Here is a 72,089-nt window from a genome sequence, read left to right on the forward strand (position 1 = left end):
TACACAGTCTCTGTAAAGACCCCTAAATTCCACATAAGAAGCACTTCTGTGCCACTTTGCAGTGTAGATTCGGCACTAGTCGACTGCCTTGCTGCATTGTAAGGGAGCATCTTAACTGAAATAAAATCTCATGAGTAACAGATTCAAAAGAATATATACTGGCAGCAACTTTGAGTGACTTCACTCACAGTTGATTTTTAAAAAAGAACTAGCGTTAGCATGTTGCTATGCTAACAGACATGATACTCTGATTATTAAAAGATACATAACATCCTTCAATATTAAGTAAATAGTATAATTTGAATTTGATTAGATTAGTTTTATAAATTTTAAATTCAAATTTTATAGATTTTTTAAACTCATAATTAATCACTTTTTTAGACTAACTTAACTAATACATATTTATAATAAATATGTATATATTTATAAACACACACACATATGTTGGTAATTATGAGTTAAAAAAATCTCTAAAGTTTGAATTTAAAATTTATAAAAAAATAGTATATATATATATCCTAAATGCCACATATTTAGGGGTCACATATATGATTGGTCAGATTTTTTCAAATAAATTAATCATTTTATTCTGCAAGTAATGCATTCAATTGATCGGACGTTACAGTAAATATATTTATATTGTTTAATAAGATTTCTATTTAAATTGAATGCTTGTCCTTTCTGATCAAAGAATCCTGAAAAAATGCATCACTGTAACATTTAATAATAAGAAATGTTTATTAGCATTTTAGAATTATTTCTGAAGGATCATGCGAGAGTGAAGACGAGTAATGATGCTGAAAATACAGCTTTGTCATGGCGAGAATAAATTACATTATATTCAAATAGAAAACAGTTATTTTAAATGTTAATATGTATATTTGATCAAATAAATGCAACCTTGGTGAGCAGAAAAAAAATATTGATTGATTGATTGATTCTTTAGAAGTTTATTTTTAATTACCATAGTTTGTTTCTTTCACCATCTTGAATGGATTTTTTCACTGATAACAATTCATCATAGGACACATGTGAAAGAAGGCATTTTTGTTTCAATAAATGAAATAGCTTAAGTTTCACTGCCCAGATTATACACAGGGTAACAAGACGCCAACCTCCAAAAAACAACATTTTACACATATTCTTTTTGTCTAAACTTAAGTTTGTTTAATGCTTTGTGGCCAGGAACCAACCCCCACTCCCATCATCCTCGTGTTATGGCTTCTGTCCACTCAAATATTTATTCATAAGCACAAAAAGAATTCAAACAAAGTCTGTAAAGAGGATCACAGCGAGATGTTGTTAAAATGCCATTTTCTGTAAACACAAAGCTTCCACCCATTTCATCCAAGAGTTGTGCAAGAGCCTGTTAGCTGGCTTCCCTCCTTTGTCCCTCGGTCTAAAGAATTGTCATTCATTGTCCTGAAAGTTACAAACCTCAACTTTCCCCATCTGGCATTGGAAATGATTATCATGTGAAGAGAGCACAGCATTCAGTGTTTGCGGTCATTAATCAGGCGTCAGTCCACTTGTCCATTCCCACTGATCACACTTGATGCCGTCTCAAAAGAGCCATGCACCGCTACTCCCCTCTCAACAGCCAATCAGAAGCCACGCATGGGCCGACACTTATTGGGAGCCGAAAAGCCAAAGTGCTTCAGTCGTACAGTGGACTTCCTGTGTTTCCATGACACTTGGATGCCATTGGATGAGCTTTGAGAGTTATATGTCGATTGAAGTCTCTTTAAGTCATTATCCTGTGACCTTCACAGGTCACTGATGGTTCTTCTTATTCAAGACCAGCAGCTGCTTATGACTCTCGAGTTTGGTTCACACAGGCCAAATGTCAACATATAACCACCATAAAGAATAAATAGCTATTAAATCTTTGTGACAACTACATTTCACATGCTCCTAATTTGCATTTGTTGGTGTCTCTGAGCATTTTCTGCATGGCTTTTGTGCTCTTTTTGAAGAATGCATAGCGAATATGCATATACATATTAAATATTACACACTACAGGCAGTGGAATATAATGAAATACAAAAAAAAAAAAAAAAAAAATAACATACATACAGGTAAATAAAAATAGATGGATGGATGGATGGATGGATGGATGGAAGTATTGGTGGATGGATGGATGGATGGATGGATGGATGGATGGATGGATTGGAGGGTGGATGGATGATGGATGGATGGATGGAAGTATTGGTGGATGGATGGATGGAAGGATTGGAGGGTGGATGGATGGATGGATGGATGGATGGATGGATGGATGGATGGATGGATGGATGGAAGTATTGGTGGATGGATGGATGGAAGTATAGGTGGATGGATGGATGGAAGGATTGGAGGGTGGATGGATGGATGGAAGGAATGATTGGTGGATGGATGGATGGATGGATGGATGGAAGGAATGACTGGTGGATGGATGGATGGAAGGAATGAATGATTGGTGGATGGATGGATGGATGGATGGATGGATGGATGGATGGATGATATATGGATGGATGGATATATGGATGATGGATAGATGGATGGAAGGAATGATTGGTAGATGGATGGATATATGGATGGATGGATGGATGGATGGATGGATGGATGGATGGATGGATGGATATATGGATGGATGGATGGATGATAGAAGGAATGATTGGTGGATTGATGGATAGATGGATGGATGGATGATATATGGATGGATGGATGGATGGATATATGGATGATGGAAGGAATTATTGGTAGATGGATGGATGGATGGATGGATGGATGGATGGATGGATGGATGGATAGAAGGATTGTTTGGTGGATGGATGGATGGATGGATGGATGGATGGATGGATAGATGGATAGAAGGATTGTTTGATGGATGGAAGGAATGATTGGTGGATTGATGGATAGATGGGTGGATGGATGGATGGATGGATGGATATATGGATGGATTGGTGGATGGATGGATGGATGGATGGAAGGATGGATGGCATTAACTATAAACATGATCCACAAATTTGTGACATATAGACAAAGTGTCAGAATACGTTTAAGTTTCATCATTTAAAACCTTTAGCTTGATATATATCAATGATCAAATATTTATCAACGATTTATCATCAATCAACAATAAATATTTAGCTTGAAATGAGCTTGTGAAATATAATTTAAAAACTTTGTTTGGTTTTTTGTAATGTAATGCAATGACATTGAGACATTTTTAAGTGTCCAACAACTTGTTGTTTCCACTGAATGACCGCAAATATATGCTAGCGTCACGACAGCAGAAGTTTAACGTCTTGGTGCTCTGAGATGTTCACAAAGAACTTGTAGAACACTCCGAAACAATTATAAGTACACAAACATCAATCCCCACACAATTTACTGCTGTCTCTCTTTTATAGCAGAAACTCCTCTGCTATTATTTGTGTGCGTGTTCCCTTCGCCCCCTACTCTAATTCTTTTCTACGCTGGGCTCGGGGATGTGTGCTCGACTCGTCCTGCCTGAATGCTGGCTTTAGAGGCATCTGTCGCTTATAGTCTTCACAACATCTGCTGCTATTGCTCCTCTTTCCCAGCATGCCATGGGATATGGTTTCTCCCAAAGGTGGCCTTTGTATGCACCATTGTGAATTCAATCATTGTCTTCTTCGGGCAGTTCCCACGATGCAGAGGAAGTTATTGCCATGCCTACAGACCTGTAGCCACATAGCAACCGTCTTATCATGGAAGTCTAATCTGCTTTTCAATATCATCATAATATTGCCATTTTTGATGCTGTAGATTAATGTGATGCTGTGTAATAGAGTGAAATAATGCTTGAATGCAGCTGAATTTGAATTGTTTACGCATTGTTATTATCATTGGCTTATGCCTTGCCATCAGCATCATGTATGTTTGTTTTATGATGACACTTCCAGGAGTCTCTTATAAGAAAGAGAAGCAAGAGGGGCTAAAACACACTTTGACCTTTATCTTCTGACAATGTCCACAATGCTCCAGTCACTATGTGAAGACGCGGCAGATGTTAATAATAAACTTTGCTAATAATAAACTTCATGAACGCTGGTCACTCTTTAAGAGCTTATGAAGACTTTATTATAAGTATTCCCAGACTACTTGTTAAATAAATAAATAAATAAATAAATAAATGGGTGGATGAATGAATGAAGGAAGGAAGGAAGGAAGGAAGGAAGGAAGGAAGGAAGGAAGGAAGGAAGGAAGGAAAATAATAAAAACAAACAAACAAAAACAAAAAATGGATGGATGGATGGATGGATGGATGGATGAATGAATGAATGAATGAATGAATGAATGAATGAATGAATGAATGAATGAATGAATGAATGAATGAATGAATGAAAATAATAAAAACAAACAAACAAACAAAAACAAAAAATAGATGTATATGTATGTATGTATGTATGTGTATATATGTATGTATGTATGTATGGATGTATGTATGGATGGATGGATGGATGGATGGAAAATGAATGAATGAATGAATGAATGAATGAATGAATTAATTAATTAATTAATTAATTAAAAATGAAAATAAAAACAAACAAACAAACAAAAACAAAAAAATATACGGATGTATGGATGGGTGGATTTATTTATTTATTTATTTATTCATTCATTCATTCATTCATTCATTCATTCATTCAGTTATTTACTTACACTACTTGTCAAAAGTTTCAAATAATTAAGATGTTTTGTAATGTATTTGAAAGAAGTATATTATGGTCACCAAGGCTGCATATATTTGATCACAAGTACAGTAAAAACAGTAAATATTGTCAAATATAATTACAATTTAAAATAACTGTTTTCTATATGAATATATTTCAAATATCTCATATTTCATCTTATCTTATCTTATCAATGTTGAAAACAATGTTTGATGCTTAATATTTTCATGGAAACCATAATAAAAAACATTTTCAGGATTTTTTTATGAATAGGATTTATTGGAAATGTATCTTTTGCATTATAATTTTTTTAATGTGTCCTAGCTTTCTGAATAAAAGTATTAACCCCAAACTTTTAAATGGTACAGTGTACCAGAGTTTCCACAAAAATATTAAGCAGCAAAAACTGTTTTGAACATTGATAATAATAAGAAAGGTTTCTTGAGCAGCAAATCAGCATATTAGAATGAAGAAATGGCCGGTGGCACTTATTTATTTAGTCTAGTAATTATCAGAAAGTGTCTGCTTTGAAAGCGTGAATAAGCTTGTGAGGTTGGCGAGCGCGCCCTCGGCTGCTTTATCCTTCAGCTGTGACAAGCATAGGCCCTTCTGTATGTTTTAAAAACAAAGACGCCACCCTCTCCAGATCAGTGGCTCTGTTTTGGAATAGGGTTCACATCAGTCAAGAGGTCTTTAGGTCCTCATCGAGAGCGAGAGTGATTGATGATCTCCAGGGCTGAGGTGCACTGTCTTCTCCTGGCTGGGTGGTCTGACTCTCCTGGGCAATGTCAAGGGGCACTTTCGGGACAGAATGGAGAAGGTCATGAAGTGTCCTCGAAACCTACCTGGGTAGCGTTTAAGATAAATAAATCCTTTGGCCAAACACTGTGTGGCCTGTGAAAACACCTCAAACCAGTTTGAATGTTTGAAATAGTTGTGCTAATTGCAGAAGTGTAAATCACAGGTCCATTTGGCTAAACGTGCGTCAATGGATAAGTCAGATGCTGTGGTCTGAGACCTCCTGATGTCATCAATGGGACCGCCACATGTTTGAAGTGAACGCATTCCTCAAGATGTTCAAGCTTGGAGTGACTCGGACACATGTAATGAGGAATGGGATTATTTCAATTTTCTGAATATTATAACAGTCAATACTTTCATTAGCTTATTGTGTTCTTTAACCTACCGTATACTATATATAGCGTTGCATCAGATGGTAGAAATGTGTCAGTGTGGAATGTGGTGTGAAAATCAGAGTAGGACGTGTCCCAAACAAAAGTCAAGATATAAGAAAAGGGCTATTAAGGCATCAAATCAAATTGACACTATTTACTTTTTTAATGCACCTTTCTGGAGTTATTTTGCATGATATTTTGGTGCATGTTATTTCAAGTCTTCATATGCATTTACACTCTTGTGAAAGAGAAGTACACTTTAGCATTTTTTGAAACAGAAACACTTATTACAGAAATAATATACTTTAATGTACAAACTGAATGTAATGTTTTCGGAAATTGAATGTTAAATACAATTTAATGAAAATGTATTATAGTTTCAATTTATATTAAATGCAGCTAGCTGAACTTTAGAGTGCTTTTTTGACTCACTTAAGTAGGACTTGTACATTTGTATATGTTATTTAATAATTCTGTTGTCTATTTTGTTGGCTACTGACAAGCATTTATGGTAAATTAAAATATACTTTAATGATATTTCTGACATTGAAACTTTAAATGACATTTGAATGATTTTTGGTGGAATCAATTATCATTATAATTAGATATTTTAAAGCTGAATTTGAATATAATTAGAAATTTAAAATTAACTTTAAATGTAATATTGAAATACAATAACACGTCAAAAATAAGTGTATCTCTTTAAATGTAAAATGTAATTTACAGTAAAGCGTCTAATATGACTCTATTAGAAAATGCACTAAAGTCTGTTAAGAAAGAGTCATGAAAGTGTAAGTATACTTAAGATGCCTTTAATTTCATTAATATTGTCTGCAATAAAAAGGCCTACTTTTAATAAACATTGTTAAAAACATTTTTTCTTTCACTATAGGAAATCTGAATTTAACCGTATTAAAAAGTCAGAATCTGTTTTAGAATGATCAATTTGATTAATTTATTTTGAACTCAAGTTTGAAGCTGAGTTATTATTAATTTGTTATGAATAACATTTATCTTTTCATTTTTTTCCCCATCAAGCTCTACATAAAACGAGAAAACCATCAAAGATGTAGAAAGACGAAGTGCATATTGTCTTCACATAAAAAGAAAAAATGACCATACCCTGTGTGTTTAAACCCTGAGTTCTGTCAGTTTATGTTGTACGTGGTTGTTTCCTAAGAGTATGATTTCTTGTGATCACCTGCGTTGTCCAAGTTGGATTTGTTATTAAAGCCTGTTTTGTTTTGTTCAAGTAAGGTGTACATTTTCAAAACTCTTAGTACAAAAATCCAAACTGATCACACTTGTTACAGCTAGTCATTCTTTCAAAACCTGATCCCATGCTTTCATTACAGTTATACACATTTCAGTCCACATAATTATTGTTTCAAACACCAGATTATTGTAATATGTAATGAGAACATTTGGTTTAATCACAGAAACACAACAGTATGATCTTCTTTCAATTCAGTACTTTTAACAATCAGTTCATTCAACAGCAAACAATGCAAGATACATGTTTCAAATCACTCTTGTTGCTGAAATAATTACAGTAATACAGGCTACAGTTGCCACATTAGAAAATACACTTGCATTACCTAACTTATGTAATTGAATCCATAATGTTTGTAATAGTATCTATCTAGTGTGTTATCAAAAGGTGTGATGAAGTATGACACAGCCATGAGGTTCTGTGCTAGATCAGAGTTTGCTGGCAATATCAGTCAATGATTTCTCTGTGCCATGTGACTGAATCTAGTTGACCTTTACAGATGAAGGTTGAGTTACAGTAACGTGGAAGTCTCCACCATGTAATCTGTTTACAGTATCACATGGCATACATACTGTAATGTATAATGCTGTATTTGATGCCATCTGTCACCCTTCTACTGAAGCATTTGATGTTTTCCTCTCCCTTATACTCTATTCTGCTTTATGTTCATAAATGGCAAAATTCTCTGTATCTCTCTCTCTCACGCACACACACACACACACACACACACACACACACACACACACACATGCATGCATGTGCACACACTTTGAACAGTGGTGGTTATTATCTATAAATCACTTATGTAAAAAGAATTCATTACATTTGGTTATCCATATCGGAAATTGCAAACAAGTTCTATAGAAACTGAATATAGAATCAATATCTATAGAACTCTATAGGTGTACCAAATGATTCATTTATTAACCATTATGATCAGTTGGATTAAATAATAAACCATTGTATTAAACTGAACAAGAAGAGGTGCAAATCAAAAGTTTGATAGTAAGAGCTTTATGAAAGGCAGTTACTGTGAATGAAACACTTAGACCTATTTTGTGTTGTGAAAAGGATACCTTGTGATCTTGTGTATTGTACTGACACAATTGAAAACATGACGTCATGTCATGTCAAATGTTGGTTTGATCATACTGAAATGCCTGAGCCAATGTCTGTCATCAAAATGATTGGGTATAATGACATCCTAGAAGTACTATCTCACATGATTGAGTTCCAAACACCAGCATCCTCCAAACCCAAGACAACATGACAGCGTTTATTGCATTTCGTCTGCGCGTTCTGAAATGCAAGTCATTTATGTGGTGTGAAAAGAACCACAGTGGCATCACAGATTGCAGAAACTTCCGTTTTTATTACAGATATTTTACACCATTTTCCCCAGGAAGTGTCGATTATGTTCTTTTGAACACATGGGATGAAATATTTGCAAATGTTTTATGCGACATTCCAGTTTTGCGCATGAGTTAAGTTCGCAACTTTGGATACATAGTGTTGATAGTAGAAGATGAAAGTTTTCCTCCAGTTCCAGATGTCACATTGGTCCATTTTACTGACATTCTGTGTATAACAGCAGCTCTTCCACCCACTGACTTCTTTTTGTTTGCTCTCAATTGCCCTGGATGAAACCGTTTTGTTCCCTGAAACTTCCCTTGCAGGACTCTGAATCGCTTCTCTACCAAAGCAAATGAGATCTAAGGGCCCAGGTTGCAAACAGTTGAAAGGGGACGGCTCTGCATTGTGAGGACTGACAGGTGACCACTACGCCTGAACAAAGGGTGGGTCATCGCTGTGGCGAAATCCCTTTACTGATGCTCGTGTTCCCCTCTCACCACAATCTGTCAAAATTTAACTTGCCATTGAAAGGATTGGCAGCAGAACATAGCTTTATAAGGACTACGCCAAGCAGAAGTAAGGTTGCACATATAGGCTGATTCCGAGGCATGGCGTACACTACTATCACTCATCGCTTCCCTGAACAAAGACGAAAGACGGCGACTATACGACAGAAAAAGGGGGCTATAATCTGTGACGAGATCTGCCCGTGAAGTGGAAACACTTAAACAACCAAGCTCAGCTGAAATTCTTCTCTTGTCATGTAAATGTACTTCACCATGAAACGTCTTGTTTCGTCATGGTAGCGTCCTGCAGATAAAAGACATAATAACCTGAACAGAACAAAGCTTCTAGTTAAACAGCACATGGAAACCCTATAACATATTATATGGCCTGAAACAGAAAAACAAGCCAACAAATTGGCTAAAATCACGATCAAGTTTTCTTTGAATATTACTTTGTCTTCACTAAGAACAAAAATTGTGGGTTGCACTTTATTTAAAGGTGTCTTTGTTACACTGTAATTAAACATTTAAGTACTGAGTAATATTAATTGACTACAAAGGGTTTGGTTTATGGGTTGCACTTTATTTTACAGTACGTGCACTTACGTGTACTTACATTGTATTGTCCTACTGTAAGGGAACTATATGGGTTAAGGTTAGGTTTAGGTTCAGGGTTTGTACCTATTTATTACCCAGTTATTGTAACTACTATAATAAGTACATAGTATGTATGTACAAGGGGAACAGGACTGTAAAATAAAGTGCTACCGGTTTAAGGTTAACCGCATGTAATTATGCATAGTTTAGACTTACTATAGTACTTATTACATAGTTTATTACTATAGTAACTACATGTTATAAGGACACTGTAAAATAAAGTGTTACCATAATGTGCCACAATCAGGATTAACTCTTTCCCCGCCATTGATGGAATTTTCCGGCAATCCATGTTTTCACAGTTATATGGTAGGGGGCGCTATTACGCATCTTCTGAAAGAGTATAATCTCCAGATCAAAACACAGGTGAAGAAGAAGCAGAAATCGATAAAAGCATTGATTCTGCACGTTGTAATCATTGACAAAAACGCATTTTTTTAAAATCAAATTAAATGGTGATTAAAAAAGTAAGAACTCTTTGTGATATATGGCATGTTCAGATATTCATACATCAAAATACTCTGGGGGACATGAAAATTTGAAAAAATGCTGGTGATGTCTTGCAATTGAAAAAAAAAAAAAAAAAGCTGGAGGGGAAAGAGTTAATATACAGTACCAATGAGATTTCACTGTGGGCGGAGCTATGCTACACCTGGTTAGAACGCAGTATTTTACCACATCTAGCCCTTCACATTTTATCATTAAGATCAAAATACTGTTCAAAAAGAACTGTACACTGAAACCATGTTTTATACATTGTTCATAAGGTCGCATATCTACAAATCTCTCAATAGACCCTTTACTTTGAATAATAGAACTATACTTTGTGTTATATTACCTTGGCATTACATTTCGGAAAACCAGTTAAAGCTGCTGCATGAGTGTTTGTAGCCGAGGGAGTGATGGCAAATTTGCAATCCGTAATCAATCTCTTAATATTTTTTTCCTTTTCGTAGAAACGCTATTTTTTGCTTTTGAAGCAAATGGGAATGCAAAACTTATATTTGTTGTAGTATCTATTCACCACAACTATGATGAGTTCTGCTTCTGAGAACCCTAGAAATGTGAAAAGTGTCCATTTGCATCACATCTTTTGGTCTTTATTGAACAGGACAAACTAATGAGGAACACAATGTGGATTTGGACTGCTGTGAACAACAGCAAACTGTACAAAAACTGTTTACACTATAGCTTACCGCAAATGTTGGAGTAATGCGTGAGCACGACTTGCAAACATTTTAACCCTGAGCCTGATAAGACTATTAAGAACATTCTGAATTTTCTTTTTTGTTTTAAAATAAGATTATAGCATAAGTATTTTGCTAATGAATCACACACCAAACACAATGTTGAAAACACACACAACTGAAAAAGATCTAATAGAAGATATTTGCCGCAGTGCGTCAGGCCTACACTGAATGAAGAAACAAAAGAACTGCTTTAGGCCTGTCTCCTGTTATTTTCCAACTCAGCGAAATCCTATTGTGCGAGTGAAAAAAGTTAAGTTAAAAGCTTAGCGTGGTATGTGAAAGCAACTGTCCAACAGTTGGCTAATACCAGTGAATACTTTTCACTGTATCCTCCCTGAACCCACAACCAAAGACTCTACAAGTTCTACAGAGCTCAAGTCACTTCTCATTTTTACAGTTATTGATCTAAAGGAAAGATTGGACAGTATGGTATTGGAAATTACTTTCCATATTGAAATAACCTGAGCAATCATTATTCTCCTTCACTTGCTATATATCAAACATTTCACAAATTCAAATTTATATCTCACTTCTTTGAGTTGACAGAAGTTACAAACGTGTTTAATAGGTGTTCTGTAGAAAAATGGTTGGGCGATGATTTTTAATGATATAATGATATAATGTTATGCTCTAAATACCCATAAAATGTCATTCCTTAAAAACCATTTAATAGGCTGAAAAGTCATATCACCAGAAGGACTTCAATAGTTCTAGTCAGTGGTCTGCTCGAATAAGTGATCATGTTAACCCTTAAATATCTATGCTTGCAGATTGTTTTGAATGATAAAAAAAAGAAAATACTGCATGTTTAATACATCTTAAAGTGCTAAGGGAGGGAGTGTTCTTGTTCTCCTTTTGCTTTATAAAAGTCACATAATGAGCTTGGCTACAGCTTTGACATAAAACGTTCCACCAAACAGAAACTTCACCCAAACCATTTGCAAAAAGTGGTTTTGATGTTTTTGTCAAAGAGCTCTTGCATCCCAAAAATACCCTGCCATCAAGATCGAGGCTGTAATTTGTCCTTACCGGGTGTGTCTTTGTCTTACTCAGTGAGGTTAAAAGGGAAAACATGCTACATTTGTCACATAAATCTGGCAAAATTAACAAAATGATTTAAAGATGGCAAACTCGGTACAATAACTCAGTAATACCTGACCAATTTTGTGATATTTCATACAGGATTTATTTGGAAAAATATTAAGGTGATTTTTTTTTCATGGGCAACAGTCATAAAAACAATTCCTGTAAGTTTTGACAGCGTGTTTAAATACATTTACATCAGGAAAGTCACATCGACCCGAAGTGCCTTATTTACAATAGACAAATTTGCAAAATGAAAAAGATTTTAAATTACATCAAACTTCACGCACACGAAAAAAGAAACCACAAACACATCGATCACAAATAACATTTAAATAAAAGAAATACAAGCTTTCCAAAAACAAAATCAGTAACAAACATATTTGATGGCAGTGTTTTTCCTCAACTGATCTATGTAACGATCAGAGAACTTCCAGATACACACTGCAGTCAGTGCATATGCATACACAGTATTCGATTCAAATGTGTGTTAAATACATTAAAAATACAACCCATCATAGTGCAATGAGGTAAAACCGTCCCTACAGGAAGTGCAGCGAGTCCACTTGGCACGTTCCTGGGAAACAAACTTTGAGAGTCCGAGCCAGTATGGCCCAACGTCCTTTCCTGCAGTCACTGTGTTTACTTCAGTTGAGAACCAGCTCATTCTGAATATCACCTTCAACATAAGTTTCACAGCAGCAGTCACATGAAGGAAACCTTCCCTCTGGTTTGAGCAGCATTACTGGAGTAAAACCTCCTGTAGAACAAGATGAGCTACAGCTCTGTTGTGGCGTTACACCTGGAACAAGAAGAAATGGCATACGTTTAGCGTTCAGAAATCTAGATTTGCAGACTAACGTCTCAAGACTGCAAACACTGGACTTACCTCGGTTGCAATAATACATTCATCCTTCTCCTCTGATAAAACAAAGACTGACTGGTACTTTGTGTCTTTGCACAAAGAATCTGTATGTTTCCTCTCTGAAGAATCACTGAAAATGAAAAGAATCAGCTTTAGTACTGCATAACAACACCTTGTCTAAAGTAACCAAAATCCACACACAACAATATTTACCTTTTTAAATGATTTCTGTGTTTCTCCTCTGAGTCGGACTCGAAATCCTCGCATTTTGTTGCTTCGCTCTTCTCAGAGTCCTCTCTACCCAAGTCCTCTGGCTTTAGCTCATGAACAAGATTGTAATCCACTAGAGAGTAACGAGATTTGAATCCGTTTTTTTCTCCGCCGGTGGCGTCGCTCTGAAAGTCCACTTTCTTGTTGATGTTCTTTACTTGCGTGGTTCCGATGACGCTTACGGACAAGTCCTTGTCTCGGCTGCAGTTGTTGGTCAGGTTGTTCATGGTCTCGATCTCACTATGGCTGTCGACTTGCTGGCTCCTCTGCTGCAGCTTAAGACGGATGTAGACGACCAAGATGGTGCCTCCGATCAGGACTAAAAGCACTAAAATAATCCCAGCACAAACCGCCGTCCAAGGAAAGGCTCCATCGTCCTCGGCATAAGAATATCTTTTGTCGGCTTCCTCAACAACGGCTTGTCCCTGTGAGTTCTCCGGGAGCAAGAACTGACAGTTACGTCCTCCGTAACCCGGGATGCAAGCGCACACATAGCGTCCGTCCCTCTCATGACAAGTGGCACCGTTGTGGCACGGGTTGTGGAGGCACTTGTTGGCCGTGGAGGTGCAGTTCTTCCCGTTGTATCCAGGTGGGCAGGTGCAGGTGTAGTCGTTGAGTCCGTCTTGGCACGTGCCGCCGTTCTGACAGGGATAGGCGGCACACTCATTGATGTTGTCTTCACAGTGCGTTCCAGTGAAACCCTCAGGACACTGACAAAGATAGGAGTCCACAAGATCTAGACATTGGGCACCTGCAGAATAAGAGTAAGATAGAAGACATGAGACAACTGATTCAAACACTCCCTCTTCAGCATGTCAGGGATTTGAATGGGAGCAATCAATGTACCATTCGAGCAAGGGTTGGAGCTGCAGTGATCAATCTTCTTTTCACAGTTGAAACCAGCGTAGCTCGTGGGACACTGACAGAAGTATCCTCCATCAGGGTTGTCAGCGCAGCGTCCACCGTTGAAGCAGGGGCCGTCGGCGCAAGTCATGGCGCTCAGCTCGCAGTTTCTTCCGTAGAAACCAGGAGGACATGTGCAGCTGTAGGTGTTTTCAAGATCCTGTGAAATTCGGAGAACGATTGAGAAGAAGTTAGGACATTGAACAAAACTCAAGTCCTATACAACACATAAAACAGAGATTGAATTGACTCGCATATTCATTAAAACTCACAGTGCAACTTCCTCCATTTCTGCACGGGCTGCCAGAGCATTCGTTGACCTCAATCTCACAGCTGTCTCCGGTGAAGCCAGGTCTGCATGAGCAGGTGTAGCTTCCCTGGCCAGTGTTGGTGCAAGTGGCCCCATTCTGGCACGGTTTATGATGTGTGCAGTAATTAAGATCTGCAACACAAAATAAAACATGAAGGTTAGTCTTCTCTGCTCTGCTGCGTACAGAGTCAATGGACAACTCTAAACCAACAACTTGTTCAACTACTCAGTTTACGATGTCAAAAGGCTCACCTTGGTTACAGAAGAGGCCTCCCCAACCCTCTTGGCAGTTGCATTGCCATGGCTGTTGGCAGGTGCCATGCAAGCAGCCCGGATAGCGGATGCAGTCGTCACAGTACTTTCCATTAAATCCCACTCTGCATCTAAAAACACCACAGAGGACCAGTTAGTATGTTGTTAACTTCCACAGCAATGAAGGTTGAGTGTTAAAAATCTCCATCGCACTTACTTGCATTCACCGGGTTTGTCGCAATACCCATGGTCTTCGTCGCATCCCGGAAGACAGATTGCTATAAAGAGAAATATTTATTTATTATTACCAGTTCCTTTCTGACAGACTCCATTATTATTATTCTGGCACAGCTTTACCAAGCTGCTCACTCGTACTTTGTGAGTAACAACAACAACAAAAAAAAGTTCTCCTCATAACCATTGGAAGGACACTCTGGTTAACACAGTTGCACTCATACAAAAGCTTCCTAAACAAAAGCCCCTTTTTTCTCTAACTGTGGGTCAGAAGTCCCCTTTTTCACTCTGTTCATCCAACCCCCTCCCCATAATGTCCCAGAGTCGGCGCAGATAAGGGTGGACAGCTGGTGTACATGGTGCCAGTGCAGGACAGCTGCTCTATTGTCTACCTTCACTCTGCAGCTGCCCCCTTCCAACAATACCTCACCGCTCTGAGCCAATCAGCGCCCAGCGCTCTGCCAAGTAACCAATCAGGCGTTACATTTAATCTATGGCACGCGTGCCATTATTTGGCCAACGTCCCTCATTTGAATCACACAAACGCCTGTTGCTTGCAACCATAGCGACGAAGTTTGTTATTGTTGTTTTTCCTCGCGAAATACCGAAGCATGCATGCGCACTAAAAACTTTCAAAACACAGGTGCAAAATATAGTATATACTTACATTCGGTGCAGTAATGCCCTTTCCAACCGGAGTTGCAGATGATTTCTCCGCGCTCTCCGCAGGTAAAGTGGCCGAAAGTGTCGTCGCGGGGACGGCAGAAGACAGAGCAGCCCTCGCCGTAGTAATGCTCATCACAAATGAATCTGTACGAGTACTTCAGCTCTGTCCTCCCACCGACCTGTAGATCTTGGGACCATTCCTCGCCCACTGTCAGGTGCCTTTGGGTGGTCACGCGACTGATCAGACGTTCTGGGTTTTCTGTGGACGTTTTAAATTGTGCGTTAGCTCATTGCCGCACAATGATGAATAAAAGCGTAACTTCTGTTAAGTGCATTTCGCGTTACCTGTCGACAGATCATCGTTGGCATCGGTGTGCAACGCTTCGATAATCAGCGAAAATGTTCCCTGAAACATAGAAAATTACGCGTTAATATAAGTTGAAAGGTCAAGATTAGACTAGAAACGCATTCCTCCACACTTCCCTGCTGATTTACATATAACGGAAGATGTGAATGGCTTGAGGTGTGATCGCACTGGGGATTCGGGCTTCATTTTTCCGATTTCACACTTACTTACTGCAGTAAAATGAAAGGTTTCGGAATTTCACACTGAGCTGACAATTATATTTCAACCCAGGGGATGTGACTTTTCCCACCCGCTAAAGCGTCTAAATACCCACATCCTGAGTCATTATAAATCATTATGCTGTAATAAACCACATCAAAACGGACAAATGTAGGCTATCAAGATAGTTTATACGGTAGCCTACAATGTAACGTTACAAAAAAAAAAAAAAAAAAAAAAAAACGCAAACTACTCACCGGCCATGTGAATCCAAAAGAGAACTGAATGGGATTGGTGAACGAGCTGTCAGGAAAGCTCTCGGGAACTTGGAAGGAGTTTGATCCGAGCACTGGGGTAACGGACCCACCGTAAGTGCACGGAGGATCTGGAGACACATTGGCTTGGTAATGTTTCAGGCAAATCCTAAAAAAGGTTTTGCATTCACACTGCTGAGCCTCTGGCGCGGATCCTTTGCAGCAGTTTGCGTTGCCTGTCACCCCTTTCTTGTTAAGAAACTCCTGCAACTTTAACTCGAAAACCCCAGAACAAAACCCCTGAAAAGACATGCAAATAGAATCAATTACTAAAAGTTGCCATCATAATGTGAGATCATTGCTCACTACAGTAAATCAGACGTTGACTTTAATTACCTGGCTTATCACGACACACAGCAAAGCCGCTATCATTAGTCGTCCCATGGTGGAGATGATCTGAACTGTGTTAAGCTTCCACGGGCCAGGCGATTGTATGAGACCGTGTCTCAATAAATCATTGAGGCTCGAAGTTCTCCACTCAGTGGGAGGCAGATGCTCTGTTGCGTTCACTTTATCTGCTCATGCAAGCCCATGAAAGTCTCCCTTGAAAAAAAAATCAAGCAATTAAATCCCAAATACGAATATAAAGAGGAAACCCCGATGCGCAAAAAATGGGGACGAACAAATTCCCTCAGAAGGCGAATACTCCAAGTTGTCAAAAGTTTGCAGTCCACTTAGTTTAGGAAGCAGGAAAAAAAATGCAGAAAACCCAGGAACAGGGTTCTTATCTTATTTTCCGTTTATACAATCGGCGTGGAAATGATCCAAACTTTCCTCCCGTATACTCTTGTTTCCATGTGAGAGACTGACTGGATTGTGCGTGTTTAGTGTCCCAGTCCTCCTCCGACCGGTTATATACAGGCAGAGACTGCTAGGGTAATGAGATGCAAATGAGCTACTCCCCAATCTGGCTCTGGTTGTCACAAAGGGACACTTTTCAATCCACACCATCCCCAACCCCCCCCCCACCCCCCACCCCCAAGAAAAGAAGAAAAAAATCGGCAAATGGTCACTGAGCTGTAAAATGTGCAACTCTTTGCCACTGGGAGAGAGAGTGTGTGTGTTTGTGTGTGTGTGTGTGTGTGAGAGAGAGAGAGAGAGAGAGAGAGAGAGAGAGAGAGAGAGAGAGAAAGAAATAATTTACATGCAGGAAAATAAGCAACCTTGAGAATCCTGTACATCCCACTCTGACCTAAAACCACAAATGACATCACACATTGCAGGAATGTCGCATTCCTGATAACGGGACAAATAAGTAGCCTACAGCGGGGTTTACGGTGTTTCTGGGCTGTTCATTGCAATATGACTGAAAACTCTGTGGATCTGTGTATTGTCTTTTATTAGTCATTAAAACGTATAGGCTACAGGCTATATATTACATGTGTGCTAACATTTTCTATTTTATAATTAGTTCATCACTGTAAAAAAAAACATTTTCACAACTTTTTTCACAACTTTTTATTTTGTCCAATCAACTTAGATAATTAATGTGGTTCAGATAACATAATATTTTGAGTTTCTACCTCAATGAACTTAAATTTTTGAGGCAACCAGGTAACTTACTTTTTAAAGTTAACCCAAAAATAATTATTGCATATTTGAGCTAGTAAAAGGTTTGTTCTTGTAAAACATTATAATAACAACAGAATATCAACCCATGATTCTTTTCAATTTTAACTAAACTTTTTTATCATAGTTAACCTTGTGATAATTTTTACCATAAATTAAAGCAATATATGCCCTATATATTTGTTGCTTACAGCTAACCAATTTTTACCGTGGCATTTTACTTCCGTTCAGATGACAACATTTTTACAAGTCGAATCAGGGCCTTAGCTCCTCGCATAATCAGGTCATGCAAAGTGAACATGTTTATCCCTATGAACCTTCTGCGCTTTTTTTAACAAAACTTTCATTTCAGTGGTTTGAGTTTTGGTGACTCTATAAGTTCGAGTTTCCATCTGGATTGTAAACGCTGAACTGGTGTGTGTCGTTCGCGTGGCTGTCATTAAGGCACTTTGTTATTGTGTGTGAGGGGAGAATAAGTTTTCTCTCTCTCTCTCTCTCTCTCTCTCTCTCTCTCTCTCTCTCTCTCTCTCTCTCTCTCTCTCTCTGTGCTCTCAGCTGTATGGTAATTCACACAGCACCTGCTCCCCTCACAATGAGAATGAGCTCCCCTCTCTACACGTCATCCCTCACAAAAGTACCTAGCAGCTTCTGTTGTTTTGGTGTTTTATCAATTATTTTGCGTTTAATTTGACGAGGAAGTTTCCAATGCGTTTTTTAATCGTTCATATTGTTAAATGAATCGCGCTTGCCCTCTTTTCGCTCTGTCTCGTGAGCGTTTGTTTGTGTGTGTGTGTGTGTGTGTGTGTGAGAGAGAGAGAGAGAGAGAGGGAGGGTGGTCTTCATTAGTGCGTTAATTAAAAGCGCTCGCGGTTTTCAAATCCAGTGGAATGCAACAATACGTGCTTCGGTGACACAGTTACGCGTTGTAGGGAGCCAGATAAGCAGATCTGACGAATTATGAAAATAATGCGTTTAGAAAATACTTCAGTCCTACTCTAAGCATGCATTGTTGTTTAATCGAACGCGTTTGCTGATGCGATGGGATGTTATCGCGCGACAGGTGTCATTGCATCACACTCCGGAGCGAGTTATTGAACCGCTGGCCGTAAATAAGAGCGGAACCGTGTCACCCAGCTATCATCACACTATTCTTTGCCCTGACGTTGCACACATTTCCCGATTAGCCCAGCAAAGCATCACTGAAAAGCATGCTGAAAACCCTCAGATTTATGCCCACTTCGCTTATTCTTTTCAAGCATAATTTATGCCACGCGATTCTGTCCTGGTTAAATCAAGCAGAAAGCTCCTTTCTCGCATTCCTCCTCTTTTCTGAAGGTGGACTATGGGGAGACTGTTTAACTTAAGTGTTTCTATAGGGGGCTGTTGTACTTTAACTCCTGCCCACCAGTAGCTGCGACAAACAAAGCCGGGACTCGAGCTCTGACTCTTCATCTTTCTTTGCGCTTTAATTTTCATTGATTCTGAATACAAGGGGAGCCCTCGGGGACTCTCTCTGAAGACGCGGACAGCCCCCTCCCCAAGCCAACCATCTGCTACCAACCAAATGGCGTTTTTTCACATCACAACTGCATGTCTCCACTGCCTCTCTGGACAGTGCGCGCGCACGCGGGCTTCCTCCGTATGAGACTGGAAGCATGTAAAGAAGCAGCACATGAATGCCGCTGATGGGCCATATGGTTAGGGAAGCTGCTGGAAGTGGCCGTGGGAACACAGAGTAACGGCTTGTGGGAGAGTGTCTGCGAATCGCCGCAGATCCGTCAAAAATTAAGTAGAGCGCAAATGTTTGATTTTTTTCTCTCTGAATGAGACGGCGCAGTCCTATATGAAAGTGTTGTGGCATCAAGCACGTGAATACGTTTTAACCTTATTTTGTGTTCAGGAAAAGGACAATGCAATATAGTGATAGTAGATTCCCCCCATCGTGACGCAGCAAGGACTCGCGCTGATTAAAATAACAAAGGATGTGTCGCGTGCATGGCTCGGGTGGCGCGCTCATTATGAAAAAAACAAAAAAACAAGAAGAAACAATAAAACGCACTGTGAATCAACTGCATCCTGTCTAGGGAAGTTACTTTTTCTTTTTGATTACTTGAATCAAATTCTATTTTGAGAGAGAGAGAGAGAGAGAGAGAGAGAGAGAGAGAGAGAGAGAGAGAGAGAGAGAGAGAGGTGAATTCTTCAACAGGCTCGAGGACTGTCGCGTGCCGTCGTCCTTTAGGGAACATCTGCCCCTTTCCCTGGGGTGGTTTTGTTTCTGTGAGAAACTTTGGTTCAAAGAGGAAGAAAAATCAATAGTTCACCCGAAAACAGAAAAACTTGTGCTAAGCTATACATGAATTCCTACGTCTGCCAAATGTGACAACACATCTGTTGTTTCCATTATATAATTAATAGCTTTAATAGCTGAAGAGTTGAGAGGAAGAAATATAAACATAAATACATAGTTTTATATTATGAATATCATTCTTGTTACGTTTTCCCTCTCTATCAGTTTGTGAAACTCATACAAGTAGGATTGACAATACTGGATAGGTCCGCTGCCCTAATTAAGTGCTAAGTTTTATTTAATGGGGGAAGATGCCCCCCTTAAGAACAATGTGGATTTACTTTTCAATTGTAACATATTTTTAGATATAAGTTTAGCATGCAGGTGCAGGATAAAGTGTTATTATCTGAAATAAATGGGACACATTTGCTAATTTTGTTGCTAGCACAAAGTGTGCAACCCCCCCCCCCCCCCCCCCCCATAAATTACTTTTGATATAATTATTATTAATATTTAGACATTTTTTTTCAAAGTGTCAGTAATGTAAAATACTAAAAAACGAAATAAAATTAAAAATTTACTTTGACAATTTAGTTGATAATAGTTAAAAACGCAATGACAGACAAAGCAGAATCCCTGTAAAAGAGACTCGTCTGAAAGGTAAAATGATTCTATGACTTATATGCAGGCATATGAATATTTACGTATTTAATTGGCCATATTTTAATTGAAAATATGTAATAATAGTAACACTATGAATGCAAATTTTCACTTATCTAACTAGATTTTAATTAAAGTGAAGATGTCTTAAATGTACATCTGGAAATACTGAATAATAACCCCACTAATTATTAAATAAAAAAATATTTACACTTGTAACAACTTGCCACTTGAGGCCTTCTGTGACAATTCTCCACACATATCCCTCAGTAACAGATAGACACACAAAAAACTTTGATATTCAACTGTTATAGATCACTATTTTCCAGAGACACAACATTAGATCATTTGACCTCAAAACTGTTATATATATATATATATTTTGTCATTTCATCTGAATATATATATATATATATATATATATTCAGATGAAATAACAAAATTAAAAATAGCACAGCCATTCATCATAAGTGCTGAGATGAAATGTTGTGTCATCTATGGTAAGGAGAAAAAATGAAGGTGGGGGCATCTTTCGCCAACCTACCCTATTTTTATCCTTATTACTAATTTTTGATAGTGTCCATTCATTCACGGCCGGCTTATTTTTGTATTTAAAATATGTATTTGGCAAAACATACAGGTGAAAAAAATGCCTAATAAATACGGGGAGATATACTGGGTGTTTTTTTCATACAATATTAAGTCTTTACATAATAACATTTCTTTATTAACAAACACAGTTCTCACATTTAAATTAAATAACTTACTAATCTAGTAAGGAGAGGTAAATCTAAAAGAATTTATCAAAATGTGTTACTGGCCAGAGTATTCAGCGATTTCTAATCGATGTTTTAGCTTTTTATTTCGGATCATTAAAGGAACGTGCTGATTGGCTGCTGAGATCGGCGGAACAGGAAGTGAGCGCAACATTGTAAACAAACACTCCAGTCGCTTCATGTAGCAGCCGTTCGCCAGAGAGTGTTCAACGCGAACTAACCAGTCAATTCTAGTCATATTATGCGTGACGCCCCAACGAATAGTGAGTCAGCTTTTGTTTCTTTAGCAGCATTTGGTTAAATATCTGTGACATTAAGTGATAACATATACTAGTTGCCCATATCCTTACTGGCAACGACGCAGCATTAATGGCGAAATTCCCAGCATTCACACACACAGGTGGTCACAGTAAAAAGGGTTTCATTCAAATTACCTGATGTTTCTCAGGAGTCAAAATGATTATTAAAAAAAGAAAAGAATGCCTACTAAGAAAGATTATAAACTCCTTAAACTGTCCGCAGGTTGCCGAGACATATAATGTGTTGTCAATATTGGAAAATATAGCTTTCCCTTCAATGAATGAACGGATTGAGACTACAGGATGGGTTCAAACTGATTTTAGCATGGTCTACTTAATCGTCCCTAGTCAATTCAGGCTAAAAATCTTGTGTTGATAAAATAAACATATCATTTATTAAATGCATTAGCTATTTTAATTTTGAGGTACTAATAGTAACTACTTAAAACGAGGGAACATATTTAAAAATCCTCTAAAGCTCTCAGTAAAAATGTTATGGCTTGTTGTTGAAGTCCTAGCAGGTGAAATATTGAAAGGACCCTCTGGATGAAGACATTTCATATATATTGAATAAATGAATATTGATGAGAGAATAATTGAATATTAATAATTTTATAAATATCTGACCATGTGAAGTACTAAATCTAGTAATGTTTCTTTACAAATTCACATGTACATTTTATGTCTAAAGTTTAATGTATATTTTCATCTACGTATATACATTATTGATTGACTTAGCAGGTGCACTGAGATTTTACATTGTCATAAGAGAGAAAATCTAACGAAAGGGTGCATGTTCATGTTCATGTTCATATTTTTATGTTTCATTTTAGGCGCATGACCTTGCAGATGACCTTTTTGGGCAGCTGAACATGGGTGTGAAGGGATTGCAGTACTTCATGGAGACATGTTGCCCAGACACATGTGTGCCAGTGGGCCTGAAACAGATGGCATTGAATCATGCCAAAGCCCATCCGGACAGCGCCGCCACGCTCGTAGTGGATGGAATGGCCTGTTTAAGGTACTGGTATCGCTGTCAAGCCTGGGTTCATGGTGGTCAGTGGCAAGAGTATATGCATATCCTTCAAGAATTTGTCGATTCATTCACGGCTGCGGGCATACGCTTAGTCTTTTTCTTCGACGGAACGGTCGAGGAGCAAAAGCGGGCAGAATGGGTGAAGAGGCGTCTGAGAGTCAACCAAGACATAGCAAGAATATTTCAGCACATTAAGACTCACGGTGAGCAGCCAAACAGCAGAGACCTTTTCTGCCTTCCCTCTGGACTCGCAACCTTCTCCAGATTTGCCCTCAAAAGCCTTGGTCAAGACACAAGATGCTCGGTCCGAGAAGGAGATTATGAGATATCCGACTATGCTTTGTCTCACGACTGCATGGGCATCCTTGGGCAAGATACAGACTTTGTTATCTGCAACACAGCCCCATACTTGTCCATCAGTAAACTCAATTTAAACAATATGACAACAGTGCTGTTGTCCAGAGAGAGGTTATGCCAAGTTTTGAACCTTCATATGACTGACCTTCCTCTCTTGTCCTGTCTGTTGGGTAATGACATAGTGCCAGAGCATCAAATGCAGCGTCTTCGCAACAGTGCTTTGGCGTCATATCGAAAGAAACACATGCAAGTTCAGGGAGACAAGGTCTTCGCTGTTGCAGAGTTCATTACTGCTCATCATCCCAGCAGAGAGGAAACACTGATGTTAGTTGAAGCAGAGGAAGAAGCTTTAGAGAAGGGAATACGCATATATTTACTTCCAGGCCAAACGTCCCCTTGGTTAAAGTGCTGCCGTCCCTTCCCTGAGTCTGTGCGTTCGATGGACAAGTATGTACCCGGTGAAATATTACAGGTAAGAAGGAAAAATGCAGTGTTTGAGACCATATTGAAAATATGTCATTTAAAATCTAATTTAAACATGCAAATAAACTTGTTAATGTTTAGAAGTTTTTACTCTGATAATATGATTTGCATTCAGAAACATTGAACATGGAAACCTTTTCACTGAGACTTGTATTGAACAAACACACCAGACCCACCAGAAGTAACATGACTTTGTTTCTGTTCTTACTAAGTGTTTCCATGTCGCAGGCAGCGATGGAGAAGCACACGCGGGCAGAGTGTTTCCTGGTCTATAACGTGTTGTATGATGGAGTCGTGGACTGCAGTAACTCATTGGAGGATGAGGATGAGGTCGAGCTACCACCGCAGGCCGTCTTATATCTGCCTGTCCGAGAACGCATCTATGGCCTGATACTGCCAGTCCTGCCAGGTGCGTTTCGTCTCTGTATTTACTTAGAATTTATGGAAAATCTTTTCTGTTGAGTTGTATGCAACTGTGAAGAGGAAGCCGACTAAATGAAGAAGAGCATTTGCAATAACATCATCTCATGATTTGTACTATGTGCCGAAGCCGAATATTATGTTCGGAAAGGAAATGATGGATTCTGCGGAGCCCCTAAAGGGACATGGCGATGGAAAAAAATATGAGATGGGAGGAGAAAATATATTTCAATACTTTTGGGTTCTCTCGCAATTATATAGTTGGGTAATTATAATTTGCGGCATCATGGTCGGCCGCTATCAGTATGCTATCGAATTCGCGTACTCTGTGTATAGGGAGCCGCGGTACTGACCACACATTTAACAAGACTTCTTGCTCCTCCCCTTTTATCAAGGATGCATCAGGGGAGGTGAACTTGTGTGAACTTGAGACAGACAGGTATCCCAGAATGAGTCTCACACCAACCAGCAAGCATCACTGGCCCAGGAGAAAACCCATATAATTTAAAAAAAACTACTGCTATCGTGTCACAAAATTTAGTTTTACAGGAGTTTTTTCAGGCAAGAATGTAGTTTCTCAAATCTGTGGCCTATTTGAAAATTTGATCTGACGTTGTGAGATCCAGGCAATCACCGGGCGCATATATTTTCACATATTGCCTGAACCACATTATTATGTTTCATAACCAAAAGAGGCAGGGTGGTTTTTATATTTCGTTTTATTGTTAAAGGGGTGGTTGATTATGATTTCACTTTTTTAACTTTAGTTAGTGTGTAATGTTGCTGTTTGAGCATAAACAACATCTGCAAAGTTACAATGCTCAAAGTTCAAAGCAAGGGGAGATATTTGCTTTTAAAGAAATCGTTTTTTAAGGACTACAACAAACGGCTGCTAGTGACTACACGACGTTCCTCTAAGGTTAGTGACATCACTAACCCTAAAATTTACGTAAACTCCGCCCCCAGAACACGATTTATAGATTATCATGACAGAGTATGCTTATCAATGACTAGAAGACAACTACACATCAGCTACATAAATTCATCAGAAATGTCCTGTTGAGTCTCTCCATCATTGTCTGACTCCAGTTTGAACATAAACATTGACATTTTCAGTGCATGTCTGTGTGAGGTAAAATGACACAAGCTGTTGAAGCTCCGCCCCCTGTGCTGGGAGCAGCAGCTCATTTGCATTTAAAGGGACAGACACAAAAAAGGTGCGTTTTTGCTCACCCTCAAAAAGTGATAACTTTAACATGCTATATAAAAATATCTGTGGGGTATTTTGAGCTAAAACTTCACATACACACTCTGGGGACATCAAATACTTATTTTACATCTTGTGAAACGGGCATTATACCACCCCTTTAATATTCAGTGAGGATAACCGGAGTAGCAAGGCGAGGTGAGTGACGTTATCAAGTACGCTGCTGTTCCATTTGCAGAATTACCAAACTTTCGTCCTCCTGTCCTCAGAGTTTGTACTCCTGAGTCAAGTGAGTCCTGGCTCCCACCAGTGTTTGCTGTTAACTAAAACTAAAACTATTAAACTATTAAAATTGTTTTGTTAATTGAAATATAACTGAAATAATTAAATATATAAATATTAGATGAAAATTAGAAATGTTGCCTGGCAACTAACGGAAATAAAATAAGTTGAAGTGCTAAAATTACTAAATCTAATACTGAAATAAAAATAAAGTCAAATTAATTTAAAAAAGTAGTTTAGTAGTTTAGAGCTTTATTAATCTCTATGGGGCAATTCATTTAAACTGTCATGGTGCAACACTTAACGCATACATTCAAATACTCAAAACTACACAAAATACATAAAAATAAATAAAAAATAGGTGAGAGAGAGAGGATAAAAAGAGGATAAAATAATACCAAAAATGACAATCAACTACATTTATTACATAAATGAATTGCTTCAGTCACAAAAGTAAATTTATAGCAATTTGTAGAGCATCTGATTGTCCTTAAACGTCGCCCCAGATGCATCCACCCAAAGTCCCAGTGCAACGGGTGTGTGCTGTCTCCTATTATTTTGTGAGTCATCCTCAACATTTGCTGTTCATAATAAGATGTAAGACTTCTTAAGGGAAAACCCATAACTTTAGAGCACGTTAACAATACCCTGCAAACGATTTTTGTTCTTTGTAGATGGTGTTGAAAACCAACAAATAAAAGAGAAAGACAAGATACTTTCAACAAACGAATTGTAAAATGACCTGAGACCAACTCTCTGTACATTGAAAGAATTAAGCTTCCTCAGCACAAACAATCTTTGGTGTGACTTTTTAATAATGGCATCAGAATTTTGGTCGAACTTTAACCTGTTATCAAAAGCATTAATGACCACAGGTTGAAGTGCCAGTGTTCTCCTACTAAAATGAATGATCATCTCTTTAGTTTGACACATTTAGATCTAGTTTCATACTACTACACCAAGAAATAAAATTTACAAAACCGAACCATGTTCCTGATCTGAATGTGAAAGAAAAGAAAGCAACAGTGTCATCTGCATATTTTACCAAATAACTATTATCTTGTGAACTCTGACAATCATTTGTATTTAATATAAACAAAATCAGAGAAAGCACACATCCTTGTGGTGTACCTGTGTTAATATTTACTATATCCCCATTAAAACCCCATTAACCCTAATCCTTTGTTGCCTATTCGTTGAAAAAAGGGTAATAAAAATGACAATCACATAAAATTACAAAAACTAAAACTATAAAAATAAAAGCTAATTCAAAATATAAATAAATACTAAAAGTATATAAATAATACTAAAATAACACTGGTTCCCAGCGTCATGGAAAATTTGGAAATATGAGAATTTTTATTTCTAAGCGTGAAAAAGTTAAAATCTTTAGAAGTCATGGAAATTAAATAGAAACATTACTTGGTCAGTAAATGTTGTTCAAATTATGTTTGACTTGTAAATACTATTTTCAAAATAATTTTTGTCATTTTTATTCATTGGTCAAAGTAAAAAAAAGTCAAATTTTGAAGAAATCTAGACTGTTGGACTGAAGTTTTTTTATGTAGTGATCTTAGGATAAAAATATTTTAATTTAAATATTATTTGTGTTTTTTCTTTCTTAACATCTAGATGTTTTGTCGAAGTATAGAAATATAGGTTGTACTCTTACTCTGTTGTTTACAGAAAATAAATCTCCATTGCTCTATAAGATTCTGGGAATTGTCTCATGTCTGTCCAATATTTGTGGTGTGGGCAAATATGTGGTGAATGTGCTGTTGAAAAGAAGGGCCAGACCAAAGGGGACAAAACATATCAGATTTCAAACTGTGAGGACTACACTGTAATTTTGGAAAGGCTCTGTCAATCATATTATTTCATAACATACAAGCTGATTTCACAAATTCCCTTTGTGTGCCAATTTTAAAGGACTTTAAGATGCTTTCAAGATGTTTTTTTTTCTTGCATTATTTTTGCTCTCAATGTGCATTAACTTTTCTCTCTCCTTTATAGATTGTTACGGTCACACTGTGTCAGTCAAGGAATGGTTCGTCTTCCCAGGAAATCCACTTCAGGAGCCTACCAGAGTCACTCCAAAACCCCTCAACTATATAAGTACATAATTCAGTAGTTATGTTTCACATATACACTTGTCGTAATGAAGTACCTCACATAGGCCCGGTTTCACAGACAGGGCTTAGATTAAGCCAGGATTCAGCCTTAGTTCAATTAGGACATTTAAGTAGCTTTTATAAACGTGCCTTAGAAAAACACATTACTGATGTGTAGAGACAAAGCAATGGAACTGACATATTTTAAGATTTGTCAGTGCAAGTTGCTTTTACTTAAGACAACTCGAACATGCATTTTAGTCTGGGACTAGCTTAAAGGTGCTCTAAGCGATGTCACACGTTTTTTAGGCCGAAATTTTTTTTGTCACATACAGCAAACATCTCCTCACTATCCGCTAGCTGCCTGTCCCCTGAACACACTGTAAAAAACGCGGTCTCTCTAGACAGCCCAGGCTCCACAAACGGCAACAAAAACAAACTGGCCCAGCCTGGACCACGAAACATAACAAACAGTGTTCCAGCCAATAACCGACAAGAATGATTTGGGGGTGGGGGGGTTAGTGCGCGTGCACATGAAGGGGGGTGTGGGGAGTGGAGGAGAGAGAAGCATGAAGAGGGAGGTTAGCTAGAGGAGAGATGTCCTAGCCAACGACAACGACTAACGTTAGAATTATATTCTCTTGAAGTTTGGTATGGCCAACACACGACCAAAGAGACGACGTTCCGATGAACAAATAACAAAGAAGAGGGAAAAGGAGAAAGTACGCGCAAAGTCCCGAATTTACATCGGAAAAGCCTTCGACTCGTTCATGACTGTTTCAGGAAGCACGGAAAGGAGGGGGAGGGGACGGGATGAGGAGGAGGGAGGGTCGAGCTAGCCTCCGTTTTGTTTGACAATACTTTGAACGTCAACAAGAAGTGACGTCACCCAACATCACTTAGAGCACCTTTAAGCCTTGTCTGTGAAACCGGGGGATCGAGTACCTCAAAGATCCTTGGACTTTGTCTCGCATACAAAGCATCACACACTACCTCGTCTGATGCTGCTAAGTAATCCTGTGATAATCGCAAGAGATCTATGTTCAGTTGTTAGTGTACATTCTCTTTGTTTGCCTTTTTGTGTTTTCTCGTATCAGTGATTACACGACACAGCAAAATGTGATAAAAACAAAAAGACCATCTGGTTTGATAGGTGTATTTCGCACACTGCAAATTTCATCACTGCATTACAGGGCTCCCAACCTGGCAATATTAGGGAATTTTAGAAGACCGATACTGCACCCAAATATGCCTACTTCCCTACTATATAGTATGTGAAAAACAGTATGTGAGCTGAGTAGTATGAACAGGAGAAAAGTACAAGGAAGACCTACTACTTCCGGCGAGATTCTGAAGTGTGCTTACGATGGACACTTTACCATTCCTGAGGGGCCACTAGAGAGGGGTTGTGAATGGAAGTGAAGCTGCAAATTGACGCCGTAGGTCACATGACAGTGACAACATGGCAATATATAATATGCCATTTTGGATGCAGCAAGAGTAATTTCTTAATAACGTTTTCTAGTTATGCTCAGCTAATATCCATCAGCTAGATTTGTGAGTACAATCATTTTTCAAATGATTTAATCTTTGCCAAAATATATGGAAACCCTTGTATTAGAACTGTTATTCAATCATTAATTTACTCTCACACACGCCAACCCCCACAAAGTTAAATTTGTGGTCAATTTGTGATCAACAGAAGGGCCCCCTGATCTGATGGCCCTGTGGTTTAGGACAGACCCAGAGGTGAAAACAATCCAAGCATCAACACTCCTGGATGTCTTTGACCTGTATGAGTTTACTGAAGAGCTGAAGCAGTTTGACAGCCCTATGATTGCTGTGATTTGTCTTGTAACCTACATTGCCATTCAGGTTTGTTTAACTTTTCATCGTTGATGCCATGGACCATTGAGGTTTTCACTTGAATGTAAACAAATGGCTTTGTTTGGGTCCATTCGCACCACGTACGCTCTGTTAGCCTTTATTTATTAATGATGCGAACTCTTTGCATGTCAAAAGAGTTCACCGGTGTCGCTTCAACACTGTTTATTGTGTGTAGCCCTTATCAGACAACTCCGATACCCTTGCATTGTGTATAGATGTGTGTGTGGTGATGCTTGATGCTTGTTGTGTATACTTGAATAAAAACACTGTTTGCTCTTGGATCTAGACGAGACAGCTTTCTCTGGAAGACGTAGATGCATATCTAAGCCAAGCTGTTTGTGTCAGATTCAAATCCTTCACAGAAATGCAACAGCTCAGGGTGAGTCATTTGAGCCACCTCTGCTTTTCTAAAAACATTGTTTTTACACTCACATGCAGCTCACTCATTATAACTGGGCTTGGTTTGGAGTCTTTTACAAAACAACTGTGGTCATGCTTGTTATTTTGTAACATAAAAAAAAAAAAAAAAAAAAAGACTGCCTGGTTTCACATTTGGTGCGATTACTAGGTCCAAACCTTTTCTGTGCTCCCGTAAGTGAGGCAGTCAAGATGCAGTCTCAGTTGTTCAGCGATTTTTCCAACACTATCTCACGACCAATTCGTACGAATGATAAAAAGATGGCTAATTCGTACGAATTCGTACGACCTCACTCGTACGAATTTGTACGATTTGTCTAAACCCACGTGATGGGTAGGTTTAGGGACGGGGTCAGGGGTAGGTCATTCGTATGAATTCATACGAATTGGGCAATTCGTAAAATATGTACGATTTTGCAAAAATCGTACTAATTCGTACGAGTGAGGTCGTATGAATTCGTACGAATTAGCCACCTCGTAGAATTTGTACGTTTTCCCGTGAGATCGGGTTGATTTTTCTGTGTCGAAGTCCAGTCATTTTAATAGAAATCACAATTATCTGTAATTTTGTGTGATGGTGAAGGATTTTCCTTAGATTTCACAACAGGATTCGCCACTTTGACCAACAAAAAGCTGCTTAGTTTGAAAGTGATTTCTATGGCCCTGTTTACACCTGGTATTCAGATGCATTTTAGTCAATCGGATCACGAGTAGACGAGGGAGACACATCCTGGTTTACTACTGTTGTTTTAATCTGTCTCTTTTCTCCACTTTCAACCACTTCTATCCTGATTTCTTAAAGAAATTGCTTTGTTTACACTACGAAAGCAATCCGGAAAATGCTTTTCGACTACCTCTGGAAGTGGTTGAAAAGTGGACAAGCTCAAACCGTTTTAGACCCCGTTGACACCTGTATTTAACGTCATCCAGTTGTGATCGGAACGACAGAAATGCTTCTTAATATCAGGGTTAAACAGGGCCTATGTGAACTGCGCTTCATTCTGTGTGAATTCACTATTCACAATAGACAAATTGTTTGCCTGTGAAATTTAGCTGCAATTTAATTGTTGACCACACATTCACATCATGAGAAGTGCTAACAATAAACCTTAGTCAGGGTAGCTGTGAGGGATAGAAGTACAGTGCTTTCATTGTACTGTTTCCATCTTTAAAAAAAAAAAAAAAAAAAGTAGACAAAAATTCCAGAAAGCAGTTTTGAATGTTGTGAGTTGTGAAAAATATGTGATCTAGGATCTTAATACAGTGCATTGTAAAGGCCATTGATTCCCTCACAGCCTTGCTTTCTTCCGCGTTAAATTCAATATGGCGTCTAACCTGATTAAGGCCCTATACCAAGTTTCAAACAATGTCCAAAACGGTGCAGGTTACAACAGGAAGGGATTTATGAAAGAAAAATAGATGTTTTTAAATAATAATCAGTCTCAGCAGAATGCAGTTAAGTGCTTTTCGTTTCTTGAAAACTGCGAGAGATACGGCTGTCCAAGTAGGATTGGGATCATTCCACCAGGGGAATTCCAGCGGGATAGTTTACCAGAAAATAAAAAATATGCATTATTTATTTGTTTCCTAATTAAATTAGCTTTGGACGCCATTGAGTTTCATTATATGGACAAAAAAAGCATTGAGACTGTTCGAAAAAAGTAAGTCATACAGGTTCGAACAACATGAGGGTGAGTAAATTATGACAGAATATTCATATTTGGGTGAACTCTTCAACATTGGATTATTAAGCCATGGTTTTATGTGAACTTTCAAGTAGGGATGCAGCGAAATTTCTGCTGCGGAAAATTATTGGCCGAAAATGGCATTTTCAGTTTCTGGCCGAAAGAAAATAAACAGCTGAAATACACACAAAATTATGTCAAAATACCCGTTTCTGCAAGTATTCTTGTAAACACAGTCGATTATGTCTTAAGTGAATGTAAAGAGTTGAGAAAGAAATCGGATGTGTATCATTATATTGGATCCGTGCATTCGGTCTTAAAGTGACAGCAACCTATAAATACCTGCTGTTAAGTCATTAATGTTAATCAAACAACAAAACACAGCTTTAACAAATAATAATCTATATTTAATTTGTAATCTGAATACTCTACAGTTAGACCCTACTTTATTTAGATAAATACAGTGTAACTTTGTTATACTGTATTTATCTATGCTTATAATTAGTGTATTTGATCTCACCCTCAAAATGTACAAATATACAAGCTAATTTTAAATAAGAAATAAATCCTTTTTAAAGAGCATTTTCGGTTTCGGTTTTTGGTCAAGAGAATCCAGAATTTTCGGTTTTTGGTGCATCCCTACTTTCAAGTGTTGTTGTTCTCATTAGTTATGACTTAAGCTACAGTAGATCACAAACTCTGTGCCTCCATGTCAAAATGGCACAGCAACATGGAGTTGCAACAAATCATGGCCTTTTTCTTAAAGGATATATCAGATTCTTTTGCTATTTAAAAAAAAAAAAAAAAAAAAATGAGGATAGAGACTGGAGGGATAATTTCTGGTTGCTTTGCGACATTCCTCCCAAAAACTACTCTAATTGTGGTCTGAACCTGAGAGTGATGCTCTGGTGACGGGCTCCGCGTCGTCCCCGCCGGCGACCACAGGGCTATTTCAGCTCCCACCCTAATTTAAGCCTCCTATCCGTGCTATTTCAGACACGGCCAAGGGCGGCCTGTGGTTTTGCAGTGCTTGCTTGGATTGAGAGTCCTCCCCACAGCACAGATAATGGATGATAGAGGGCCAAATTAGAGCCTCTTGGGAGATATCCAAGAAGCCACCTCCTAATTTACGGATCCTCCTGTGTCTACGGCTGTCCTCTTTGCGTCTGGTGTGAATCCCTCCAGTCTGTTGTATTCAGATGCTGATGCATATCTCACACTTGACTCATGTAACGTCAAGCTGTTGACAATACAAATGAACTGTTAAGTTGTATTTATATTTTTACAGATCGTATGTTTAATTATGTCCAAAGCAAAGAATTTCAATCACCTCGGTAGACAATGACTGGCACTGTATCTTTTATGCCACGTAATGGTTGTTTATTGTGAACTTGGCTGCAGTATTTATTTGTATATGGTCCCGCGTGTTTACGTTTTGGCTCAAGTGAAGTGATATGGCTCGGTTTATGTTGCCCACAATATGTTAGGTGATGAATGATAGCGTTGAGGGATTGTGTGTTTAGAAGGCGTGCACGGCAACAGGTGGTGGATTGCTGGCTGACCCAGAGACGCGTGTGTGTTCAAGGCACAGTGGCGACAGCCTGCCGCTGGCCAGATGAAAGTGTGTAAAGCTCTTCTGCCATGGGGTGGTGGGAGCACCTGTTACATGCACCATTGTTGTCTCCCATTGGGAGTTACACTGTCACATCTGCCTGAAATGGGGGGGGGGGGGGGGTATTAGGAGGCAGAAGAGCCAGACAGATGGCAAGAGAGTCTCCAGGGGCGTCCTGATTACCCCCGTCTAATCAGTTTCCCCCTGTGTTGCTTTGTCGTAGTAAGGGAATGTAAATGCAAGCTAAGGATGCCACTACATTGCATCTGTTATTGATGAGAACCATAAGGAATTTATATATATATATATATATATATATATATATGTGTGTGTGTGTGTGTGTGTGTGTAGTTTGAAACAAATTAATACTTTTATTCAGGAAGGATGCATTAAATTTACTTTTTTTTTTTTCAAAAGATTTCTACATTTAAATAAATGCTGTTTTTTTTTGTTTTTTTTACTTTGTTCATCAAAGAATCCTGAAAAAATGTATCTCAGTTTCCACAAAAATATTAAGCTTCACAACTGTTTTCATTGTTTCATTGACGATATTGAGAAATGTTTGTTGTACAGCAAATCAGCATATTAGAATGATTTCTGAAGTATCATGTGACACTGAAGACTGGAGTAATGATATTCAAATAAAAAAAATTTAATACTATTTCACAATATTGATCAAATATATTCAACCTTGGTGAGCATAGGAGACATACAAAAATATAAAATAAACTATAAAATAAACACATTAAAAAAAAAAGTTTTAAACGGTAGTGCTATATATATAATTTGTTGTCATTTATTACAGCAGTAATTGTCATTGATTCAAACTGATTTATACTGATTTATACTGATTTATGAATTTAAGACTTTTTGATCAGTTAAACTGGTTTAAGAACCAGTTCAGAAACACTTGAGGCAAATCATTTTCATGGCGTTCAGTTCCATTAACGGTTCCACACTACAAACACAGTAGTAGTTCAACTCGTGAACAAATGATTCTTATGAGTCACATCTTTTAAAGGAGTCAAAAAGATGCACAAATCAAAGTTTCAAGCAGTTCAGAAACATTAAATTCCTTATGATTAAAAAAACAACTAAAGCAAATCTTTTGCATTGTGCTTGAGGTGATCTGAATTTGGTGCATTGGTGGATGAATGAAGTCATTCAAAAACCATAAACAGAACTAAATCATTCACCTCCAATAATTTTTTCTTTTTTTTTTTCTTTTTTTTTTTTAAGTTCTTGACTCTCAACCCTTTAACTGAACAAGCCTGGTTATACAACCCACTATGTTTATTTAGTAAATCTAAAATTGAAAGTTCATTCAAATGCCACACAAGATTCAGACAAGCCTTGTCTTGTCATGCATTCATGTTTACAGTAGTAACATTGAGCAGATGTGCATTAAGGTATGGCACAGGTGCGGAGCCTGACACAAGGCTGTAGTTGGCCATTAATGCTGATCTGCTTGTCCTCAGGGGGTCCAGCGGTCCTTCGGGCATCTGGAGCAGCTCTCATTGTTCACTGCTGAAATGCTTGCAGAGCAGCTGCTGTTCTGGTTTGTTGTCCCTCTCTATACCTTTACAGCAGCAGGGTGGCATCAGCTTTGTCCCGGGGCCTATTGACTTCCACGCTGAGCAATTAGTGGCTTTAAAGGTGCTAAGACTTTTACGTGTCTTTTTAAGCGGTTTAATCAAAGCCGGTCTACTTCATCCCACTCTCTAAACCTTATGCATAGCAGTGAATGTGATTAAATGCTCTCATTTTACTGAAGAGGCATGGTTTCAAAGAGGAAGTCAGGCCAGAGTAAACAGCGTAATATTTCAAACGACGGCCTGGCTCTCAATCTGTGCGCCTGGAAGGCTTGGGCAGTGGGTTGCTGCTGTCACTTCGGCTTTATCTCCAGGCTCCCTTTTGTTTGCTTTAGTCTAAGCTGTGTTTGAGAGCGGAGCAGGTGGCAAGCCAATTTCACATTTTCATGTCACGAAAGCTAATCAGCCCCTCTCTTATCTCCTGTGGGTGGGGGACCAGGTGACCAGCGGACAGTCTGGTGGGGGGTGGGGGACCCTTTGTAAACATCCCCTTATCCACACGGCCACTTCAGGTGAGCTCTACGGGTCACACCCTGCCTCCCTCCAGTTGAAACACACAATAGGTAATAACAGCATGATGAATTTGAAACCAAGTTGCTGTAAAAGTGCTGTCATTTAAAGGAACAGTTCAACTAAAAATCAACATTCTGTAATCTTTAACTTGCATTGTTTCCAACCTGTATGACTTTCTTTCGTTCGTCAAACACAAAAGGAGAAGTTTAGCATAATGTTCCTGGTGCTCCTTTCCACACAACCTCAGGGATAGCTAGAAATGCACAGTTTTGGGAGGGAATCAAATTGCAATATAAAAAAAACAAAAACTTTTTTGATGTGCTTGTTTGTAGGGCTGTACAGTTTGCCTAAAATGTTGAGATTAGATATCAGTATGACTATAAAATAATAATAATAATAACAATTAAAATTATTATTATTATTATTATTACTAAATGAAAATATAAAAAATGAAAAATATTTCTATTGTAATATTTCACTGTAAAATAAAAAAAAATCAAGTATTTAAGAAAAATAATATAATTTTAATTTACAATACAACTGTAAAATTTCAATACAAATATTTCTGGCTGTCTTAAAAACGTTAAACCATCAAACTTTTATTTTGACAGAAAACCGCGAGGAGCCCTTTTCTCTTCTGTTAATAATTGCTTGGGTATGGGAAGATGGTTGGCGCATGTTGCTTTCCAAAATGCATGTTATAAGTGTCCCATACTCAAAGCAGATGCAGAGATTTGGAGCATTTTCTGCAAAAAGCGGTGGATCATGAGCTGTTTATGATCCGGGCTTTACTCTGAAACACGCAGCACATTAATTAATTTAATTTAATTTAATTGTAGCCTTTGCATTTTAAGTCATATTCCTATTCCAGTTTTATCCTGCAATAGTGTAGCGATGCTTGAAGCACAGCTCACTCAGAAGTCACTTTCAAACCAAACTGTGCCCCGTTTCGAACTAAACTTCCAGTGTGAAAGTACCCTTAGGCTACATTTACACGACAACGATATGCTAAAAACAGAAACGTTTTTTCTTTGTACAGATGACAATGTTATCAAAACGATCCCTGTTCACACGAATCCGCGAAAATGACTAATAACACTGTATTATGCATGGCAGACAAGTAGTTGGCGATGTCACTTCGTAAAGAAAGACTACGTGCCTGCGCACATACGCATTATTTTACTACAGTGCACTCGAGCCGAACGCTCATGCTTATAGACAAATTACATAATCTATTGTTGTACGAATTTCATTCTAAGGATGTTAATCTTGATAATACTGTAATATTATATAATATTATTAATATTTACATTTGTGTTGATTTGTGTAATTCTTATAACCACTCGTAAAGATGTCCATATGCCCCCCCTTATTTCTTACTGTTAATATCTGTATCCTTTCATTTAAAAAAAAAAAAAAAAGCTGATTGACTAAACACGTAATACGCATGTGCATGACGTCATTCGCGTTTTTGTAGTTTACACGGAGATGATAAGGGTGTCGTTTTCAAAAACTATCACTTTCAAACCCGTTTTCAAAAGTTTACGTTTTTTGGGCCACCAAAATGCCGTTATCGTGTAAATGATAAGAACTACCTAAATTTTAACTACCTAAAACATCAAAATGATTTGTAATGGAATTTTTTAGTTTGGCTTACGTCCCATGGGATTACATGAAGAGGTGGGGTTTATGACCTATACTGCAGCCAGCCACCATGGGGCGATCAGAATGTTTTGGCTTCACTTTTCAGGACGTGTTCGGCACACTTGGTCAACACAGCAAATGTGCGTGACCAACTTCTACGTCATCAAAATCTGTGTTGGAAAATATTTTGCCAAAACTCTTGTGTAGATTCCTATTGAAATGACTTGATTTTGTTTGCATAATTTCGCAGAGCAACTGTAAATGTGACCGCTCCTTTGCAAACTATTGTGTTTTTGTTATTTATTTTTTATACCATGTTGTAATCCCTCCCCCATGCAGACCCCTGTTGTAGACCCTAGGGCCGTCCAGCTCGGCTCTCTCTTTGTGCGCGGTCTGACCTACCTCATCGCAGCCAACAGTGCATGTGGTCTCCCTTTCCCAATGGGTGAGCTCATGCCGTGGAAGACCTTTGACGGCCTGCTCTTCCATTCAAAGTATCTGCAAGCCCACTCAGGCAGTCCAAAAGAGGAGCTTCTCGAAGGCAATGTAAGTACAGGAAAATGCCATTGGCCCTGTTTACACTTGGTATTAACATCTGGCTTGGATGATCCGATCACAAGTGGTCATTTGAGACAGATACTTACATTTCAATCTCACCACAAACATGACATTTCAAAGCCACACGGAATCCTTTTTTTAGCAAAATGGTTGATTGACAGGTGAGTGGGCGGCCTTTTACTGTTGACTTGGATGCATCTGAACGGATTGGTATTTACACTACAAATACAGTGTGGTCGCATCTTCAAATGTGGTTTGATTAATCAAATCACAAAATGTTTTTAGCCCTGGCAACCTAATATCAGATGTAAACAGGACCTAGTATGATCCTTTTTATTTTTTTATTTTTTTTTTATATGTTGTCATGACGGAATATGCAGCTCTACCGAGGCCTGCTGACATGCTGGAAATCAGGGCGAAGGAAACAAATGAAAATCAGTTCATTGTATGGCCCACACATATTTTGTTTACTGGATTTTGTTTAATTTTTGTTTACATGTTTTTGGTTTACTGCAAAACAGATACAGAATCTCTTTTGTTTTTGATTTCTGTAATGTTTTTTTCCGGAGCCAAGGGACAAAAACGTCGAAATAATTTTTTAAACCACACATATAAACATGGGTTTGTAATTATAAATGGAGTCAGGAACTAACTCAGACTGTGCATGGTCACCTCTTGTCTTCATGGAGGTCTCCGTACAAACGGAGTACGTCTCAATCAGTCGTGAATCAGTATATCATGTACACAAATTCGGGCACTGGTAAGGACAGTAAGGACCCTGGCTCACTAAACATTGGTACACTGATGGTGACATGACAACAGGTTCGTTGTCAACGTCACTACTGATATTTATGAACAACAGCAGAACTGATATTTTTTACAGCAACATTTCAGCAGTAATTTAATTAACAATCTAAGCACAGGGTCTAAAGCACAGGTGCAAAGGCACTTAGGGCTCGTTCAAATCCACTTTTGCTAGTTTAACACTGGGAAAAATGGTCAGCGTACCCGGCGCATTGTCTAAAAGGGTTGTCCCTGTTCTTTTAATTAGTAATGGGTGTGTTTTGGGCGTAATGTGCAATAAACCAATCAGAGCCTCATCTCCCATTCCCTTTAAAAGCCAGTTGCGCTCGCACCATGGCGGATTCGCTATTTACATGACGGAATTTGCAAGCGGAAAAACTAAACGCTTCTCTAGCGAGGAAACGGATCTGCTTGTGCGCGAGGTTAACGCGCTAGCAGACTACGGGACAAAGTGTACGTGTGTTGTGGACCCGCCTATAGGCACACATTACTAACGCGCTCTTTAAATAACTACAAAAATATTGTGCCATTGACTTTAAACCAGGTTTCAGTTGGTTAATGGCGCAGTATTTCAGTTGCCTCAAAAAATCGCAACGCGCCAACAATGCGCCTGAACACACCTCATTTTCAGACCAGCAGCCTATGGGTGAACAGATGGGCACAAATGCATTTGCTATTTAAAGAACGTGGCGCAAGACGTGAAAATGATAACTGCGTCGGGCTGAAACTAGCAAAAAAAACTTGCGTCACGCCTGGCGCTGCATTGCACCGGGTTAATGGCAGGGCCCTATATGTATTATGTTCATTACCTGTCTAGCAAACTATCTTCATGCTAAAATGTAATTAAATTAAATTAAATTTAGGTTTCTTTTATTTTGAGTTGTACTGAGTTGGCTCGCACGATTTGTTTCGCGCTTTAGAACTTCCGTTAAGGAAACACAGTGAGCATCGATGCTCCCTGGTTTTCACAGTGCACACTTTTTAGGGAGCAAACGTTTCAATGCATTGGAAAGATTTTGCGATTGAGACAGCCCTTAAAATGGCTGACTCCCTGATCAGTGCCCTGATTACTGAACTAAGGAGCTGATTGAGACACACCCTTTGACAGTTGCCCCCAAAACATCAAACCAAGTGACATCTGCAAACAAATATTGCAGGACCTTTTCTCAGAACTAACTTTTCTTTTTTTAAATCAGTGCCATTAGGCCTGACACACATTTTTTTTAAATATGAGTGTTCAAATATCTATGGATTTAATCAATTATAGATATACATTTGGATTGAGATTTTTAAGTTTATTGTGTATGCATGGTGCAGTAAGAGATTTCTGAGAAACGTTGTTGAAAGTTAAAATCAGCAACTAATCACACAAATTTGTGAATATTTGCTAGATGTCTACATAGTCCTGGCTATTTAAATAGGAGAAGAAAAACAAAGTGGATCAGACTGATCCATGGAGCACCAAAACACTCTTGTAGCCAATCAGCAATAAGGGGCGTGTCCACTCATGATGGGGGAGGAGAGCTAGTGAGCAAGAGGGAGATTAGAAGAAAGACTAAATAGAGAGATGACAGATATTACCAAAGAGGGTTACAATCAGGCAAGAACTTTAGGACCCGCAGGGAGTCCTGAAAACAGACACCTAGGTTGCTTTGTTTCTGCTCGATATGTGAATAACATTGCCTTTTTGCTGTTTCACGGAAGATATGCTGTTGTTGAATCACAGCTGAGTCATCCATACTTGCTCGTGCTGTCAACATACATACATGGTTACCTGTGTTGCTTAGCAGACATGGGCAGTATTTCAATTAAATGTATTTTAAATACGTATTTAATTACTTTAGTGTATTTTGTAATTTGTATTTTGCAGGTGTGGAAAAAATGAAATGTAGTTTGTAACAAAATATTTTGAGGGAGTGTATTTAGAGTATTTCAAATACTTAAATACTTAAGAAAAATCACCATATGCTTATCACCATAGTAAATGATTTTGCCATATTTTCGGTCTGATGTTGGCAATGGCAATGTCCAGGTTAGATGCACGAAAATCACGTGACACCCTGTAGACCGGGCTCCCTCCAAGAAGTGAATGAGTTTTGAACACAGGAGAAGAAGTGGCGCTGCTCCTCTTAAAAACGGCATTAAAGGGTTAGTTCACCCAAAAATGAAAATTCTGTCAGTAATTACTCACCCTCATGTTGTTCCAACCACGTAAGACCTTCGTTCATCTTCGGAACACAAATTAAGATATTTTTTATTAAATCTGAGAGCTGGATCACTCCTCCATAGGCTTCTAAGACATTATAACTTGCTGGCCCAAAAAATGTATTAAAGACATCGTTAATATAGTCAAAGTGACTGCAGTGGCTCAATCTTAAGTTTATAAAGCGACGAGAATACTTTTTGTGCGCAAAAAAACAACAAAAATAACGACTTTATTCCACTTTTCATTTCCTTCTCTCTGGGCCTTGAGTTTTTTCACGTAGTATAACTGCACAGCGCGTCTGTGTTGCAGGTCACACGTAGGCTCACTATTGGCCGACGCTGGTCATGTGTGTGCATGCGTGTGACGTGCAACACAGACGCGCTGCGCTAAAACACTACGTGAACTAACTCGAGGCCCAGAGAGAAGGAAATGAATAGTGGAATAAAGTTGTTTTTTTTTTGTGCACAAAAAGTATTCTCGTCGCTTTATAAACTTAAGATTGAGCCACTGTAGTCACTTGGACTATATTAACGATGTCTTTAAAGGTGAACTAAGTAACTTTTTTATCTTAACCGAACAGCTTCGGAGTCACTGGAATGGTTATATGACTGTTTTCGGGTTGAATGGTGGTCTTCTCGCACCCCCCGAGCGCCTGTGAGACGAAAAACCACCCTTGCAACTTTGGGCTGGCGGGTCGCCATCAGGAAGTATCGCGTGATATCAGGTCTCGCGATGTAACAAACTGCTTTACGGCACTGCACACATACACTATCTAAACATTTATATGCTAGCCTTCTGTGTATTATACATACCTCAGTGGACATGGCTCCGTGCGTTCGCCGGGTTCTTTGAAAACAAATGCACATGACCAGCGGGAGAAGATGGGACGAGCCAACGAATTTTGACGACAGTGTTGTCAAATATCTATTCCGAAGCTGTAGGGGGAGCTCTATAGAGAAACCCGCGAGCAAAAAGCGAGAAAACAGCGAAGAAATCGGCAAAGCTGCATAATGCAGCTTTAATACATTTTCTGGGCCAGCAAGTTATAATGCCTTATGCCTATGGAGAAGTGATCCAGCTCTCAGATTTCATCAAAAATATCTTAATTTGTGTTCCGAAGATGAACGAAGGTCTTATGGGGTTGGAACAACATGAGGGTGAGTAATTACTGACAGAATTTTCATTTTAGGGTGAACTAACCCTTTAAGATTATTGTGGGAGTATTTTTGTATTTTCAAAATACTAATTACTTGTATTTTATTTAAATACATTTTTCACATCAGTATTTTGTATTTTATTTTGTTACATTTCATGAGCCAGTATTTGTAGTTTGTAACAAAATAGTTTTTGATGTATTTGTGCCCACCTCTGTTGCTTAGCATGTTCGTTATGAAGGGATGGGTGTGTTTTTTGGGTGTCAATTTCAAATACCAACAGTGTTTCTCATAAATCGCTTACTGCACCTTTAAATTTCTAATTTGTCTATTGTCTTTTAGCCCTCCTGGATATCTTTGTTCTTGTCCGTCAGAGAGCTGGTGCTGGGAGCCTGCAGGAGACGCGGCACCCCCGTCCAGAGCCGACCACGCAGACTACAGTACAGAGATGGTGCGGATCACTCTACATTTCCTCATCCATCACTTTACTTGATAGAAATTCATTTTCATACTAACTTTCTGGGAAAATATATGGAATTCTACAAAATGGATTTAAATATAGTAAATTGTTGTAATGCAGATAAGAGTACTCAGATTAGCCAGAATTATTTAATAATCAAACAGAAAAAGGGCGGTGCATTTGTATTTGTTTTGAATGATGGACATTTGATTTCTGTGGGCTGAATTATTTTTTATTTTTTTATTTTTTTGTAGACCTGGTTGTGACTCAAACAAATGTAATGCATACAGAAACGTCCAGGTTACTTGCACATAAACAATACCCAGCCGTCTTTAATAAAACCCTCCATCTGGTCTGTGACAGTGGAAACAATCTGTTTGGAACACTATTTTAGATCGAGGGGATGCTTTGTCATAACAAGAATAATTCTGGGTTACTTTTTATAGGTAGCGATCTATATTAAGTAACATAACAAGACAACAAAATTATAACGTGGTGGCTGTTACAAACTCCTTGAGCCCCTTTTGCTTTTTACCACCATCCAGAGTTTTGTGGTTCTGTCCTAAGATTAAAAGAGACCTTATGGTGAAATTGTCTCCATCTGGTTTCCCTCTTGATGTCGACCAACTCATGAACTGCTCATGTTGTGTCTTAGAGGCAAATAGACTGTTTATTGTCATCAGATATTTTAGTCCGATTATGGCAGACCGGCCATGTTTCGAATCTCAAGACTTATCCTGTTAGATTGATGTTCTTTTGTTTATACCGTGGTTGTCTGCAATTCCAGCTAGTTTAGTTTGTCATATGCCATTCTTAGAGCATCTTTTGTGCACAACATGTTTTTTTGTAACTTCATAACAATCTGAAAAATAATACTTGTTGGACTTTCCATGAATCCAGTACAGAACCTGGTCAGAAACTCCAAATTTTACTTTTTTGGGCCATGTTTAAATGCATTGATTTTTTTTTATTTGAAGGTATCGTAGTTACATTGTACTTAAATAAGTACTGAGTAATATTAATTAATTACTAGTACATACTATAGAGTTACGGTTAGGGTTTGGTTTAGGGTCAGTTACTCGTAATTATGATTAATTTATTGTTATTACTATAGGAAGTACATGTAGTAACGTGTAACTACGTCACCTTAAAATAAAGCGTTACCTAATTAATTTCTAACAAAGATCATTGAATATAATATTTTTATATACATTTTTTTAATATAAAAAATTAAAATAAATGCCACAGTTGGTAAAAGGGTTGTAAGTAACAGCATTTGTCACTCATTAGGAGCCAGTTTGAGACCAAATGTTTGTAGTTACTGATATTTATATATTAAAGATTTTTTCTTACGATAACTTGGGTAAATGGGTAAAATTATTCGGTAACAATAAGTGATGCGTGTTAACTATCTAACATTTCATTCTTACAACAAAAAAGTAATGGAATTTGAGTTTCTAATGCTTAAAAAAGCAAAAAAGCAATGGAACATCAAAGTCTACATGGTTAAAAATCCACAGCAGAAACAAAATCCTATCATCCCACAATTGCCCTGAAAACCAAAACGAGTTTATATTTCAGTGTGGTGATTCTGACGGTTTGTCATTTATTCTCATTTCTTTTCCTAAACTTGGCCTCTGTTGCCTGATCTTAATTCACCCCATTATTTCTGTCTTAGAGGATTGTTTTGAATCTCAGATGGTCTAAAGTGTCAATTGCAAGATGCTGTCGGGCTAGACGTATAAAAAGTCTGTTTTTAATTTATGTGCGTTTGAGGCAGTAATCATTGCCTCAGACTTTTGGGGACGTGGTGGTGAAGTTCAGCTTCAGAATTGTACGTTTTATGTTTCCAGTGATGCTCCACTGCAAATACTAATTGTGAGAGAGTCAAACCTCCAGTTAAATCTGCATTTAAATGCTTGTTTTATTGGCTCAGCGTGGCCTGTGGAGGTGGATGATCTGCGTGGAGAAAGACGACCCCAGCTCCATCACACCACACAGCAGCCCGCAGCTTCAGCACACTACCAGCAAGGTACAACACAGTACACAAGACTAACACTTTCACTGGCAAAAACACAATTAAGGCTTACAAGAACAAAGCTTGTACGGGTCATATTTAATGAGTTTAATATTAAGAAGTTAATTTGGTATTAAAGATAAATAAAAGTGTAATGTCTTCCATAGGTTATAGACCAAGACCAAGGCATCCAAAGAGAGGAAGGTATCAGCTTGCACCGAGGTGAGATCTATCTATCTATCTATCTATCTATCTATCTATCTATCTATCTATCTAGCTATCTATCTAGCTATCTATCTATCTATCTTAGTGATGTATGTACCTACATCAAAGTTTGTCCTGACATACTGTACTTTTGTAATTTACAGCATGCCATTGGTAGTAGAATCAGCAATCTACTTCTAATCTGCATTGATAACTGAAATTACTTCTTTTTTTTTTGTTATAGATGGCCAAATTCTCAAAACACAGACTGATGAAAAAGATATTACTCTTGTGGAAACAATTGTCACCCCCTGAACAAAGCACTAATAAACTGCATTCTCAGATATGAATGTTCATGTCCATGTTCTTGGACGCCTTTATTTAGATTTTGCCCTTTTGTTTTGACTTCAGATAATCAGTGACAGATGTCTTTGCAGTATCAGTGCATCACTCAAAAACATGATATTGTACTTGAATGTGCAGTTTTACAGGCAGAGAGGGATAACCCTGTGTTATCACTGAACACAGCTACACTCAAAAAAATAACTCTTTGAATGAACATAAATAAATCATGGAAATGATTTCAACATGATTAACTTGCTTCATTTCAGCATTATGCAATTCTGTTATTCCAATTTAATGTACTTACATTGGGTCAACTTAATTTATTAAGGTTGATTCAACTTATTTACTATGGTTGGACACAGCTTAATTTAATAGTGTCAGCCCAACTAATTTGCAATGTTTTGGACCAACTAATTTACTTAATTTGCATTCAACTTATGTGTTTGTTATTTTCATTCATCCATTAATATTTCATTTATTTTAGTGACACATAATTAAATTGATAGACTATAGCTAGCTATTTGCTAACAGTAGCACATATTAGCATCTTAAATGCTAAGATTTACATGCTCCTTCAACCAAAGCAGTTAAAATTAACCATATCAGTCCACAGCCAAACAAAATGCTCCACACTTCTCCACAATGGTAACCCACTGTAATTTAAATGGTTCTAATAATTCGAATGTAATTGAACATTAAAGGACAAATCCAGTGAAAAATGAACCTAGGGGTAATTAACACATGGTTACCGAGTCGATCGTTCCCTGCGATGCGTTTTCATGAAAATCGAATGTATAGAGTTTTATCTTTAAAAACAGATTAGCTCATAACAGTAGTATATGGGGCACAGAGTAAGTAAAAATAAATCGCTAGTTAATACCACTAACAAGGCTCAAAATAGCCTCACACTAACACAGTAACATAATGAGGGTCCTTACATACAAACCGAAGCATTGAGAACTTTGTAAGTGTACAGACAGTTTAATAAGAAGATACTTTATAAAGACAGTACATTACGCGTTGACATGCAGGATCCATCTTGGAAAACAGTCTCGACTAATCGAGTCACGAACGCCATCGATAGGATAGCTGGTCGATAGGAATTACGTTTGTGAAATCTAACGTAGCACGGCGTTCGTGGCTCGATTAGTCGAGACTGTTTTCCAAGATGGATCCTGCATGTCAACGCGTAATGTACTGTCTTTATAAAGTATCTTCTTATTAAACTGTCTGTACACTTACAAAGTTCTCAATGCTTCGGTTTGTATGTAAGGACCCTCATTATGTTACTGTGTTAGTGTGAGGCTATTTTGAGCCTTGTTAGAGGTATTAACTAGCGATTTATTTTTACTTACTCTGTGCCCCATATACTACTGTTATGAGCTAATCTGTTTTTAAAGATAAAACTCTATACATTCGATTTTCATGAAAACGCATCGCAGGGAACGATCGACTCGGTAACCATGTGTTAATTACCCCTAGGTTCATTTTTCACTGGATTTGTCCTTTAAACACAATTACACACTATCAAGTCTTCCCTTTTCTCATTTTCTCAAAAAAACATAAAATAACACTTAATTTTTAACCTTAATTCAACCATATGCAAAGCATGCTGGGAACTAACAAGCACTGCCCAGTTTCAGTTAATGCAACACAAATCATTCATGTAATCCAACACAAAACGGATTAAGTAAACTTAAATTTTACATATTAAGCAGATTGAACACAATCAAATTAAGTTAGGGCAAAATGGCAGTTGGCGTCGCACTATACTGCCACCTTCTGGATGTAAGAAATTTTTACTTAACATAAATGGTTTGTGTTTAGACAACACGTTAGGATTTTGTTAAGTTGAGACATAATTACGTGGACCGTAATAGATAAAAACATTTCAAGTCAACAAACACAATTATTATAAGTAAACTAAACATAAATATATTATGTAAAGTGCACAACCTTCCTAGTTCATTTTTTTGAGTGTAATTCTGTGTTCAGTGATATCCTGAAAAGCCCTCAGAATTATATCTTATAGTGAGATTACAGTCTTTTTCTTTTTTTTTTCTCCATGTGGATGATATGAATCAGTGACCAAAATGGAAGCTTCCTAAACTGTGCCAAACCCATTCATTCAGCTCAGATGCTAATTAGTATCAGATGATCTCTTACCTTTCAACTGCTGGTTTGACATTGACTCCAGTTGTTCGCAGTTAAAATGATTTTTTTTTTGTCTCCCTCAACACATTTAGATTCTAGACTTTCAAGCAGCCATTCTTTAAAAAATTGTTAATAATAATGTGTGTCAGCGTTGAAAGTCGCGGTTAATGTGATCCAAAGCAGCCGGATGGAGAGATGTTTGGACAGAATCATGGTTTTGGCATATCACAACCAAAATGCTCCCACTTCAACCTCATATTCTGTTGATACTCAGTTTCATGACCATCATGTCTGTATGTTCTAGTATGTGTGCATGTGTGCTCATGCACTATTTTATGTCATGCGAACATTAAAAACAACCTGAAATATTCACTACCGTTCAAAAGTTTGAAATAATTAAGATTTTTAATGTTTTTGAAGAAGCCTCTTCTTCTCACCAAGGCTACATTTATTTGATCAAAAATACAGTAAAACAGTAATACTGTGAAATGTTACAATTCAAAATAACTGTATTCAATTGTAATGTAATGAAGGATCAAGTGAGACTGAAGACTGTAGTAATGGTAACTTCTTTCAAAAACTTTAATAAATCTTAATTATCCCAGTTTTAAACGGTTGAAACTCATGTCAGTACAAAAATTCAGTGACAGTGAATTTATTCATTACTATAGTGATGATGAGCTGTTTTTGGTCTGTTTTTTCTCTTTGCCCATAAGGCTGTGAATCAGTCCCTCTGCTAGGTGTTGTTAAACACCCCAGAGCGGAAATAGGATATGGAGAAAGTTCCATAGCTTAAGTGGTCAAAGCACAGCTCTTCCCCTTATCTACAGAGAACGAAAGCCACAGGAATGAAAAACAGTACTAGGCAAACACGTGACTTGGCGAGAAAGGGCCAGAGCATATAGGCACAGCAGGAAATGGAGGCGACAGATTTATTCATGCAAAAACAAGAGCAGATTGACGAACCTTTGGCAGTTGAAAAGACAGTAGGGTTTGAAATTGACAGTAGGGGATCATTGGAAATTGAAAACCATGAAACTATCATTGCAGTCCATTTGGAAATCAAATAGAAGTCTGAAAGGAAGAGAACAATGGAACTGAAATGGTGCTCTGGTGAAGTATGAAATATGAACAGTAACTGGTAATAAAAATTGTGACATTAATAAATTAATTTCACAATTAGCTCTTTCAAATCCATCTGTACAGTCCTAAAATAAAGTGTTTAGAGTATATGAAGAGTGGTAAGACTTTCAATAGCAACAGAGCACAAGCCAAACCAACATTATAAACTTATATACAACAAAGGTAGTTTAAATTGTAAGAATATTTCACAATATAACAGTTTTTACTGTATTTTTGATCAAATAAATGCCCCAACCCCAAACTTTTGAATATATATTTATATTTTGAATATAACTTTTGTATATACACACACACACACACGCATATACCAACTCCATTATGCTATTGGCATTTCTAAACAGAGATGGCTGGTCGTTGTTTAGTTCTTTTGTCATTAACTTCCTTTCCATGGCTCTATTGAATAGGTTTATATGTTATTTCTAAACATCGGTTTTCTTTATGGAGAAAACAAGTATTATTTTTTTCCCCCACCCGGAACCCAACAGTTGCACTTCAATGGAAAGGGCTGGCATGTTTCTTATGCAAATGTCGCATTGAATGAAGTTATTTTTAAGTGTACAGGATAATTTCCTGTGCAGCGTTTTGCTTTGATTCTAAATCTGTTTGTTCAGACTGCCCCGTCCTGGCACGGGCCGGGTGCCGATTGTGCATCCAGCCCTTTTTTAAACTAAATAAATAAAACCACTAGATTAGCAACACTACAACACATTGTCCTTTTCATCTGTTTAATTATAGCATATGTTTGAATGTGTGCACTAATGGTAAATATAGCCTGTGTTCTCATGGCAGTGTGGTCACAGCTCAGAGTTAGCGTGAGGGTGGGCGGCAGTCGTCGTTTGTTCTGCATCAGGCACTGGAGGGTGGAGGTGGGGACACACGCTGCCACAAGAAGCCAGACTTTGGCACGCTGTCATCACTGTTTCCTTCACAGAGCACGAGAGAGACGGAGGGAGGGAAAGCAGGCATGATGGAGCCAACAATTATCTGGCGCTCGCATATTCTTTTACTCCTTGTGAAATTGAGGACAGGAGGGGCTGCTCTTTAGAGTCTGGGGTCTCTACTGGGAAAAGATGTCTCGGGTATGACGGAGAAGAGAGATTGTGGGCATTTTTTAGGAAAAAATTTGTCCCCAAAACAGCAGCCACAGCAACATTCTACTTCCTGTGACCTATAATAGTTATATTAACCTATAAGGTCGATTCTGCTCCGTGTGTGAATAATAAAATTTTCTTTTCTTTTTTTTAAGGAGTTTCTATAGGTGCTTTTAATGCAATTATTTGTTTTGGCGTCCCAAGCACAGTTAGCCAAACGTCAGCTTTTCAAAACTAGATTTTTTTTTTGTTATGTACTTTTAATTAAGTGCTAGATACCGTATTTTTGGTGATACTGTTTGGTACTACTTATCCTAACAGAAACCACTTGAGCATTGTTCTGTTGTATTGTAACTCTCTCAGACGATCAGAATATTAGTTTATTTGTCTGATTGGCTACTGTAATATAGTTTGGAAATGTTATTGGAATGTGTAACAAAGTTAAAGGTTCAGGGAAGGAGGAAGCTTCGAATGTTCAACATAACTTTAATAATAAAATAAACATAAACAACTAAATGAAAGTAAAGCGCCAGCCCTATACGGATGACTGCCGCATAGACTAAGGCCTTGTCCACACTAATATGTTTTCGTTTGAAAAGGCATCTTGTTCTCTCCGTTTTGGCCCTTCATCCACACTGAGACAGCGTTTTTATTAATCCACTAATGAAATGCTCTCCAAAGTGGATAAATTTGAAAACGGCATTTTCGCGTTGTAGTGTGGACCGTGAAAACGGAGGCATTTGAAAATGATGATGCATGTTTAGTCATGTGACGCATATTGTGCCGCTAGATATTAAAGGGGTGATGAACTGAGAAATCAAATTTTCCTGTAAGTTTCAGAACTGAAAACTTCCTTGTTAGTCCAATAGAAGCTTTTATTGACACCACACTGTAAAAAATTAAACCGTGATTTTTACGGTAAAAAAATGGCAGCTGTGGTTGCCAGTACTTTACCGTCAAAAATATGGTAGCAACGTTATTGGTTTTACAGACTTAACTTAAAATTTACAGTAATAAACCGTAATTCATTATCTGGTATAATGTGAATTTAACGTCCTATTGAAGTATTAATATCTGTTTTGTATCATTGTAATACACTGATAACCAACAATCACAGCATTGATGAGAGTCACATGATCAATCAAAGCTCATCACAAGCAGCTCTTCCACAAGAAATATAATACTAATATAATAGAAGCTGCACAGTGTCATTCACACAAACATTAAACACCATCATGGTAACACACATGAAATTTTTAAAATGCAATAAACATTGATTTAACAACATTAAATGTAACATAAAACCCTACCCTGTACATAACTGATTAGAACAAACTATGAAGAAACATAGTTATTTTAACAAAAATAGATCAAATGTGAAGTGTCACGCAGGGAATTGTGGGAATGTCAATTTACGGTTTTTCACTGTAAATTATACAATAGTTGTTGTTCTTTTTCACTTTCAAAAACTGTAAATTTAACGGTATTTTACAGTAAAATTACATTACATGTACCATTAGATCTATCACAGTTATTTACCGTATATAGTACGGAAACTTTTATAACCAATTAACAGTTTTTCACTGTAACATTTTTACAGTCTTTTACCGTTAAAATCACGATAATTTTTTACAGTGCAGGCACAGCGAACGACAGGTTTTTTAAAGTGGGGATCTATGACGTTAAAGGGTATCAAACCACCTCCGCAGAAGATGATCAACACCTACTTCAACACTGCCGGTTTAGCCCCACCCACCGATTCGCACATTACATGAAACTCATTATAATATGCAAAACTGTTATCCAATCATAGCAGTCGGCGTTTACTTCCAAGTCTTCAATGCGGCACGCCCATAAAAACCGAGCGTTTCAGGAGCTAGGCTCAAAACCAGGGTGCAAAATAGCCTATTACTTATTCATTTTGATGTTTTTAAATGTAAAAACTAAGCGAACATCATAAGTTGACCTCAGAAAACAATATAAAAATGTTTAAAAAGCCAGTTCATGACCCCTTTAATGTTTATACCGGTATTGTGCTATTCACTTTCACGCAGTTTCTAAAATATGTTACTTTGCACTTCATATCACAGTCCTGCTAAGATGACAGATAATTTACTCACATTTGCTGTCCAGCGGCAAAACATGAGAGCAGTCGCGTTTTAGACCAAACATATAATGGCGAGTGAGTGTGACCTTGATGCATCAGTGAATGGTGAGATATTTTGTTAAAAAGAAAATGATCCTGCCAAAAGAATTGCGAGAAATATCTGTATCATCTCAGTGAGCTTTTGTACACATGCACTGTGAGGTGAAAACGCTAGTGTGGACGGAGAGCGTTTTTAAACGAAAACGCCTTTTTCAAATGTATCCGGATTAATGTCGACGTAGCCTAAAACACAAAACCAACGAAAAAGTCCAGGCCTGGTCTTCTTTCGTCCTTCACTGTCGTCACTCCTCCTTTTCTCCTTCCGGAGTTCCTCCGTGGGACTCAAGGCCGGTGTGTCGCACAGAGGTGACTCACTCCTTTCCCACTTCATATTTTTGTGGACACTGATTAAAAAAAATGCAGGATTCTTTAATGAATAGAATGTTGAAATAAACCGCATTAATTTGAAATACAATTTTTTTCTAACAATGTAAAAGTCTTTTCTGTCATGTTTTATCAATTGAACGTGCCCTTGCTAAATAAAAGGATTCATTTCTTTAAAAAGTATAAATAAAAATTTGAAAGGTACTTTATAACAAGTGTACGTCTTATGACACACTAAATCTTTTGTTTTGACTCAAAGTTTGATTAGGGGAGCCAGAACAACCCCCCCCCCCCCCCCCCCCCAAAAAAAAACACAACAAAACTCTTGTGTTTGATGATAATAATGTAATCGTACACCATGAGGACACGGACATGTTTGCTTGATAATGGTGGTGGTAATGATGATAATTATAGATTGCTGGATCTGTTTTCTGTAATAACCAACCTCCCGCGACTTCACTTTTGGGTTTTTGAGTCAAAACACAAAGTCGTTCTGTAGTTAAAAATGACCCACTGTCAATGTCTCGGAAGACCTGTAATTGCTTCCTGACCGAAATAAAAACGGCTGTCGCATATGACTGTAGCATCAGATAATGTGTTATGAATAACTGTGGAGATTTATCTCTCTTTTGAGACCACTGCTTAAAATGCACAAAATGGCTTTGCATGATTCTAAAAATACTGAAGTATAGGCTACTGAGTACATATTTAGCCACTGATATTTACGGCAGTAGCTATGAATAGAGACCTGTAAAACTCAGGAACTAGCCACAGATTTACTCTAGCTGTAATTGTATGTGGACTCACACCAAGATTCAAACCAACAAAAGAAAAATAGACAACTACTGAAAAAAATAACTCAGTGCCTTGGGCTTGTTAGTTTTTGTTTTTGATTTTTGGACCAGGGATGTGCAATTCACTTGACTAATGCTTACAAACTTTCATAGAACTTAGTTTTTGTGCTAATATATATCTGATATAGACATGCCAATGTAGAGAATATGGAAGTAAAAAAGTTACTGTGATTTCTTCAGAATTCTTCTTTATTAAAATGTAAATGTATAATTAATTTTATAATATAATTGTTTTTGCCAATATACCATCCAATACTGATCCTAGCAGTAACCGCTCAAGCAGCGAATTGTTGCTACAGTAAAAGTGCGACCACATTCACAAAATCCAGGAATTTTAATAGGAATCAGACATCTCACATGAGGGCGAAAGATTTCCTCACAGATTTCACAACAATTTTGCCAAAATTTAACTGTGACTGCACTGTAATGAGCATCATTTTGTTATATTGTCCTATTTGGACTGAAGACATTGTTAGAAATTTCTATTGAAATAGTTATTGAATTACAAAAGGAAAAGTACTTCTTAAAACCCGTTCACCCCAAGGACGATAATTATAATGATAAAGATAAAAGAAATATAAAAGAATAAGCTATGGAAAGCTTGTTTCCACCACAGAATAAAACATTTTAAAAGATAATTGCGACTTTTTTTCTTAGAATTGCGACTTTTATATCTCGCAATTTTGACTTTCAAAGAATTGTGAGTTAAAAATTTAGAATTGTGAGATAAAAGTCGCAATTACCCTTTTTATTTTTTATTCTATGGCAGAAACTAGCTTCCATAAAAGCAGAGTTCACACCAAAACTATAACAATAACAGCACACAGAAACAATATTGTTGATGGTGTGAACGGGCCTTATTATAATTCTAAGATATCTTTAACTCTAGATTCACCAATCAAAGAAGTCACAGTTATCATGGAAAAAAATTTTTTGATTTGATAGCTTTGGAACAATTTGAAATTTAGGTTAATTATGTGAAATCTCATTCTCCATATTGCATATCAACAGCTTCCTGTTACGTTAATGACACATTTTGAATCTAAACTCCACTGAGATTTAAGAGATTCTGCACAAAGATTCTGTTCCAACTTAAAAATAACAGCACACAAGTTTGGAACCATGTGAACGGGGCAGTTCACCCCAAAAATTTAATTTGTGTCCTCATTTACCTTCATGTTGTTCCAAACCTGCATGGCTTTCTTCTGTGGAGCAAACAAGAAGATATTTTGAGAAATGTATCAGTGTTTTGTTTAGTTCTTTGTCCATAAAATGGAAAACCAACCAACTAACCTTCTTCAAAATATCTTTTTTTGTGTGTGTTCAACAATTTTTGGGTGTAGTATCCCTTTAAGAAAGTATATAGGGTCAGTTTAGATGTCATTGATTTGAAACTTTGGGGTTTGTTTGGATCCCTCATCATTTCTGCGCAGTGACCTGTTGCTGTCTGTGGAGGCTTGTCAAGTCACGACATGCAGAATCATCCCCACCTCCTCAGAAGTGGCATAAAATCTCTCAAGGAGAACAAGAGAGCTGTATATCAGTCATTGAGAACAGTCCCAGACCCCCAAGTGAAATACGGCCCTTCCGCCTAGCTTGGTTAAGTAAAGTGTGTGGAGAAATGCGAGGGACTCTTAGTAATTTGCCTTTAAAGAGATTTTGCGCTGCTATTCACCGCTTCGGGCTAATCTCTCTTTGTGATACGTAACAATGCGGTGCCAAATGAGGAGGAAATGTCAGGTTATGTTTCAGAGCCGGCCTCCTTCCCACCCTCCATCTGTAGTAATGGCCTCGGCTCATTGGAACATATGTTGCCTGTTGCACACACACCATCTGTTCACCTCGACTGATGAAGTGATCCTGTTGCCACGGTGATCGGGCCATTCAGTGAACGGACCCTGGAAAGAGTTTCCTTTTCCCCCTCTTCATGTGTGTGTGTGCAGAGGAACGCTTCTCACAAGGTCATGTAAAGGTCTGTTGTTGTTGACCTGTGTGTTTTGCGCCGATCGAACTGACCCCTCTTGAGTCGGTGACGACTGCGAGCAGCACTTGAGGCGACCAAACAAACATCCTCATCGAATGTTTAGATTTTGCATTTTTTACTGCTTAAAATGATTCTTGTGTAATGCTGTGGTGATGTCATGTAGGAATTTTGAGATGTACTGGGAGAAGTTTATATCCTCAGACTAAATTTGTTTATTAATATTATTATTACAGTAAAAGACTTATGGGAACACTTTAAAAATCATTAGTTATGTCATTCCAGCCTCTGTTATGTATTTTCTTCTAATAAAGAAGAATGTTTCAACTGTTTTTGTCCGTCTATTGAAAGTCACAACAATGACCCCCTTGACTCTCATTGTTTTGAAAAAAACATTGAGACATTTTTTTCAAAATAACTTTTGTGCCTTATGAGTTTGGAACAACATGAGTGCGAGTAACTATACCTTTCACCTCAATGTGTTCTGGTAAAAGTACTGGAGAACAAAGAAAGTGCGCCAATATACTGTAAAAGAAAAATGATATGATCAAAAAGTCATGGCAGCATGTGTTTTTACATTAACTCAGCAAAATAATTTAAGCAATTTAAACTTTTTTAATAAGTTATGACTCGTTTTTTTTTAAAGTCAGTTTTGTATAATTAAAGTTGAAATGACTTGTTCTGCCAATTTGATTGGAATTATAAAATGTAGGCAGCAACTAAATTTTTTAAGTTGAAAATGGGTGAAAATATTTTACAGTATAAATATAATAATTATATGAATGTTGGTATCTAACTACCTTTAACTCTTGAGGCTGCAGCCATTTTGGTTGTTACATGACAATCAAGTGAAGAAAAGTAAAAACTTTTATAAAACTGCGAGTTTCAGTTTGTCCAACAAGCATTAATGTTTTTTGCTTGTTGAAACCCATAATTTCTCCTAAGTTAATAATCTTGTTGAGCACTAAAACAATTATAAATGGATGTTGCAAAATCAAAACATTTGATGTTTGTATACAAATTTAATGCACACTTTCTTAATAGTCGTAAATTCGGAATTCAAGCAAACAAATAAAGCCATTAGCACACAGCTCTCTGGAAGACTTGACTCTGATTGGTTAATTGCAGCATTCTGCAATCTATTTTATTTATTTATTTTATATTAATTGTTTAAAAAAGTGATTTTCTTCCAATCAAAAGAATCATAATTTCAACAAAATAGACCTTGTAACCAAGTATTGAAACAGTTTAATGCAAAATACAGTAAAAATCTACTTACAATTAATTACGGCATACTTTTCAAAAATATAATATAACTTAATATAAGAAAGAATCATTTTCAATTATACAATCCAATTTGAAAAATAAATAATAATTAACAACATTTACCTACATATATATATTTACAAAACATTTTAATACCATATGAGTTTATTTATTCTGAGAATATTTGTACCCAAACAGTTGATATTGACCTCATTGGCTTCCATAGTATTTTTTTTTTTTCTACTGTCAACTTTTTGGTTCCCAACATTATTTAAAAGATCATCTTTTGTGTTCAACAGAAGAAAGAAACTCATACAGGGTTGGAACAACTTTGAGGGTGAGTAAATGACAAAATGTTGATTGTTGAGTGATTTTTAATGTCAAGTTATAATGACAATTATGCTATAAATTGTAAATCTTAACATTCTCATGCAGTCTAATGCAACCAATTTCCTACATAGCTGAGTTACTTTAGTCGCAACAATCTGTGCTCAGTTTCTTCCCACATAATAATTTCACCTCACACCAATGTTTCGTGTCCATTTATTTGCTAAATAACATTGGCTTTATTTTGGGGATAATGACCGGCGGACTGTGCAACGATCCTGCCAACAGTCATAACAGTCCTCCAAGAAGTTCTCGTTCATCAGAGTGTCGTTCAGCATCTGTGGTGTTACTGCTTGAATTTTATGACCTCACTTTGCACTCCCAGGTGCATAGACCAACGGCCTACCATTGTAAAGAAAGCTGTCCTCAATGAGGAGCTCTTTGTAATGCTACTGTCTACAGCACAGACGCTGACGGTGTCTGATGACGCTACGCTACACAAACCCACACAAAAGAGCCGAGAAAGAAGTCAGTGAGCTCTGAAACAGAACCTCGGTGACTTTACAACTCAACTGTATCTAACTGATAACACTCCAACAGCAGCGGCGCACACATACGCAGGACTGTTGGAGGACCTGTTAGCCATATGTCGGACTTCAACCATTAATAGCGATACTAAAGCTGTACGAGCCTACTGGGAAATGTTTTCAAAAGTTTATCAGTATAATCAGGACTCAACGGCTCAACTGCAATGGTTCTCTGGGGCATCTGGAATGGGAACCTGAGACTGTAAACAAGTTCTCTAGTTGTATTGCATTAGTCATTTATCCAGTCGTGAGGAACATGCTAACTGAAGGCAGCTGTCAGTAGCTATGTTTCCATCCAAAGTTGTGAATTTAACTCAAAACATTTGCAAACGAAGTATCGTTTCCATCCCATGCTATCAAGAGACGGGATAGATATGGTACTTCGTTTGCAAATGTTTTGATTTTGGATGGAAACATAGCTACTTTTTTTTACTTTTTAAAATTTTAATTTAATCATCCCATGTGTTCAAGAGAACATTATTGTCACTTCCTGGGAAGTTGCCGCAAAATATCTGTAATAAAAATGGAAGTTGCTGTAATCTGGGAAGCCACTTGCAGCATTAATGACTTGCGTCTCAGAGCGGCAGATGAAACGCAGTAAACGCTGTCATGTTCTCTTGCTTTCGGATGCCAGTGTTTGGGAACACAATCGTGTGAGACGCTTCTGGGAGGGAATCAAACCAAATCATTTTGATGACAGACTTTGGCTCATACATTTCAGAACAACCAATCAACATTTTGAGATGCTGTGGTTGGTCCATTGGTTAGTCCAGTTATCCAATCACATCCACCGTTGAAGCAAAGTCTCGTGAGTTTTTGTTGCGCATCGAGGGATTTATTCGGTAAATGTGTTTCCAACATAGTTTATGTGCATGTCTTCTTATCGGATAAAAACTTTATCTGACTCAATTGAGCGCATACATTTTGAGCGCATTTTTAGAATTTATGCGCATCTTGCCGTTTTCATCTAGCGTCTTTTTTATGCAATATCCCATAATGCACATAAAAATAGGTGGATGGAAACATGGCTAATGACAGACTTGTTTTGTTGAATTACAAATCTCATAATTATTGAGATTTGTATGCATTTCTGTCAACACTATCAATGTCGAAATGAATCTGCAGCCGTCAGGTGGTACAACTAGAGCTCTGTAAGTTGTTTACGTTCATTAATATTGTAATGTTATGTGCTTTGAGACATGAGGTATTTAACGCCGTCTCTTATGGCTCTTTTGTTTGCTCCCTGCTGTACGCGTTCATGTGTTTTGAAGGAGGCGCTCTGATGGGACGGTGGGATCTTATGCTTTCAAAGCTAGCTCGCTATTGCTAGCCTCTCCGAAATTGTCTACCCTACCTTTAATGGCCAATCAAATTGCATTAAAATAATCACAATAGCTAGGCTATTTTTACATGCAACCAAATAATCCGTTAGTAATCGGACTGAAAAGCCTTCATGTAAACACTTAAATCAATCCGATTGAGCTTGATCTGAATTAAATTTCGATCGGATGGGGGACGTAGACCTGAAATAATCTGATCATTCGGAAAACATAAGCATGTAAAAACTCAAGGCAAGGCAAGGCAAGGCAAGGCAAGTTTATTTATATAGCACATTTCATACACAATGGCAATTCAAAGTGCTTTACATAGAAGAAATTAAAATAATAAAAGAAATAAGAATAATTAAAACAGTTTAGAAAAATAGAATAAAATACAGTACAAACATTCGGACGAACAGTGGCACAGTGCTCATTCAGTAAATGCATAGCTAAACAGAAGTGTTTTGAGTCTGGATTTGAAAGTGACTACAGTAGGAGCACATCTGATCTCTTCTGGAAGCTGGTTCCAGCTGCGGCTGGCATAATAGCTAAAAGCAGACTCGCCATGCTTAGAGTGAACCCTTGGTATCTCTAGCTGATATGATCCTAATGATCTGAGTGATCTGTTGGGTTTATATTCAGTGAGCATATCTGCAATGTATTGAGGTCCTAGGCCATTGAATGATTTAAATACCAGTAGTAATACTTTAAAATCAATCCTAAATTTAACTGGGAGCCAGTGTAAAGACCTGAGGACTGGTGTGATGTGTTCATATTTTCTGGTTCTGCTCAGAATCCTGGCGGCAGCGTTCTGTATGAGCTGCAACTGTCTTATGGTCTTTTTGGGAAGGCCAGTGAGGAGTCCATTACAATAATCCACCCTGCTGGTGATGAAAGCATGCACAAGTTTCTCTAAGTCTTGTCTGGAAACAAAGCATCTAATTCTTGCAATATTTTTCAGATGATAGTATGCTGATTTAGTTATTGCTTTGACATGACTACTGAAACTAAGGTCTGACTCTAGTGACACACCGAGATTCCTGACTTGATTTTTAGTTGTTTGACCCCTAGAGTGAAGGTATGCGTTCACCTTGAGAACTTCATCTTTGTTTCCGAACGCAATGACTTCAGTTTTGTCTTTGTTTAACTGAAGAAAGTTTTGACACATCCAACTGTTGACTTCATCAATGCATTGGCACAGGGAGTCAATTGGGCTGTAATCGTTAGGCGATAGGGCTAAGTAGAGCTGTGTGTCGTCTGCATAGCTGTGGTAAGCAATTTGGTTCTTTCTCATTATTTGGCTCATTGGGAGCATATACAGGTTGAACAGGAGTGGCGCAAGAATCGAGCCTTGAGGGACTCCGCATGTCATGGATGTCCACTCAGACTTATGATCTCCTATACTCACATAATAACCTCTCCCATCTAAGTATGACCTGAACCATTTTAGGACTATCCCAGAAAGCCCCACCCAGTTTTCCAGCCTGTCAAGAAGTATGTTATGATCGACAGTGTCAAATGCAGCACTAAGGTCAAGTAATACCAGCACTGATAATTTGCCTGAATCAGTATTTAAGCGAATATCGTTTATTATCTTTATGAGCGCTGTCTCTGTGCTGTGGTGCGGTCGGAAACCAGACTGAAAATTGTCAAAGGATCCATTCAAGCTCAAGAATTTGTTCAGCTGATTGAAGACAACTTTTTCAATGATCTTGCCTATGAAAGGAAGATTTGAGATCGGCCTATAGTTGCTTAATATGGTCTTATCCAGATTGCTCTTTTTCAGGAGGGGCTTGACAACTGCAGTTTTCAGGGAGTTTGGAAAACTCCCAGAGCGAAGTGAGACATTTACCACTTCTAGAAGATCTGCTTCTAAACTGTTTAACACACTTTTGAAAAATGATGTGGGAAGTGTGTCAAGAGCACAGGTTGATGTTTTAAGGTGCTGTACAGTTTCTTCCAAAATTTTGCCATCAATTTCTTTGAAATCATACATAGTAACTAATTTCTCAGGTGGTTTGATCTGTCTGACCTCAGTGCAACTCAAGGATGTGCTGATCACCTTTCTGATATTACTGATTTTCTCAGAGAAGAAAGAAGCAAACTCACTGCACTTGTTCTCTGAGAGCATTTCACTGGGAATCTGGCTTGGAGGGTTTGTCAGTCTCTCTACAGTAGCAAAAAGAGTGCGTGTGTTGTTTAAATTGCTGTTTATCATATTTGAGAAGAAAGTCTGTCTAGCTTTACCTAGTTCCATATTGAAAGCATGAAGGCTATCTTTGTAGATGTTATAATGGACTACAAGTTTAGTCTTCCGCCACATGCGCTCTGCTTTTCTGCATTGTCTTTTCATAGTTTGCACTGCTGTTGAGTTTCTCCAAGGTGCTTTTTGTCTGCCACTCTTCTTCCTGACTTTCACAGGAGCAATATCATCAATTATACCTTTAACTTTTGAGTTAAAAGAATCAAGGAGAAAATCAACAGAGTCTGCAGATATGTTTGGTGTTAAGGATATAGCCTTCATAAATAGTACACTAGTGTTCTCATTTAAGCATCTCTTCTTGACAGACACAGATCTAGCTTCAATGGCAGGAGAGATCAATATATCAAAGAAAATACAGAAATGATCAGACAGTGCTACATCCTTAATAACAATCAGTGGAATGTTTAGACCCTTACTGATAAGTAAATCTAGAGTGTGTCCACGAATTCGAATTCGACTATTTTCTTAATCCGATTTAAAAATAACTTGCACAAATACGCAGTGCAGTGATACGCTGTTTGCATATTTAAGTACGATATACAAACATGCATGTGTTTAATTGAATATTCCATTTATATGGACTAAAAAGCACTTGATGCGGCACTAATGCACAATATGCTCACGTATAGCTCGGATGACATTATCACGATGGCTTTCTCCAGTTCTGAACGCGACAACACTGCGCATGTGCTGATGTAATTCACAATGTAAATCAATGTGTTAATCTACTGCACAATTTTTAATCAGATTGATGACAAATAGTGCATGTAAACATACCAAATGTTACTTAATTTTCACCAGAAAACATATTGCCAGCAAAATCATTGTAAATCCGGCAGTGTCCCTGAAGTTAAGGGGGATGGACTGAGCAAGTGGAGGGAAGTAGAGAGGGAAGGGAGGGATGGGTGACTCAGGTATTTCATTGGCAACATAAAAAATTTGGGGTGGCTTGTTAACTTAAGTAATGTTGATAACCCTTGTGAAAAAGAAGTGTGCATAATTGTATTGAAAATGTACTGGTAGTGTACTTCAAATCTTTGAAGTATATGTATTTTAAAAAACACTACATGCAGACAATATCATTTTAATGAAATAAAAAGCCATTTTCATGAGAGTACACTTTCATGACTGTTTTATGACTTTTCATGACATAAGGACTTAAGTATGGAAGCTTGTTTCCAATAAAAAAAGTTAATTGCGAGTTATAAAGTCAGAATTGCATGATATAAATTTGCAATTGTGAGAAATAAACTCACAATTCTGACGTTATGACATACAATTGGGAGATATAAAGACAGAATTGCATGATATAAAGTCACAATAGCGGGTTATAAAGTCAGAATTGGGAGATATAATCAGACTTTAATTGCGACTTTATATCCCGCAATTCTGACGTTATATGCGATGTAAACTCACAATTGTGAGATAAAAAGTAAGCAATTATCTTTTAAAATGTTTTATTCTGTGGTGGAAACAAACTTTAAGTGCACTTTGTTATAATGTCAAATTGACATTATACATTTTAAATCATTAAGTTTTTAATAATCTTTTGTCATGCCTTAATGTACTTATTTTGACTAATATACTAAAGCACATATAAATACTTGATCATAATTGCAACTGTAGTGTGTTACTTGATATAACAATCAAAGTTAATACATTGTATTATGTACTAAATTGCAACTTCATCATTACAAATGTGTAATTATACGTTTAAATACATAACATACAAATCACAATAGAAATTACATTAAAGTATATTTTAGTTTACTATGAATGCTTGTCAGGACATTCGGCAGTACACTTTAACCATATTTCAAAGACGAAATTATATAAAAAGTCCAACTTAAGTGGCTCAACAGAAAAAAACCCTGTAATATATTTTTATTTAATTGTAAAATCATGCATTTAAGTGCACTGAAACATTACATTCAGTTCACACTTAAGCTTTTTATTTTAAAGGATATTATTTTCATAATAAGTACTCTTTTTAAAGGTATGCTAAAGTGTACTTCTTTTCACAAGGGAATGTATGTTAATTTCTTGTGATTTTATTTCTGTTCCAGTCAGAGATATTATATTTTTAAAGTATTATTATTAATAATGATCATGTGTGTAATGTATATTTTCCTTAAATTCCTGAGAATCAGTCCCAGATTTGTCTGGCACACATACACACATACACACACACACACACACACACACACACTGTTGTGTGTTCATGTTTTATGGGGACTTTCCATAGACATAATTATAATTATACTGTAAAAACTGTATATTCTAACCTCTTACATTAACCCGACCCCTAAACCTACACATCACAGAAAAATATGCATTTTTGATTTGCTAAAATCATCAGTTAGTTTGATTTATAATCTGTTTTCCTCATGAGGACCAAAAAATCTCCCCACAAGGACAAGGATTTAGGATATTGCCATCTTTGTGGGGTCCCCATAATGTAGGGTTTACCAAGACCACACACACACACACACACACACACACACATGTGTGTTCAGTCAACTGGAAACATGATGCACAGACAGTAGTAGCTCTGCTTTAATACTCCAGCGTTCTCTCTCTCTCTCTCTTGGTTTTTTTTTCCCCTTTAGGAAAACAATCTTACTCCAGCACACATGCGTCCCCAGACAAACGAAGAATTAAATTTAGTTCAGTTGTGATTTACTGGAGCCTGTTCGTCCAGTCGTTGCTGGAAAACCTCATCTTACAAAACAAAAGGAGAACAAAACCCCACAGATTGCATGCGGTGGTCAACCCCTCCCCAGCGTCCACCAGCAAACACATCTAAACCAGCTTTATTTTACCCCACATTTGAGCAACTTTGTTGGTGATGAGTCAAATATATTTCAATGTGAGACCAATGGCGCAATAAAGGACAATAAAAGAGGACAAAGCACTGCAGAGCCCTTAGACAACCTCTTATTATCGTTTCTGTTCAGCAACACCCCTCTTGATATTTGGGGAGCTTTGTTCCGAAAGACTCTGGAACAAACTCAAACCCCTGTTGCTTTAAATAAGCATTACTGTTTAAAGATTGTTTCTTGCAGAAAATGGTTTACTTTGCAGCTCTGTTTTATAAACAGTCTCTAGCTGTTTTCTCCTTTTCCATGCACACGAGGTTAGGCCATCGCTGCCGACTAGCTTTGATATGAATATCTGATCAGGGGTGTAGGAACCATAGGTATATATACATAGATGCCTCATCAATGTCTGTTTTTACGTGCCGCTATATATAAGCCGTCTGCCATGTTGGAATGGTCAAGTCCGGACTGTGACACTCGAGAGCGAGTTGACTGTATGTGCGACCTAGTTATTTACATGTATGAATATATATATCTGCAATAGACATTAGAGATTTTCACATCATTTAGTTTATCATTAATGTGATTGCTCGGCATGTGGATAATGCATATTGAGTTAAACGCACACCAGCACATTCTCGTTATCCTATTTCGTCTGGAATGTACAGCTCAGTGGTTTTTAAAGCCATAGGCTGCTCAATGCTGTGACATTTTCAATAAAAATGTATTTATTTGTTAGTGTTCGGCTGCGTCCAAAAATGTAGACAGCTGACTTGTTGCCTTAATGCTTTACCAGGCAGTGACTTTGCAGGCAGCATTTGCACACGAAGGCATATGACCCAAGATATGACTCAGGAAAAAAACACATGGATTCTGATATTTTAAGATCGGTTGAAATAAGTTGAAACAAGTCTGATATTATTTGGATATGGGCATTTGCATCTGCCATGTAAGCAGACAGATCAGATATTTCCTTGTCAATGCAAGTAGTGCATCATTGAAAAAGCAATGGTGGTGAATGACATCAAATCTGGTGAACACCAACCGTGATCACATGACTCTTTTCAATGGCACAATGGAGGATGAAGACTCAACCCAATGTTTTGCTGAACCTGATGGTGCGGAAAGCAAAAGCTTGTATTACCATTTCGGCCTAAGCTTTTCCGAATCTGAATGTCTACTTTGTGTTGTTCCGCCAAATGTATAATGTAAATGCAGATATAGGATATGGGTCACTTTTAAAAGATGGTTGTCAGAAAGCAGATATTTCGGATATAGACAACAAATCGGAACTGGGCATCAAGACCTGCAGTGTAAATGCGGTCAAGATAGCATCAAAAGTGGAAAACGTTAAAAAAGCACATTTACACACAAACTGACCACCAACCACAACTTTCAGAAAGCATCTTTATTTTTTAGCTCAACTGTTACAGAATGAATCGCACAGGATTGTGGGATATCACAGGCAGTGAAGGATACATAAAAAATCCATCAGATGAAGGTCTCAGGAGTCAGGATGTGAAGCTAACATTGGATTCGGACGTGCCTTGATGCCTTCTACCTTGGAGTGCATCCTCCGAAGGCATCGTTTATCAGCTTTTTGACGCAGCATATGTATACATATGGTAGAAACCATCTGAAAAGTGGCTCATGAATATTAATTCTCATGAATATAATATTATTTCAATTTTAACATTGAGCTAATTTTTTGGTAAATTTGGAGTGCTGTCAGTACAGAGTACAACGACAAAAATCGGTGTTGCCTACACCGTGTTATCCTCTTTTTAAAATTTGCACCCTGTTGACTTCAATGGGGCAAGTTTTAAACCTGCTTTTAGCCTCTTAACATCCTTGATGTGTCATTACAAGTGCACAGCCAATGTGAGTGATTCCTTCAGAATGAACACGGTGAATCTGACTGCAGTAGATGTGAAAGATATGAATAAAAAGGTAAAAATGTTAATTCAGCCAGCGCACATACCTGTATTTATTTCCTGTTTTCGGTCGAAGTCCATAGTAATCGATTGTCGAGTTCACGCGCGTGATCATAGGTAACTAAGCAACAGTGGAGAACTCGACAATCGACTACTGTGGACTTCGACCGAAAACAGGAAATAAATACAGGTATGAGCGCTGGCTGAATTAACTTCATTTTTATTCATATCTTTCACATCTACTGCAGTCAGATTCACCCGTGTTCACTCTGAAGGAATCATCTAACATGGCTGTGCACTTGTAATGACACATCAAGGATGTTAAGAGGCTAAAAGCAGGTTTAAAACTTGCCCCATTGAAGTCAACAGGGTGCAAATTTTAAAAAGAGGATAACACGGTGTAGGCAACACCGATTTTTGTCGTTGTTCTCTGTACTGACAGCACTCCAAATTTACAAAAAAATGAGCTCAATGTTAAAATTGACCGGAGTTCTCCTTTAAGTCACCGGCCATTGGCAGGTGTGGCAGAATGTTAGTTTTAGGCCCTGCATTTACACAACCTGTATGGCTTTCTTTTTTCTTATTTTTTGGTAATGCAATAAAGGTAAACGGGTCCAATGTTGTTTTGTTCAACAATCCATCTGATTGTGTGTCTTTTGCAGAAGAAAGAAAAGTGAGACGGTTGTGGAACAACATGAGGGTAAGTAAATAAGGACAGAATTTCCATTTTTGGGTGAACTATCCCTTTAAAGTCTTTGTTTTACATGGCCCAATACCTCTCTCTGCAACAGCCAAACAAAACAAAGCTAAACATTTCTAAAGAAAAACACATAAATAAAAATAAATAATGAAATAAATAAAAAAGATAATTATTATAATGAAATATGATTTTTTATATATATATATATATATATATATATATATATATAATATATAATAAAAGTGGGGAAGGGTGAATTTAGACATTTCTAAAAGTGAGGGTGATGTTATAATGGTTGCTGTGCTCCTGTATGTGTCAGTGTAATCGCATTGAATAGTGAATGCAAATTTCTAAGCAAATGTCTTACTTTCCCATGTTTGTTGTCTTGTCTGAAATGTGCAGAGCAAGCTGCAGTGTTTTCAGCATATCTTACTAGTTATCACAGAATAAACATTCAGAACGCTTTCACTTAGGCAAAGGTCAGTAAACTCGATAAAACACAAAACTTACAAAACATTTTAACTGAGACTAGGAATGTGACCTCTCTTCTACCCTGAAGCCCCAATTACCCATAATGACATAGGGCGAATGATAAAATCCACGGTGCTTTCATCTGCCAAAGATTTATGTAATTCAAAATAGGGATTGGTGGTCTTTTCCCTCAATCGTTACCCCTTATTATGTTTCTCGCAAGTATGTTTTGGGCCGTTAGGAAGTGCGGCGCGTTCATTGCGACATCTGGAGCGGGCCAGAACCGTCGCGGGTGAACCCTAAACTGTGATCATTTAGCAGGATCTGCGAGACGGGACCCAGAGCACAGTGCTTTGTAGTTGGCGCAGGAGTCACCCCCTCCTGGGCCGCGTCGCGATCGGACCCGTCCAGTTTAATAACTGCAAATTACATGTGTGTTTTAAAAGCCAGCGCTTCCTAATGCTCCAAACATGTTTTCGCACCCTAAACCTCCCCAACCCCGTGACCCCCCCGATGGAAATTTCTCCAAGTGACACTTCGCTGCGAATGCTTTAATTCCACACAGATGGCAGCTTGAACAGCCACGCTCTTCCTGTGATGTTATGCCAATCACATGCATGAATCCCGGGGTTAAAGCACCAGAGCAGGGGTCACGTTCCACGTCTGTTCCTCGGTGACCCCTCAGACGCTCTCTGAAGACGTGGGACGGGGAGGTGTCCGCTCTCAGGTGATGCGTCCATTATGATCATTCATGGTGGAAGTCATGGCTGTTATTCCTTTGATCCTGCGCTAGCTTTGATGGCACATTAGCATCGTCCGTGATTCAGCCTCTACGGCTTGAATAGAAAGCGTTACCTTGATCCTGAAGGGACGTCGGTGTGGATAGTGAGAGGTGAGAGTGGGAAGTGTGAGTGCAGGCCAGAGTTTCCTCTCTCTTCCTTCAACAGTCATGCTAATTTCTGTTGCACATTTTCTGGCCCACAATGCAACGGCAGACACCTCTCTCTAGAGATCAGGCAGACGGCCGTCCACCCATCACTTCAAAAGAAACAACACTTACCTATTTGTTAACCTGAATTTCTGGTCCTAGATTAGGTGATAGTTGTCACGTATAGATACACTACCGGTCAAAAGTTTTTTAGGTCAGCTAGATTGCTTTAGTTTGAAAGAAATTAATACTTTTATTTGGTAAGGATGTATTAAATTCATCCATAAAGACTTTTACGTTGCTGTTCTTTTGAACTTTCTATTCACCAAAGAATCCTGAAAAGATGTATCATGGTTTTCAGCAAAACTCTTTTCAATAGGGATAATAATCGTAAATGTTTCTTGAGCAGCAAATCATCATATTAGAATGATTTCTGAAAGATCATGTGACACTGAAGACTGGAGTAATGATGCTGAAAATCCAGCTTTGATCACAGGAATAAATATTAACATATATTCAATTAGAAAACAGTTATTTCAAACTTCATATTTTTATGCTGTTTGGTAATAGTATAAAATCATACTGACAGGCAGCAGTCAACTTTATAAGGAAGTTAAATTTTAACAGAAAGGTTTAACATATTTTTATGTCAGATCGGGGCAATTTGTCGCAAAATTATATTTTATTTATTCATATTTGTTGACCAAAAATGGTTTGATATGTTTGTATGTTGCCTTTTTTATTTTATGATTGATTTTATTTTATTTTTGTCATAATTTACTGTTTAAATTTAACTGGAAAAAAACATTGATTGATACTTGTTATTTTTTAGTAAAAATAGTAAATTTAGCTATAACATGGTAATAACATGGTGACAGCCAAAACATTGACATTTTTGTGCATTTATGCATTAATGAGAAAATTTAAAAAATTCTAAGTTTTGAAACTGCCCCAGGAATGCAAAAGGTCTCAGCAGTTTTTGAATGAATTATAAGAATTATGCGGGTTCCATTAATTCCATTGGTACATCTTACATGTGACAACATGCCCCCAAACCTCAATGTATGTTAAATGAAATGTATCTTTGTTCCTGTGAAATAATAGTGGAAAGTGCTCTTGACTTGTATGTAATTCCTCTAAATCTTTTCATGAAACGTGTGAAGAGGAAGTGTTCGCAGTCTTTACACCCATCATTTGAGTCAGGAAGAGGTGCTGATTTTCCGTGCTGTGACCCAGGACGTTCTGATCTTTTACAGAGTATAACTGTCTCAGCGGGGTTAAAATATGTGACCCAGGTTAGACCCGCCACATTCCCTTCCCAGCGCAATAACTCACGTGGTTCTCAGACGAGTCCTGCTGGATCAGGATGAGGGTCGCTGCGGGGAAATACACAGGTAAGTGACATGATGCCGCTGGCTTTGATAAGTGACACAGCTTCCTCTTCACAGAAGCGTGTCAAACAGCGGCCTGGTCATTCACTTCTACCAGAGACGTGCTTCAGACCTGCGTGTTATTCTGTAAGTCTTCCTAATGCAGGCTCTAATTAAACACACAGGTGATGAGAGAAGCGCGGCAGACCAAAGGGTGAGACCTGTTTTCTTTTGTTCTCTTATCGTGCCAATTCTGCTCATTTAGCAAGAACATGCCATGAGCCACACAGAAACTGAAACTTGCTTAATCTCACTAAAATATGTCAAGGTTACATTTCACTTAACACACATTACATGTTGCTACTAAATATTAAATATGCATAGTTACATGTAGTACATGTAGTTAATGAATATTACTCAGGACTTAAATGTATAATTACACTGTAACAATGACACCTTAAAATACAGTGTAGCCAAGATATTATATTTTGCAAAAGAAAAGTAAAGCATATTGTAAGATTATTGCATTGTGACATTATTGTTCAGTTATGCTTATTTCTCATTATTTAATTAATTATATATATATATATATATATATACACACATGCATACATATATATATATATATATATATATACTGTATGTATGTGCATCTCACTTGATTCTAATATTAATACATAAATAATACAGTGCAATAAAATGCATTAATAGTAATTCAATACAAACATTGTAATTGTTTCTATTAATAAATTAAATTAATAATCAATGTAAAACAATTGGATTACAGTATTTGCACTGTGTGTGTGTGTGTGTGTGTATGTGTGAATAAAATTAATATAGCATAAAAATACAGTTAAAAAAAAGTAATAAAAATTCAGTACTAATGCTGTAATCCAATTATTTCTACATTGAAATTATCATATATTAAAGACAGTACAAAAATGTATGTATACTTTGCCATTCAAACGATAAATAGATAAAATAATAGTTACAGTAATGAGAGTTTGTGGGTTGGCATGAGAATAATGTAACAATGATAAAAGATGATTGGTCCTAAAAGTAGACTTCATTTTCTTAAAGGAAAACATAATTTCCTGTTTATTTCTTTTGATTTGTTTTGTTGGGACTGACCCGCGTGTGTTTGGTGAGTTGTGTAAATGTTCCCAGAGTCCCTGCTGTCCTTAAGGTGTGAATGAGCTTCATTCTCACCTCGGTCACTTCTCACACACAAATGGCCCGTCACCTCGCAGAGCTTCGGGAAAGAGCCGACTCAATCCCACTCTCAATCACATGGCATTTACTTCACACAACCCCGAGTTTAGCATTAAACACAAGCTAATGACGGCTAGCATCTTCCCTCGTATCACGTGTACAATGCTCTCAGAAAATAGTGTTGAGTGAGTGGTACCATGACAGATAGCTATATAGGCTATCAATAAGATAAAGTAAATTACTGAAAATGAGCCATTTCATCCAGCAAGTAGCGGTGTCACATGACAAATGATACATTGTTGTACATTGTTTTGAAGGTAATAATCCTTTATTCTGTACACTGAAAAAAAGTTTGGTGTAGAAACAATTTTCACTCAGAAATTGCTATTAAATTTCACCAGTAATTACTAAGAAACAGTAATGCGTTTTACCCTTCTTCTTTTTTACAGTGTAAAACTTTTCCTCCTTACATGTTCCCTTTCTTGTATGTCCGTTCATTTGACTGAACCACTTCATACATGGTTCATTTTACCTTCTCCATTGCTCTAATGTAAATGAACCAGTTCAAGGTTCAATAGTTCATTTGCATTCATTCATTTCCATTTGATGTGGATGATTATTTTGCCTATGTTTATTGGTACCAGTTTAAAGAACAGATTCAGTAATTCATTTGAGTCTTTTTTAATACATTTAAGCTGGTTTTCTGCCAGACCGTCAGGTAAATGAAAAAAATCTATATTAATTAATAAAACTACTTTAAATCATCTTGAGTAGCTTAAAGGGTAACACTTGTTACGTAGTGACGTAGTTGCATGTTACATGTAAATTATACATTAATTACAAGCAACTAACCCTAACCGTAACCCTATAATACATGTAGTTAATCTTATGCAGTACATATTTGTGTAATTACACTGTAACAACATCACCTTAAAATAAAGGGTTCAACTTTATTAAGGTGTACGTGTTACAGTGTAATTCTACATTTAAGTGTTATATTAATTAACTACATGTACTTACTATAGGGTTAGGATTAGGTTTTGGTTTAGGGTTAATTGCATGTAATTATGCATAATTTATGTTTTTTTCGGCAAATTAGTGGCTAATTCGTATAGAATTTGTATGAATCTCATAGGGGTGAACATTCCTACTTTCATGGCATCCGTGTTTCGTATTGTTTTCTAAAAACCGTCTATTCACTTAAATCACATCATACAAATGAATGTGAAATGGCCACATCGTAAACCACATCAGTTTCCTCATGAAATTGTGCTGGAAGACCCGACGATTTAAAGTTCTGCAATAAACAAGCGCCTGAAGTGAGTCGGTGCAGGCCTGGCTGAGCTGATAGTGTCGTCTGAGAGGAAACACTAGCACACACATATCTCACGTCACATGATTAGCGGCCGCTTTTAGAAACGGGTCATCCTGATCCTCTGCTCCACCTATTCCCTCCCTGATAATCCTGTCACTCACACACTTGCAGTAGCTGGTGTTTTAGGGAGCGCTAATAATGAGCTAATAATTAGCCATGCAAGCGGCTGATAAGACGAGAAGAAGAGCAGAGGGGATGTTTTCCTAACACACTCCTGTGTATCTCTCAGTCTCCTGCTGTGCCATCTCTCTCTCTCTCTGTCATGTGCCATGGGGTTTACACAGTGATATAAGGTACTCAAAGAATATTGTGGTACAGTACCTACAAGGGTACTATATTGAAAAGAATACTCTCATACATGTACTTTCATACTCCAAAAAATTCAAATAAACCAAAAAGACATGATATCACCATTCTGCCAAAAACATGGTAATGCCACGATGATTACTATATTCATATAGTATGCCATGGTACATGTCCAAAAAATACGGTAGTTTCATATATATCATGGTACTGAACAATGCATCCGATGGTATTTACATGGAATTGTCAAAGAATGACAGTATTATTACAACAGTGCATGTGCAGAAACATGGTAATACCATGGTACTGAATGATTGCTATATTCATATTCAATTGTATTTACATAGTATTCCAAGGCATTGTGAAGAATACCATAGTTCGTGTCCAAAAAAACATGATATTACCATGGTAGCCTCATACCATAGTACTGAAAAATTGCATATTCATATTCAAATGATAGAATGTACGTGGTATTGTAAAAAATACCATAGTATTACAATGGAGCATGTGCAAAAACATGG

General features: G+C 37.6%; 2 protein-coding genes across 2 annotated transcripts; one reads left to right on the forward strand and one right to left on the reverse strand.

The window, feature by feature from the left end:
• Positions 1 to 12,060: 12,060 nt before the first annotated feature.
• Positions 12,061 to 17,182, reverse strand: dldh (dihydrolipoamide dehydrogenase). The gene is made up of 11 exons (XM_084093920.1): positions 16,693 to 17,182; positions 16,300 to 16,596; positions 15,823 to 15,883; positions 15,479 to 15,736; positions 14,795 to 14,855; positions 14,578 to 14,708; positions 14,288 to 14,457; positions 13,959 to 14,175; positions 13,056 to 13,863; positions 12,867 to 12,972; positions 12,061 to 12,779 (listed from the first exon to the last, which is right to left on the reverse strand). Exons 1-11 carry the CDS (start codon positions 16,738 to 16,740, stop codon positions 12,774 to 12,776), a joined length of 2,163 nt encoding a protein of 720 aa, XP_083950046.1. The 5' UTR covers positions 16,741 to 17,182; the 3' UTR covers positions 12,061 to 12,773.
• Positions 17,183 to 21,782: 4,600 nt separating this feature from the next.
• fam120b (family with sequence similarity 120 member B) lies at positions 21,783 to 44,940 on the forward strand. Its single transcript, XM_084093007.1, has 11 exons — positions 21,783 to 21,911; positions 22,781 to 23,812; positions 24,052 to 24,232; positions 27,746 to 27,847; positions 29,546 to 29,718; positions 30,017 to 30,109; positions 37,533 to 37,739; positions 42,258 to 42,366; positions 44,312 to 44,407; positions 44,560 to 44,614; positions 44,841 to 44,940. Exons 2-11 carry the CDS (start codon positions 22,820 to 22,822, stop codon positions 44,866 to 44,868), a joined length of 2,037 nt encoding a protein of 678 aa, XP_083949133.1. The 5' UTR covers positions 21,783 to 21,911; positions 22,781 to 22,819; the 3' UTR covers positions 44,869 to 44,940.
• The last annotated feature ends 27,149 nt before the right edge of the window (positions 44,941 to 72,089 follow it).

The sequence above is a fragment of the Abramis brama genome (assembly GCF_963993115.1).
Source record: "Abramis brama genome assembly, chromosome: 19".
NCBI lineage: Eukaryota > Metazoa > Chordata > Actinopteri > Cypriniformes > Leuciscidae > Abramis > Abramis brama.

Bases quoted from the DNA above. Each gene is read 5' to 3' on its own strand.
- dldh (XM_084093920.1), bottom strand. From the start codon at position 16,740: ATGGGACGACTAATGATAGCGGCTTTGCTGTGTGTCGTGATAAGCCAG. The intron at 16,597-16,692 runs GTAATTAAAGTC...ATGTCTTTTCAG, and splicing joins TGTGTGTCGTGATAAGCCAG to GGGTTTTGTTCTGGGGTTTT. The intron at 12,973-13,055 runs GTAAATATTGTT...TTTCATTTTCAG, and splicing joins CACAGAAATCATTTAAAAAG to TGATTCTTCAGAGAGGAAAC.
- fam120b (XM_084093007.1), top strand. From the start codon at position 22,820: ATGGGTGTGAAGGGATTGCAGTACTTCATGGAGACATGTTGCCCAGAC. The intron at 23,813-24,051 runs GTAAGAAGGAAA...TCCATGTCGCAG, and splicing joins TACCCGGTGAAATATTACAG to GCAGCGATGGAGAAGCACAC. The intron at 37,740-42,257 runs GTAAGTACAGGA...ATTGTCTTTTAG, and splicing joins AGGAGCTTCTCGAAGGCAAT to CCCTCCTGGATATCTTTGTT.